This window comes from Triticum aestivum, chromosome 7A (assembly GCF_018294505.1).
Source record: "Triticum aestivum cultivar Chinese Spring chromosome 7A, IWGSC CS RefSeq v2.1, whole genome shotgun sequence".
Classification (NCBI taxonomy): Eukaryota; Viridiplantae; Streptophyta; class Magnoliopsida; order Poales; family Poaceae; genus Triticum; species Triticum aestivum.
Genome location: NC_057812.1, coordinates 68,144,814 through 68,216,412, shown reverse-complemented (window position 1 = coordinate 68,216,412; position 71,599 = coordinate 68,144,814). Strand labels below are relative to the sequence as shown.

Genomic DNA, 71,599 nt, shown 5'->3' with positions numbered 1-71,599 from the left:
GCAAACGAACTATACGATCTTATGCTATGTTTAGGATTGGGTCTTGTCCATCACATCATTCTCCTAATGATGTGATCTCGTTATCAATGACATCCAATGTCCATACTCAGGAAACCATGACTATCTGTTGATCAACGAGCTAGTCAACTAGAGGCTTACTAGGGACATGTTGGTGTCTATTATTCACACATGTATTACGATTTCCGGATAACACAATTATAGCATGAATAAAGACAATTATCATGAACAAGGAAATATAATAATAATGCTTTTATTATTGCCTCTAGGGCATATTTCCAACACTTCGTCCCCGAGCGGTCTGAAGACGGCGAGGAGGTACCGCCGGAGTGGTTTGGGATGAACCCAGACTACGGCGAGGACTCAGCGGAGGTGATCGGTTCCAGCGCCGAGTGTCGGGTGGTAGGTGCGACATATGCCAACAGGTGGCTTATCATTGTGGGAGCCAGTAAGACATCACCGGTGCCTGGAAACGGGATAAGGCGAAGACATGCACGCCGGCGGATCTTACCCAGCTTCGGGGCTCTCCGTGGAGATAACACCCCTACTGCTGCTCTGCGGGGTCTCCGCATGCTCACTAGATGAATTAAGTAGCTACACAACACTCCTTGAGCTGTTTTGGGGGGAGGAGGAAGAAGGGCACGGCTAGCCTGCTTCTTCTCCTCGTGGGGTGTTTAGAACTGGCAGGCGGTCCAACCCTTTGCATGGGTGCTCCGGGGGGTTTATATAGGCCTACCCCCCGGGGGTACAATGGTAATCCGACTAGGCACGGGGCCCAGTTGTCTGTGACTGCGCTCGCCGGCTTCTGCGTCGGCTGTTGGGGCCCGCCGAGTGGTGGGTCCCGCCGGCTGCCGGCCCCTTGGTCGACAGGCAGGCCCCACTGTCCAGGGCCTGGTCGGCGGCTGGTTACTGTGGCTCCATCTTGTTGACGTGAGCTTCATCGTGGTAAGCACGGCTACAGTACCGCCGCCTGTCAGGCGATCGCTGTAGCCTTACCGCGTCTTGTCTCCTTAATGGGGCGTCCTCTTCGAGGAAGGCGGCAAGCCGGCTGCGGGGAGCCGACTCTGTCATGGGCCGACTAGTTGGAGGCGTGGCCGCCTTCGAGCGTCTCTCTGCTCAGAGGGGCCCACCGTCTGTGGGCCACGCTGGCGGCCCGTCGTGGGTGATGCCAGGGTCAACATGGCAACAGTGCCGCGCCGGACGGGTCGTGCCTAGCCCGTACGGCGCACCATGCCAGGTGTGCTCCGGGATTCGGGGGTGGCAGGCTTTACTGTAGCCACGCCCCGTCGCACTGCCGTTAGGTGGGTGCAAACTTTGTGGGTACGGTCTTGACCGCTTTATGGGGAGTCGGCTTCTTGGAGTCGGCCTTCTCATGGCCGGCTTCTTGGAGTCGGCCTTCTCATGAGGGCTAAAGTCGGACCGCCTTCCGAAAGCCGGCCTGGGTTGCAGCCAGCTTGGGGAAGGCGGCCCCATGTCTTGGATTCTTGAGAGCCGGGCGGGCTCGTAACTTTTTCAGAAGGGCCAGGGGAAGCCGGCTAGGCTACCCATGGCTATTTACTCCGACAGTAGTCCCCGAAGCTGATCGAGCTCCAAGGTGAGCAGGGGGACGAGAAGCTTGGTCAGCTTCCCATCCTGAAGAGCTGGCTTAGCGGGTGTATGCCGACTTCAAAGAGCCCCGCGTCTTGTAGGCGACACGAGGGGGGGGCAACCCGCATGCCCTCTACGGGCCCTCCCGCGGCCACGTGGCGGCGAGATCCTGCGAGCGCACGCGCGCGACGGGACGCCGCCGCAGGCCCGGGCCCGCCACTCGCGAGCCTTGGTCCGGGCGCGGATCTTCCGTGGCCCACAGGGGCCGCTCGCCTTCTCGAGGCAGTTTTGTTTCGCCGTTAAGGCTCGATAATCGCGGAACGTGGGGAGTGGGCACGATCGATCCCCACGCTTCCCCACGCTGCGCCTCCTCGGCTCCACCACGTGAGCCTATAAGTAGGGGGAGGAGGGAGAGCGACAGAGGTTCGCACGCTCCCTCCCGCTCCGCCCCTCCTAACCCTTGTCTTCTTCCTCTCGCTGCCGTCGCAGCTTCCCGTCTCAGCGCCGTCGCGTCTCTACACCGCCTCGCTCCCATGGTGTTGTCAAGCTCGTGGGACGGCTCCAACGTCCATGAAGACCACGTGGAGTTCCTTCGCCAGACCCGGCGCCTGCCCGGCGCCGACCGCGTACAGGTCCGCCAGGCGCCCGCGAAGGAGATCTCGCCGGCGCCGGAGGAGGGCGAGCGGGTCGTCTTCCGCTTGCACTGCCTGCGCGGCTTCGGCCTTCCGGCAAGCGGGTTTCTGCGCTCTTTTCTGGAGTTCTAAAACCTCCAGCCGCATCACCTTACGCCCAATGCGGTGATGCTGCTGTCGGCCTTCGTCTCCCTTTGCGAAGGCTTCTTGGGGCTGCTCCCCACGCTGGAGCTCTGCGGAGAGTTCTTCCAGAGCAAGCTCAGCACGGTCGTCGCCGGCATGCCCGCCCCTTGCGGAGCCTTCATCGCCATGAGGAGGGCGAGCGAGAACAACCCGTTCCCGCCCATCCCCCTGATCCAGTCGGCGAAGGTTTGGCAAAGATCTTATTTCTATGTGAAGAACGTCGCCGAGCAAGGAGACTACATCAACCTGCCGGCTTACGTAGCCGGCCCGCCGGTTGGGAGGCAGCCCTCGTGGAGCTTCCGGTCCCGATCATTGTCTCCGGCCGGGAACGCCGCCATCTCCCAGCTTCGGGTGTTGATTCAGTCGGAAGGCTTGCACGGGGCCGACTTGGTGGCCGCCTTAGTGGAGCGCCGGATCCTTCCTCTCCAAAGTCGGCCCCATATGATGTGTCAGATGAGCGGCCGCTTCGACCCAAGCCGTCTGAGCACATGGGAAATGCCCCACGCGGAGGTGGCGCTCATGGTTAACTACATCGCCAACTGCAAGCTCGCCGGGGACTGGCAATACGGCAAGGTGCCGTATTCCCGCGCCAATCCTCCGCCCGTGGTAAGCTTCTCTCTCTATCTTCTTTTCGTCGTCGACCGGCTTCATGACGGCCGGCTTCTGACCAGTCGGTTCTTTTGAGCAGAACCCTCTTCTTGCGCCGCCGGCCGGGGTGGCGGGGATCGAACGCCAGTATGCCCCCGACCGCACGGTGGACGACGTTGACGACCCGGACTTGGGGGCGGCCGCCATGGAAGACGCCGTGGTGGGGGACAGCGCCGAGCCCGGAGGCTCAAGGTTCACCGCGAGCTTCGAGGACTGGCTGGACGAATTCGAAGTCGAAGTCGCCCCGCATCTCCAGCCGGCAGCCGACCATCAGGGCGCGGGCTCGTCTATCGCGCCGGCTGCCAGCGGCGGCGCACAAAAGCGCCGGGCCGCTTTAGGCCTCTTCGGTAGTCAGCCGAAGAAGTCCAAAGCCTCCGCCGCGGCAACCAAGCGAGACGAGGCGGCTGCGAAAGCGGCCCGCTTTCGCAAGGCGGTGAAACAGCCTCCGGCGGTCTCAGCGTAAGCCTTCAACTGCCTTGCCGCATGCTCGTCATCGTTCTCTTTCTCTTCGAATATTCTTCTTAACTTTTCCTCGCTTGCTGGACAGGGCACCACTTTCCCTTGAGCGGGGTCCGGGCGGCTCCGTCGTGGGGCCGGCTGGAGGGTCTTCGAGCTCCCGCCACGTGGACCCCCGCGCCCATCTCAGGGAGGCCACAGAGCGGAACTTCCGCGAAGCGCGGGAGGAGCGCGAGGCGGCGGAGAAGGCGGCCGCCCAGGCGGCGAGGGAGCAGGCCGAAGCGGCAGCCAAGGCCCAGACGGAGGCAGCTACCGCGGAGACGGAGGCGGAAAGCTCGCGCAGCCAGCCTTCGCTGCTCGCCATTCCTCTCCGAGCCGTAGCCCCCGACACCCCATTGCCCTTGGCGGAGGAGATCGTCCAAGACCCGCCGCTATTGGAGAGGGGGGAGGACCCCGTGGCCTTGACGGGGAGAGCGCCGCCAGCAGCGCCAACCGGAGCGGGCCAAGGTGGTCAATCGTCAGCGGCGCCAGAGGGGCCGGCCGGAGGTGAGCCGGAGAACAGAGCCGGCCTCGAGGTGCAGCCGGCGACGGGCCGGCGCGCAGGGGGAGGCGCCGCTCCGCCAGAGTTGCGCCGAGCCGCAGGCGCAGGCCAGTCGGCGGAAGATCTGGAGGCGGCCAGCACTGCCACGTCCGAGTGGACTCCCAGCGGGGGAACTGGCGAGCTGAATGTAGCGGCTCAAGGGGTCCAGAGCCGGCTGCAAGCTCAGGCCGCCCTACTGCAACAGTTCACCCAGGAGTTCTTGTCAACGCGAGCCACTATCCGGGTGAGTCCTTCATTCTTGGTTGCTTTGCTTTCTTAATTTCTTCTGTGGGGGCGCGTCAGCGCACCCACTGGGTGTAGTCCCCGAGATTCGGGCCGACTGCTGCGCAGTTGGGTCGGATCTTTCTCGACGGCTACCTTACTTTGCTTTTTTCTGAACTTTCAGGAATATCACAACCTTCGTGCTGCCGCCTTCAACTCCCAGGCTCGGGAGTTGAGCCGGAGGACCGACGACCTGGCCGACAGCCGAAGTAAGTACTCAATCTTGTCTGTCTCCTGTGGGGGCGCGTCAGCGCACCCACTGGGTGTAGTCCCCGAGATTCGGGCCGACTGCTGCGCAGTCGGGTCGGATCTTTCTTGACGACTCTTTCTTATTGGTTTTTCTTTTTCTTTGTCTTCAGGGGCCAACGCCGACTTGAGGAAGGAGCTCGGCGAAGCGAAGGCCGCCCTTCACACCAAGGAGGCCGAGTGCGCTGCCTTGGTCCAGGAACGGGATCGCCTAGCCAGGAAGCTGGCCGACCAAGAGGAGAGCCACAAAGCGGCCCTGCATGCGGCACAGGAAAGTGAAGCCGCCTTGATGGCGGAGTATGAGATGGCGGCGGCGAGCTGGTCTGAGACCCGGCGAGCCCTGGACGAAGGCTTCGGCCGGATCGAGGACTTGATCGACGGTAAGCTGCCTTCCTCGGCCCTCCCCTGCCCCTTGCCGCTTGGGTTTTTTGACTTATCTTGAGCTGCTGCTTGTTGTTTCTTGCAGATTACTTCCCGGGCTACTCCGCCTTCGCCACCCAATGCATTGAGGCCCATCGCGAGGCGCGCCGTCAAGCGAGGGCCGACATTGTGCCGGATGCAAACCGGACCCTTGAGGAGCAGCTCCTGGCTGTCCAGGCACGGTTGCAGCCGGCTCATCGGATGCTTCGCTGGCTCCAACGTGCCGGGGCGCAAGTGTTGGCCGCCCTCTGGCCCGGCGAGACGATCTCCCGCATCCCAAGCCGAACTGCCGACTGGCTGGAAGTCGCAGTTGGTCGCTTCGAGGCTTGGAAAGCGTCAGCGGCCCGCCTCAGAGCCGGGCGGGCGTTGGAATTCGTTCGGGCTTGGTACCCAGGGCTGAGCCTGGACCAGCTGCGCACTTGGCGGATGGAGGCCGACGCGGGGCTGGAGGAGGTGAGGCCGGCTATCGCCCAGCGAGCTTCAATGATCGCCGAGTGCACCGACATCAGCGTTTTCGCACCCGAAATCGATGATGACGGTGTTGCTCAGCCGGAGGAGTGGTTCGGGCTGAACCCGGCGGTGGGCGAGGACTCGGCGGAGGAGATTGCCTCCAGCGACGAGGGCGAAGAAGACGAAGACGAGGACGGCGAAGACGTCGAGCCGGCTGGTGGAACAACCAGCCGACCTCAGGCCGACCGTGCCTCCAGCAACGAGGCGCGTGGAAGCGCGCCCTCTGCGGGAGGCGGCGACCAAGCCGAAGTTCGTCAGCCGGCCGCTCCTTCAGCCGGCACGACCGTCTCCGCCAACCAGTCTGGCTCGTCGGCCGCTCCGCCAGCTTGACCTGCCGTCTTTATCTTTCCTGCTTTGTTGTCTTTGAACAATCTTTGTTAAGTTTTCGCAGTTCCACCCACTGGGGGTGTATCCAAACTATGTTGAATGCTGGCCTCTTGGAGGTCTTTTATGTAAATATTATCATGTGCATGTTTGGTTTCCATTCGCGTATGCTTTTTTATCCTTAGGCTTTTTCCTTTGCCGCCTTCCCTCTTTGGGGAGGCAAGTACTTGAGCTTTCTTGGATTGAAGTGAAGTGAATGGAAACCGGCCGGCCGGCTACTCTGGTAGCCAGTCGGCGGTGTGAGAAAAACCGGCTTTTGTTATATTAGTCCGTTAGTCCCTAGCCGTTTTTCGTGTGGGCGCCCGTTCCTACCTTTAACTCTTGCCAGCCGGACAGCCGGTTCTTCGAACTGCGACTTTTGGCAAGAGAAGGCTTGAGAGCCGGCACACTACTTGTCTGACTGCGGGTAGGACTTCTAACATAACTCCAGTCGGCCAGTCCCCGAGCCGACTAGTCGAACTCGGTGCCGGACGGAATAAGTAAATGATACGACAAGGTCATAAGCATGATACTTTTCATTCATAAATAAGGGATGGCAGTCCCCGAGCCCTCCTCGGGGGGGCCTATTGTCTTGTACTTAATACAAAAGTTAGCGTGATACATACTGCCTTTCAACTGTAAAATCTTCGAAGGAGGTTGGCGTTCCATGGCCGTTCCGACTCCTTGCCGGAGTCGTCTCTCTTGCGTGCCTTCGGCTTCTGTGCACCGATTAGGTAGTAGGAGTCGTTGCCTAGAGCTCTGCTGATGACGAAGGGGCCCTCCCAAGGGGCTGAGAGCTTGTGCTGGCCGGCTGTTCGCTGGATCAGTCGGAGCACAAGATCGCCCTCTTGGAAGGATCTTGGCCTGACCTTCCGGCTGTGGTAGCGGCGCAAACCCTGCTGGTAGATGGCAGACCGGCTGAGGGCTAACAGCCGGCTTTCTTCCAGCAGGTCGACGCCGTCTTCTCGTGCTTCCTTGGCCTCCGCTTCCGTGTACATGGTTACTCGAGGCGAGTCGAATTCGATGGCAGTTGGGATGACCGCCTCGGCACCATACACAAGGAAGAAAGGGGTGAAGCCGGTTGACTTGTTTGGTGTAGTGCGCAGACTCCAGAGGACAGCCGGCAGCTCATCGAGCCAACAGCCGGCTGAGCGCTCCAGAGGTACAACCAGTCGGGGCTTGATGCCGGAGAGGATGAGGCCGTTAGCTCGCTCGACCTGGCCGTTTGACTGCGGGTGGGCGACGGATGCTAAGTCCAGTCGGATACCTTGGGCTGCGCAGAAACGTGCCAAGGCTCCTTTGGCAAAATTCGTGCCATTGTCGGTGATGATGCTGTGTGGCACGCCGTACCGAGTTGTTATGTCTGCAATGAATGTCACAGCAGTCGGCCCATTCAGCTTCTTGATCGGCTTTGCCTCAATCCACTTGGTGAATTTGTCCACGGCGATGAGCAAATGCGTCATGCCGCTGCGCGCCGTCTTGAATGGGCCCACCATGTCCAGTCCCCAAACGGCAAAGGGCCAAGTGAGGGGAATGGTCTTGAGTGCCGAGGCCGGCATGTGTTGCTTGGAGCTGAAGAGTTGGCACCCCTTGCAATGTTTAACTAATTCTTTGGCATCATCCAAAGCAGTCGGCCAGAAGAAACCATGGCGGAAGGCTTTGGCGACAAGTGATCTTGAGGCCGCATGGTGGCCGCATTCTCCTTGGTGAATGTCTCTGAGGATTGCAATGCCCTTCTCTTGCTCGACGCACCGTTGGAGGATTCCAGTGACACTGCGCTTGACCAGTTCTCTGTTGACGATTGTGTATGCTCCGGCTCGACGTTGGACTTGTCTTGCTTTTGTTTCGTCGGCCGGCAGGTCTTGGTTTACTAGGAAGTTGAGGATGGACTGAGCCCATGATGGAGCCGCGACTTCTTCTACTGCCAATGTGGCTACTGCCACCAGGGTGGGCGGGCTGGGCGGTGAGGTGCTGGAGTCGGCCGCCGGCTGTTGTGTTGGTGCAGTCCCCGGGCCGGCTACCGCAGTCCTCGAGCCGGGTGCGGCAGTCCCCGAGCTGGCTGCCGAAGTCCCCGAGCCGGCTGCCGGGGTCGCCGGGCTGGTTACAGGAGTCTTGGGGTCGCCTACTTGGTTCTTCGAGCCGGACTCGGCCGCATCGGGGTCAGGCGGCACGAAGATGGAATCGGACTCTGGAGACGGCTTGATAGACGGCTTGAGGAGGCGTTGGAGAGCGACGCCGGCTGGAATTGCTTGCCGAGTGGAGCCTATTCGAGCCAGGGCATTGGCTGGCTCGTTGTCGGCTCACGGTACGTGGAGGAACTCGCATCCTTCAAAGTATCTGCTGAGTTGTTGGACCAGGAAGCGGTAGCTCGCCATATTCGCGTCCTTGGCGTCCCAGTCGCCGGATGATTGCTGGACCACCAGGTCCGAGTCGCCATAACATAGGATCCGGCGAATGCCAAGTTCTTTGGCAAGCCGGAGCCCGTGTATGAGCGCCTCGTACTCGGCCACATTGTTGGAGGCGGCAAAGTGGATCTGTAGCGTGTATCTGAGCTTGTCGCCTTTCGGAGAGGTAAGGACGACGCCGGCTCCCAAGCCGGTGCGCATCTTGGACCCGTCGAAGTGCATGCGCCAATGGGTGGAGTCGGGAGCCGGCGGCAGGTACTGGGTCTCGGCCCAGTCGACGAGGAAGTCGGCCAGTGCTTGGGACTTGATGGCAGTGCGGGGCTGGTAGAAGATCGTGTACGGGGCCAGCTCGATGGCCCATTTCGCCACCCGGCCGGATGCGTCCCGGCTGCCTATGATCTCGGCTAGCGGGGCAGTGCATACGACCGTGACGGGATGCTCTTGAAAGTAGGGCTTCAGCTTCTTGGCGGTGAAGTACACGCCATAACACATCTTTTGGTAGTGCGGGTAGTTCTGCTTTGAAGCGGACAGCACCTCGCTCAAATAATACACCGGCCTCTGGACCGGCTGGGCTCGGCCTTCTTCTGGGCGCTGGACTACGATGACGGTGCTGACCACCCGGCTGGTTGCAGCGATGTAGAGGAGCATGGGCTCTTTCTCAGTCGGCGCCGCGAGGACAGGCGGCGTGGCCAGCATCTTCTTCAGCTCGTGAAAAGCTTGGTCGGCCTGGTCGTTCCACTCGAAGTGAGTGCTCTTCTTCATGAGGCGGTAGAGGGGAGAGCTTTCTCTCCGAGCCGGCTGATGAAGCGGTTCAAGGAGGCCAAGCACCCGGTGAACTTCTGAATGTCTCGAAGCTTGGTGGGGATCGCCATTCTCTCGATGGCCTTGATCTTCACCGGGTTGCATTCGATGCCGCGTTCGGAGACCAGGAAGCCTAGGAGCTGGCCGGCTGGCACTCCGAACACGCATTTCTCGGGGTTGAGCTTGATTTGGAACCGGCGTAAGTTCTCAAACGTTTCCTTGAGGTCTCCCAGCAAGGTGCCGCGCTTCTCCGTCTTCACCACGATGTCGTCCACGTAAACGTGAGCGTTTCTGCCGAGTTGCTTGAGGAGGCACTTCTGCATGCAACGCTGAAAAGTGGCACCGGCATTTCTCAAGCCGAATGTCATAGTCAGGTAGCAGAAGGCTCCAAATGGCGTGATGAAGGCGGTCTTCAGGCGGTCGTCCGGGTCTAGCTTTATCTGATGATATCCGGAGTAAGCATCCAAAAAACTCAACAGCTCGCATCCGGCTGTGGAGTCTATCACTTGGTCAATCCTTGGCAGGGCAAAGGATCTTTGGGGCAGGCCTTGTTGAGGCTCGTGTAGTCTATACACATGCGCCACTTGTTGTTCTTCTTTAGCACAAGGACCGGGTTGGCGAGCCACTCTGGAAAGAAAACTTCCATGATGAAGCCGGCCGCCAAGAGCCGGGCTATCTCCTCCCCTACAATCCTGCGCTTCTCCTCCGACAATCGGCGAAGGGGTTGTCTGACTGGCTTTGCGTCTTCTCGAACGTGTAGATTGTGCTCGGCGAATTTCCTCGGAACACCTGGCATGTCCTTGGGGGACCATGCAAAGATGTCCCGATTCTCATGGAGGAAATCGGCGAGCTCGCCTTCCTATTTGCTGTTCAGGTTTGCCCCGATGACGGCAAACCTCTCTGGATGCTCGGGGTCAAGAGGTATCTTCTTCGTCTCCTTGGCCGGCTGGAAAGATCCTTGAGCATCATGCTCCTTGGGGTCGGGGGACACGGCCGACTGTTTGCCGGCTATGGCCACGACTCGGTCCAACATCTTCTTCTCTTCGGCAATCACAAGGGGCTCGGCCAGCCGGCTGCTGGCTGCTGCGCACTCAGAGGACTTCTTGTAATCGCCGGCCACGGTGATGACGCCTTTGGTGCTTGGTATCTTCATCTTGAGGTATGCATAGTGGGGAACTGCCATGAATTTGGCCAAGGCAGGTCGGCCAAGCAATGCATGGTAAGGGCTCTCCAGGTCCACCACTTCAAACCAGATCGCTTCCCGGCGGAAATGCTCCTTGTCCCCAAAAAGTACATCAATCTTGATCTTGCCAATGGGGGCGCAGGACAGGCCGGGTACGATGCCATGGAAACACTGTCCGAGTAGGCATGAGCTGCTTCGTCTTGACGTTTAGCTTTTCCAGGGTGTCGCGATACAGGATGTTGATGCTGCTCCCGCCGTCTATCAACACACGGGAGAAGCGGGCGGCGCGTCTGTCTGTTGCAAGGGTGGCTTCCAGGACCAAGGCATAAGAGCCGGGAGACGGCATCACCTCCGGATGGTCGGCCCGGCTCCAACTGATGGGCTTTTCTGACCAATGCATGTGTCCGGCGGGGTTGGCAGCGACCACGCTAACTTCCTGGAGCTCTTGGCGTTTGCTGCGCCGGTCTTCGGGCTGGCTTGTAAAGACGATGTAGGTTGCTTGCTCGTCAGGGAACTCGTCATGCACGGCTTCGACTGCGGGCCGAGCGGCCGGAGCCAGCAGAGGCGGCGGGCCGGCAGGCGGAGGCGGCATGAGCCCTTCGCCCTTAGAGATTCGGGTGAGCCAATGGCACTTCCGAGTCGTGTGGTTGGACGGCTTCGCGCCACTGTGGAACTTGCAAGGGGCGTCGAGAGTTTGCTCGTAGGAGAAAGCGGGCTGCCAAGCCGGCCTACCGCCCTTGGGCTTCTTGGGCGCCGGTCGCTCTTCAGGCGGCGCGTCTTCGACTGTTGCCACCTGCCGACTGGCGGGAGGCAGCGCGGGGCCCTTGCGCTTGTGGTCGTTCGAGTGAGGGAGTCGGCCGGAGTCCCCAGCCGGCGTCTTGGGCGCCGGGTTGAGTACCTTTCCGGACGCGTCTACCCGAAGCTCGGTCTTCATCGAGGAGTCGGCGGTGGCGTACTTGTCCGCTATGTCCAGAAGCTCGTCGAGGGTGGCCGGCTCGTCGCAGAGGAGCTTGTGCTTGAGGAGGGTGCCTTCTCGGCATCCAGCCGTGAAGTATTCTATGGCTTGCACCTTGTGTACCCCTTCACAGGAGTTGCGGAGCTCGGCCCAACGCGTGAGGTAATCGCGAGTGGACTCAGCGGGGCCTTGTACGCACAAGGAGAGCTGTCTGGGCTTGGGGGCCCGCTTGTAGGTGCTGGTGAAGTTGCGGATGAAGGCTTCTGTGAAGTCTAGCCAGCTGTTGATGCTACGCGGCTTGAGGCTGTTGAGCCAGGTCCGCGCCGTGCCTTGCAGCATGAGGGGCACGTACTTTACGATGACGCGCCGGTTACCGTTGGCTATGCTAACCACCGTGGAGTAGTCGATCAACCAATCTTCCGGCTTCACGGAGCCATTGTACTTGGGCGTGTCTCTTGGGAGCGAGAACCCTTTGGGAAAGGGCTCGTCGCGGATGCGGGGGCCGAAACAAGGCAGGCCGACATCGTCTTCTTCTTCCAATGCCAGGGATCGCGCCAGGCGGTCGATCCGATGGCGGGCGTCGTTCTCGCCGATTCCTTCGCGGTGGCCTAGCCGGCCGCTGAGAGTTGGGTGCGCCACTGGCGGCGAGGCGGGATATCTCTCTCCACGGGGCGGAGGTGGAGGCGGGTCGCCCCGCCATTCCATGGCTCGGGGATGACCGTCCGCGTCTCGCTCGATGGAGATCCGGGTCCGGCTGCGGCTGGCAGCCGGCTCCTCGCGTCGCGCGCGGGTATTGCTCGTAGTCAGCGTCTGGGACGTCGCGCCGTGTTCTCGGCGCGGGGTGGGCTTTTCGCGCGGGCGTCGGCTTCATGTCGCTAAGCGGCTGCGTCAATCAATTGCTGGATGCGTCGGGTCATGTGGGGGAGGTCTTCGGCCTCCAAGCCGTCCAACTCGTCTACAGCCGCCTGGGCGGCACGCAAGTTCTCGAGCGGAGTGGCATAGACCAGGCGGTCGACTCCCAGCGTGTCGGCGATGACGGCGCCGCGTTGCTTGACAAGGCCGGCCTGGCTTGGCCCGCCCGGGGCCGGCATGCCGAAGGCGGCGCGGTCAGCTTCGCACTGGTAGGCCTCAGTGAGGAGTCTTACGGAGGCCAGCCTCCGGCCCTCTGCGAGGAGGTCGAGGCGGCGTGCTTCCAGTGCTTCATCGTCGACATTAGCCGGGAGGGGAGCGGACAAGTCGTGGGCCGCCGCGCGCGAGGCGTCGTGGGCGCTCTCGTCGGCCAGGCCGCCGTGGCCGACAACCATCACTTCGGCGGTGACAGCATCGTAGCCGTCGGCTCGAGAAAGCGGGTCGTTGTAGATCGCGACATTGGTGGGGAAGGTGTCGTAGGAGGCCGTGTCAGAGTCGACAGGCATCGGGTCGGTGGAGCCAACCGACTCCAGGTCCGCAGCGGGCTCGCTGGAGACATGGAGCTGGCCGAGAAGGTTGGCGAGGTGGTCGGTGCCCGCATCGGAGGCGAGCTCGTTAGAGGTGAGAGTTTCGTCGAGGTGATCGGCGAGGCCGCTTGCCGCGCAGATGCTGGTGACGCCTTGCAGCGCGTCGTGGCAAGCGCCATCGGGCGTGCCGGGCTGGCTACGCTCGCGGGGGAGGAATAAGGTTCCCGTCCAGAATAGGTCTCCGGACGACGGTGCACCTGGCCCCACGGTGGGCGCCAAATGTCGGGTGGTAGGTGCGACATATGCCAACGGGTGTATTATCATTGTGGGAGCCAGTAAGACATCGCTGGTGCCTAGAAACGGGATAAGGCAAAGACATGCACGCCGGCGGATCTTACCCAGCATCGGGGCTCTCCGTGGAGATAACACCCCTACTGCTGCTCTGCGGGGTCTCCGCATGCTCACTAGATGAATTAAGTAGCTACACAACGCTCCTTGAGCTGTTTTGGGGGGAGGAGGAAGAAGGGCACGACTAGCCTGCTTCTTCTCCTCGTGGGGTGTTTAGAACTAGCAGGGGGTCCAACCCTTTGCATGGGTGCTCCGGGTGGTTTATATAGGCCTACCCCCCGGGGCTACAATGGTAATCCGACTGGGCACGGGGCCCAGCCGTCTGTGACTGCCCTCGCCGGCTTCTGCGCCGGCTGCTGGGGCCCGCCGACTGGTGGGTCCCGCCGGCTGCCGGCCCCTTGGTCGACAGGCAGGCCCCACTGTCCAGGGCCTGGTCGGTGGCTGGTTACTGTGGCTCCATCTTGTTGACGTGAGCTTCATCGTGGTAAGCACGGCTACAGTACCGCCGCCTGTCAGGCGATCGCAGTAGCCTTACCGCGTCTTGTCTCCTTAATGGGGCGTCCTCTTCGAGGAAGGCAGCAAGCCGGCTGCGGGGAGCCGTCTCTGTCTTGGGCCGACTAGTTGGAGGCGTGGCCGCCTTCGGGCGTCTCTCTGCTCGGAGGGGCCCACCGTCTGTGGGCCACGCTGGCGGCCCGTCGTGGGTGATGCCAGGGTCAACATGGCAACAGTGCCGCACCGGACGGGTCGTGCCTAGCCCGTACGGCGCACCATGCCAGGCGTGCTCCAGGATTCGGGGGTGGCAGGCTTTACTGTAGCCACGCCCCGTCGCACCGCCGTTAGGTGGGTGCAAACTTTGTGGGTATGGTCTTGACCGCTTTATGGGGAGCCGGCTTCTTGGAGTCGGCCTTCTCATGAGGGCTAAAGTCGGACCTCCTTCCGAAAGCCGGCCTGGGTTGGAGCCAGCTAGGGGAAGGCGGCCCCATGTCTTGGATTCTTGAGAGCCGCGCGGGCTCGTAACTTTTTCAGAAGGGCCAGGGGAAGCCGGCTAGGCTACCCATGGATATTTACTCCGACACCGAGGAGGAAGGCGAGGTGGAGGACGGAGGTGAGACGGAAGCACAAGAAGACGGAGCGGACGGCCAGCCTCAACTCGACCGTGCCTCCAGCAACGAGCCGCGTGCGACCGAGCCGACTGCCACCGGAGGCGATCGAGCCGAGACTGCCCAGCCGGCCGCCCCAACGCCTGACACTGCCGTCTCCTCCGACCCTCCGAATCCGTCTGCCGCATCTTAGGCTGCCGCCTTATCTTTATTTTATCTGCTTTAGTAGTCTTTGAAGAACTTATTAATTCGCACAATTCCACACGCGGGGTGTATTTTGAACTTCTGCTCGAAGATCCGGCCAAGGGCCTATGCTATGTAAATATTTATATGAATTCTATCTTTTCTTGCTCATTGCTCTTTTGGCCTTTTTCCTTTGCCGCTTTCCCTTAGTTGCCTGTCTTGCCAGTCGGACAGCCGCTCTGCGGACTGCCGTTGGATCAAATGCTTGGCTACTTTGGGAAGGCAAGTACTTAGCCATTTTAGAGCTTTTTAGCAAGTTGAATAGAAGGCGGTGAGCCGACTGCTTAATAGTCGGTTTGCGAAAAGAAAAAAGGAAGGCTGGAAGCCAGCTTTAAGCTATGTTCTATGCTTTGAGTCCTTAGCCATTTTTCATGCGAACGCCCATTCTACCTTGCTCCTGCCCACCGTACAGTCGCTCTGCGGGCTGCGACTTCTGACAGGAGACAACTTAGGCGCCACACACTACGTGTCCGGCTGCAGGAAGCATTTCATAGTGCAAGGCGGCAAGTCCCCGAGCCGACCTGTCGAGCCCGGTGCCAAGCGGCAATCAAAGAGTAACATACTCGTAGGCATAACTTTTATCATATAGACAAAAGAGGGCAGTCCCCGAGCTCGTCTCGGGGGCCCCGAAGTCTTGGTACTTTAATACAAAAGGTAGCGTGGTACATACTGCATCAACTGTAAAATCTTCGGAGGAGATTTGCATTCCATGGCCGCTCTGTCTCTTTGCCGGAGTCGTCCCTCTTGCGTGCTCGGGGCTTCTGAGCGTCAATCAGGTAGTAGGTGCTGGGGATCGTAGCAGAAATTTAAAATTTTCTACGCATCACCAAGATCAATCTATGGAGTAATCTAGCAACGATGGGAAGCAGAGTGCATCTACATACCCTTGTAGATCGCTAAGTGGAAGCGTTGCAAGAACGCGAATGGAGGAGTCGTACTCGTAGCGATTCAGATCGCGGTTGATTCCGATCTAAGCGCCGAACCACGGCGCCTCCGCATTCAACACACGTGTAGCCCGGTGACGTCTCCTATGCCTTGATCCAGCAAGGGGAGAAGGAGAGGTTGGGGAAGACTCCATCCAGCAGCAGCACGACGGCGTGGTGGTGAAGGAGGAGCGTGGCAATCCTACAGGGCTTCGCCAAGCACCGCGGGAGAGGATGAGGACTTGGGAGAGGGGGAGGGCTGCGCCAAGACTTGGGTTCAGCTGCCCTCCCACCTCCCACATATATATAGGGGCAAGGGAGAGGGGGGCCGGCCCCCTCAGATCCAATCTGAGGAGGGGGCGGCGGACAGGGGGGTTGCCTTGCCCCCCAAGGCAAGGGGGGCGCCCCCCCTTTAGGGTTCCCCCAAACCCTAGGCGCATGGGCCCTAAGGGGGGAGGCGCCCAGCCCACTAAGGGGCTGGTCCCTCTCCACACACAGCCCATAGGGCCCTCCGGGGCAGGTGGACCCTCCCGGCGGACCCCTGGAACCCCTCCAGTGGTCCCGGTACAATACCGGTAACCCCCGAATTATTCCGGTGACCGTATGATGACTTCCCATATATAAATCTTTACCTTCGGACCATTTCGGAACTCCTCGTGACGTCCGGGATCTCATCCGGGACTCCGAACAACATTCGGTAATCACGTATATCTATTCCGTATAACCCTAGCATCATCGAACCTTAAGTGTGTAGACCCTACGGGCTCGGGAGTCATGCGGACATGGCCGAGACAACTCTCCGGTCAATAACCAACAGCGGGATTTGGATACCCATGTTGGCTCCCACATGCTCCACGATGATCTCATCGGATGAACCACGATGTCAAGGATTCAATCAATCCCGTATACAATTCCCTTTGTCTATCGGTACGATACTTGCCCGAGATTCGATCGTCGGTATCCCGATACCTTATTCAATCTCGTTACCGGCAAGTCTCTTTACTCGTTCCGTAACACATCATCCCGTGATCAACTCCTTGATCACATTGTTGGGGAACGTAGTAATTTCAAAAAAATTCCTACGCACACGCAAGATCATGGTGATGCACAGCAACGAGAGGAGAGTATGATATACGTACCCTTGTAGATCGCAACGGAAGCATTGACACAACGTAGAGGAAGTAGTCGTACGTCTTCTTCCCGATCCGACCGATCCAAGCACCGTTACTCCGGCACCTCCGAGTTCTTAGCACACGTACAGCTTGATAACGATCCCCGGGCTCCGATCCAGCAAAGCTTCGGGGAGGAGTTCCGTCAGCACGACGGCGTGATGACGATCTTGATGTTCTACCGACGCAGGGCTTCGCCTAAGCACTACAACGATATGATCGAGGTGGAATATGGTGGCAGGGGGCACCGCACACGGCTAAGGAACGATCTCAATGATCAACTTGTGTGTCTAGAGGTGCCCCCTGCCTCCGTATATAAAGGAGCTAAGGGGGAGGGGCCGCCGGCCAGGAGGAGGGCGCAGGAGGAGTCCTACTCCTACCGGGAGTAGGACTCCCCCCCCCCAATCCTAGTTGGACTAGGATTCCCCGAGGGGGAAAGAGAGAGAGGGGGGTCGGCCACCTCTCCTAGTCCTAATAGGACTAGGGAGGGGGGAGGCGCGCGGCCACCTTGGGCTGCCCCTTTCTCCTTTCCACTAAAGCCCATTAAGGCCCATATGGCTCCCGGGGGGTTCCGGTAACCTCCCGGTACTCCGGTAAAATCCCGATTTCACCCGGAACACTTCCGATATCCAAATATAGGCTTCCAATATATCAATCTTTATGTCTCGACCATTTCGAGACTCCTCGTCATGTCCGTGATCACATCCGGGACTCCGAACTAACTTCGGTACATCAAAAATGCATAAACTCATAATAACTGTCATCATAACGTTAAGCGTGCGGACCCTACGGTTCGAGAACAATGTAGACATGACTGAGACACATCTCCGGTCAATAACCAATAGCGGGACCTGGATGCCCATATTGGCTCCTACATATTCTACGAAGATCTTTATCGGTCAGACCGCATAACAACATACGTTGTTCCCTTTGTCGTCGGTATGTTACTTGCCCGAGATTCGATCGTCGGTATCCAATACCTAGTTCAATCTCATTACCGGCAAGTCTCTTTACTCGTTTTGTAATACATCATCTCGCAACTAACTCATTAGTTGCATTGCTTGCAAGGCTTAAGTGATGTGCATTACCGAGAGGGCCCAGAGATACCTCTCCGACAATCGGAGTGACAAATCCTAATCTCGAAATACGTCAACCCAACATGTACCTTTGGAGACACCTGTAGAGCTCCTTTATAATCACCCAGTTACGTTGTGACGTTTGGTAGCACACAAAGTGTTCCTCCGACACACGGGAGTTACATAATCTCATAGTCATAGGAACATGTATAAGTCATGAAGAAAGCAATAGCAACATACTAAACGATTGGGTGCTAAGCTAATGGAATGGGTCATGTCAATCAGATCATTCAACTAATGATGTGATCCCGTTAATCAAATGACAACTCTTTGTCCTTGGTTAGGAAACATAACCATCTTTGATTAACGAGCTAGTCAAGTAGAGGCATACTAGTGACACTTTGTTTGTCTATATATTCACACATGTATTATGTTTCCAGTTAATACAATTCTAGCATGAATAATAAACCTTTATCATGATATAAGGAAATAAATAATAACTTTAGTATTGCCTCTAGGGAATATTTCCTTCAGTCTCCCACTTGCACTAGAGTCAATAATCTAGTTCACATCGCCATGTGATTTAACAGCAATAGTTCACATCATCATGTGATTAACACTCATAGTTCACATCATCATGTGACCAACACTCAATGGGTTTACTAGAGTCAGTAATCTAGTTCACATCTCTATGTGATTAACACCCAAAGAGTACTAAGGTGTGATCATGTTTTGTTTGTGAGATAATTTTAGTCAACGGGTCTGTCATATTCAGATCCGTAAGTATTTTGCAAATATCTATATCAACAATGCTTTGCATGGAGCTACTCTAGCTAATTGCCCCCACTTTCAATATGTATCTAGATCGAGACTTAGAGTCATCTAGATTAGTGTCAAAACTTGCATCGACGTAACCCTTTACGACGAACCTTTTTGTCACCTCCATAATCGAGAAACATATCCTTATTCCACTAAGGATAATTTTGACCGCTGTCCAGTGATGTACTCCTAGATCACTATTGTACTCCCTTGCCAAAATCAGTGTAGGGTATACAATAGATCTGGTACATAGCATGGCATACTTTATAGAACCTATGGCTGAGGCATAGGGAATGACTTTCATTCTCTTTCTATCTTCTGTCGTGGTCGGGCTTTGAGTCTTACTCAACTTCACACCTTGTAACACAGGCAAGAATTCTTTCTTTGACTGTTCCATTTTGAACTACTTCAAAATCTTGTCAAGGTATGTACTCATTGAAAAAACTTATCAAGCGTCTTGATCTATCTCTATAGATCTTAATGCTCAATATGTAAGAAGCTTCACCAAGGTCTTTCTTTGAAAAACTCCTTTCAAATACTCCTTTATGCTTTGCAGAATAATTCTACATTATTTCCGATCAACAATATGTCATTCACATATACTTATCAGAAATGCTGTAGTGCTCCCACTCACTTTCTTGTAAATACAGGCTTCACCGCAAGTCTGTATAAAACTATATGCTTTGATCAACTTATCAAAGCGTGTATTCCAACTCCGAGATGCTTGCACCAATCCATAGATGAATCGCTGGAGCTTGCATATTTTGTTAGCACCTTTAGGATTGACAAAACCTTCTAGTTGCATCATATACAACTCGTCTTTAATAAATCCATTAAGGAATGTAGTTTTGTTTATCCATTTGCCAGATTTCATAAAATGCGGTAATTGCTAACATGATTCGGACAGACTTAAGCATAGATACGAGTGAGAAACTCTCATCGTAGTCAACACCTTGAACTTGTCGAAAACCTTTTGCGACAATTCTAGCTTTGTAGATAGTAACACTACTATCCGTGTCCGTCTTCCTCTTGAAGATCCATTTATTATCTATGGCTTGCCGATCATCGGGCAAGTCAACCAAAGTCTACACTTTGTTCTCATACATGGATCATATCTCAGATTTCATGGCCTCAAACCATTTCGCGGAATCTGGGCTCATCATCGCTTCCTCATAGTTCGCAAGTTCGTCATGATCTAGTAACATGACTTCCAAAACAAGATTACCGTACCACTCTGGTGCGGATCTCACTCTGGTTAACCTACGAGATTCGGTAGTAACTTGATCTGAAGTTACATGATCATTATCATTAGCTTCCTCACTAATTGGTGTAGTAGTCACAGGAACAGATTTCCGTGATGAACTACTTTACAATAAGGGAGAAGGTACAATTACCTTATCAAGTTCTACTTTCCTCCCACTCACTTCTTTCGAGAGAAACTCCTTCTCTAGAAACGATCCATTATAAGCAACGAATGTCTTGCCTTAGGATCTGTGATAGAAGGTGTACCCAACAATCTCCTTTTGGGTATCCTATGAAGACATATTTCTCCGATTTGGTTTTGAGCTTATCAGGATGAAACTTTTTCACATAAGCATCACAACCCCAAACTTTAAGAAACGACAACTTTGGTTTCTTGCTAAACCACAGTTCAGATTGTGTCGTCTCAACGGACTTAGATGGTGCCCCTTTTTTAACGTGAATGTAGCTGTCTTTAATGCATAACCTCAAAAACGATACTGGTAAATCGGTAAGAAACATCATAGATTTGCACTATATCTAATAAAGTACGGCTATGACGTTCGGACACACCATTATGCTATGGTGTTCCGGGTGGCACGAATTTGTGAAACTATTCCACATTGTTTTAATTGAAGACCAAACTCGTAACTCAAATATTTGTCTCCGCGATCAGATCGTAGAAGCCTTATTTTCTTGTTACGATGATTCTCCACTTCACTCTGAAATTCTTTGAACTTTTCAAATGTTTCAGACTTATATTTCATCAAGTAGATATACTCATATCTGCTCAAATCATCTGTGAAGATCAGAAAATAATGATACCTATCGCGAGCCTCAATATTCATCGGACCACATACATCAGTATGTATGATTTCCAACAAATCTGTTGCTCGCTCCATTGTTCCGAAGAACAGAGTCTTAGTCATCTTGCCCATGAGGCATGGTTCGCAAGCATCAACTGATTCATAATCAAGTGATTCCAAAAGCCCATCAGCATGGAGTTTCTTCATGCGCTTTACACCAATATGACCTAAACGGCAGTGCTACAAATAAGTTGCACTATCATTATTAACTTTGCATCTTTTGGTTTCAATATTATGATTATGTGTATCACTATGATCGAGATCCAACGAACTATTTTCATTGGGTGTGTAACCATATAAGGTTTTATTCATGTAAACAGAACAACAATTTATTCTCTTACTTAAATGAATAACCGTATTACAATAAACATGATCAAATCATATTCATGCTCAACGTAAACACCAAATAACACTTATTTAGGTTCAACACTAATCCCGAGTTTATAGGGAGTGTGCGATGATGATCATATCAATCTTGGAACCACTTCCAACACACATCGTCACTTCACCCTTAACTAGTCTCTGTTTATTCTGCAACTCCCGTTTCGAGTTACTAATCTTAGCAACTGAACTAGTATCAAATACTGAGGGTTTGCTATAAACACTAGTAAAGTACACATCAATAACATGTATATCAAATATACTTATGTTCACCTTGCCATCCTTCTTATCTGCCAATCACTTGGGGTAGTTCCGCTTCCAGTGACCAGTCCCTTTGCAGTAGAAGCACTTAGTCGCAGGCTTAGGACTAGACTTGGGCTTCTTCACTTGAGTAGCAACTTGCTTGCCGTTCTTCTTGAAGTTCCCCTTCTTCCCTTTGCCCTTTTCTTGAAACTAGTGGTTTTGTCAACCATGAACACTTGATGTTTTTCTTGATTTCTACCTTCATCGATTTCATCATCATGAAAAGCTCGGGAGTCGTTTTCGTCATCCCTTGCATACTATAGTTCATCACGAAGTTCTACTAACTTGGTGATGGTGACTAGAGAATTCTGTCAATCACTATCTTATCTGGAAGATTAACTCCCACTTGATTCAAGCGATTGTAGTACCCAGACAATCTGAGCACATGCTCACTAGTTGAGCGATTCTCCTCCATCTTTTAGCTATAGAACTTGTTGGAGACTTCATATCTCTCAACTCGGGTATTTGCTTGAAATATTATCTTCAACTCCTGGAACATCTCATATGGTCCATGACGTTCAAAACGTCTTTGAAGTCCCGATTCTAAGCCATTAAGCATGGTGCACTAAACTATCAAGTAGTCATCATATTGAGCTAGCCAAACGTTCATAACGTCTGCATCTGCTCCTGCAATAGGTCTGTCACCTAGCGGTGCATCAAGGACATAATTCTTCTGTGCAGCAATGAGGATAAACCTCAGATCACGGATCCAATCCGCATCATTGCTACTAACATCTTTCAACACAATTTTCTCTAGGAACATATCAAAATAAACACAGGGAAGCAACAACGCGAGCTATTGATCTACAACATAATTTGCAAATACTACCAGGACTAAGTTCATGATAAATTTAAGTTCAATTAATCATATTACTTAAGAACTCCCACTTAGATAGACATCCCTCTAATCCTCTAAGTGATCACGTGATCCAAATCAACTAAACCATGTCCGATCATCACGTGAGATGGAGTAGTTTCATTGGTGAACATCACTATGTTGATCCTATCTACTATATGATTCATGCTCGACCTTTCGGTCTCCGTGTTCCGAGGCCATATCTGTATATGCTTGGCTCGTCAAGTATAACCTGAGTATTCCGCGTGTGCAACTGTTTTGCACCCGTTGTATTTGAACGTAGAGCCTATCACACCCGATCATCACGTGGTGTCTCAGCACGAAGAACTTTCGCAACGGTGCATACTCAGGGAGAACACTTCTTGATAATTTAGTGAGAGATCATCTTATAATGCTACCGTCAATCAAAGCAAGATAAGATGCATAAAAGATAAACATCACATGCAATCAATATAAGTGATATGATATGGCCATCATCATCTTGTGCCTGTGATCTCCATCTCCGAAGCACCATCATGATCACCATCGTCACCGGCGCGACACCTTGATCTCCATCGTAGCATCGTTGTCGTCTCGCCAATCTTATGCTTCCACGACTATCGCTACCGCTTAGTGATAAAGTAAAGCATTACATCGCGATTGCATTGCATACAATAAAGCGACAACCATATGGCTCCTGCCAGTTGCCGATAACTCGGTTACAAAACATGATCATCTCATACAATAAAATTTAGCATCATGTCTTGACCATATCACATCACAACATGCCCTGCAAAAACAAGTTAGACGTCCTCTACTTTGTTGTTGCAAGTTTTACGTGGCTGCTACGGGCTTAAGCAAGAACCAATCTCACCTACGCATCAAAACCACAACGATAGTTTGTCAAATAGACTCTGTTTTAACCTTCGCAAGGACCGGGCGTAGCCACACTCGGTTCAACTAAAGTTGGAGAGACAGTCACCCGCAAGCCACCTGTGTGCAAAGCACGTCGGGGGAACCGGTCTCGCGTAAGCATATGCGTAATGTTGGTCCGGGTCATCTCGTCCAACAATACCGCCGAACCAAAGTATGACATGCTGGTAGGCAGTATGACTTATATCGCCCACAACTCACTTGTGTTCTACTCGTGCAAATAACATCAAACCATAAAACCTAGGCTCGGATGCCACTGTTGGGGAATGTAGTAATTTCAAAAAAATTCCTACGCACACGCAAGATCATGGTGATGCACAGCAACGAGAGGAGAGTATGATCTACGTACCCTTGTAGATCGCAACTGAAGCGTTGGCACAACGTAGAGGAAGTAGTCGTACGTCTTCTTCCCGATCGGACCGATCCAAGCACCGTTACTCCGGCACCTCCGACTTCTTAGCACACGTACAGCTCGATGACGATCCCCGGGCTCCGATCCAGCAAAGCTTCGGGGAGGAGTTCCGTCAGCACGACAGCGTGATGACGGTCTTGATGTTCTACCGACGCAGGGCTTCGCCTAAGCACTACAACGATATGATCGAGGTGGAATATGGTGGCAGGGGGCACCGCACACGGCTAAGGAATGATCTCAATGATCAACTTGTGTGTCTAGAGGTGCCCCCTGCCTCCGTATATAAAGGAGCCAAGGGGGAGGGGGCCGCCGGCCAAGAGGAGGGCGCAGGAGGAGTCCTACTCCTACCGGGAGTAGGACTCCCCCCCCCAATCCTAGTTGGACTAGGATTCCCCGAGGGGGAAAGAGAGAGAGGGGGGCCGGCCACCTCTCCTAGTCCTAATAGGACTAGGGGAGGGGGGAGGCGCGCGGCCACCTTGGGCTGCCCCTTTCTCCTTTCCACTAAAGCCCATTAAGGCCCATATGGCTCCCGGGGGTTCCGGTAACCTCCCAGTACTCCGGTAAAATCCCGATTTCACCTGGAACACTTTTGATATCCAAATATAGGCTTCCAATATATCAATCTTTACGCCTCGACCATTTCGAGACTCCTCGTCATGTCCGTGATCACATCCGGGACTCCGAACTAACTTCGGTACATCAAAATGCATAAACTCATAATAACTGTCATCGTAACGTTAAGCGTGCGGACCCTACAGTTCGATAACAATGTAGACATGACTGAGACACATCTCCGGTCAATAACCAATAGCGGGACCTGGATGCCCATATTGGCTCCTACATATTCTACGAAGATCTTTATCGGTCAGACCGCATAACAACATATGTTGTTCCCTTTGTCATCGGTATGTTACTTGCCCGAGATTCGATCGTCGGTATCCAATACCTAGTTCAATCTCGTTATCGGCAAGTCTCTTTACTCGTTCTATAATACATCATCTCTCAACTAACTCATTAGTTGCATTGCTTGCAAGGCTTAAGTGATGTGCATTACCGAGAGGGCCCAGAGATACCTCTCCGACAATCGGAGTGACAAATCCTAATCTCGAAATACGTCAACCCAACATGTACCTTTGGAGACACCTGTAGAGTACCTTTATAATCACCCAGTTACGTTGTGACGTTTGGTAGCACATAAAGTGTTCCTCCGGCACACGGGAGTTACATAATCTCATAGTCATAGGAACATGTATAAGTCATGAAGAAAGCAATAGCAACATACTAAACGATCGGGTGCTAAGCTAATGGAATGGGTCATGTCAATCAGATCATTCAACTAATGATGTGATCCCGTTAATCAAATGACAACTCTTTGTCCATGGTTAGGAAACATAACCATCTTTGATTAACGAGCTAGTCAAGTAGAGGCATACTAGTGACACTTTGTTTGTCTATATATTCACACATGTATTATGTTTCCGGTTAATACAATTCTAGCATGAATAATAAACCTTTATCACGATATAAGGAAATAAATAATAACTTTATTATTGCCTCTAGGGCATATTTCCCACACATTGTGCACATTATGATGATGTCCTACCGAGTGGGCCCAGAGATACCTCTCCGTTTACACGGAGTGACAAATCCCAGTCTCGATTCGTGCCAACCCAACAGACACTTTCGGAGATACCTGTAGCGAACCTTTATAGCCACCCAGTTACATTGTGACGTTTGGTACACCCAAAGCACTCCTACGGTATCCGGGAGTTGCACAATCTCATGGTCTAAGGAAATGATACTTGACATTAGAAAAGCTTTAGCATACGAACTACACGATCTTTGTGCTAGGCTTAGGATTGGGTCTTGTCCATCACATCATTCTCCTAATGATGTGATCCTATTATCAATGACATCCAATGTCCATGGTCAGGAAACCGTAACCATCTATTGATCAACGAGCTAGTCAACTAGAGGCTTACTAGGGACATGGTGTTGTCTATGTATCCACACATGTATCTAAGTTTCCTATCAATACAATTCTAGCATGGATTATAAACGATTATCATGAACAAGGAAATATAATATAATAATAACTAATTTATTATTGCCTCTAGGGCATATTTCCAACAGTCTCCCACTTGCACTAGAGTCAATAATCTAGTTCACATCGCCATGTGATTAACACTCACAGGTCACATCGCCATGTGACCAACATCCAAAGAGTTTAGGGTTTGATCATGTTATGCTTGTCAGAGAGGTTGTAGTCAACGGGTCTTGCCATATTCAGATCCCTATGTATTTCGCAAAAATTTATATCGTAGATGCTGCTACCACATTCCACTTGGAGCTATTCCAAATTGTTGCTCCATTATACGTATCCGGTATCTCTACTCAGAGCTATCCGGACAGGTGTTAAGCTTGCATCGACATAACTCTTTATGTCGAACTCTTTATCACCTCCATAACCGAGAAACATTTCCTTATTCCTCTAAGGATAATTTTGACCGCTATTTGGTGATCTACTCCTAGATCACCTTTGTACCCTCTTGCCAGACATGTGGCAAGGCACACATCAGGTGCGGTACTTCAGCATGGCATACCGTATAGAGCCTATGACAAAAGCATAGGGTTCGACCTTCGTCCTTCTTCTTTCTTCTGCCGTGGTCAAGCTTTGAGTCTTACTCAACTTCACACCTTACAACTCAGGTAAGAACCCCTTCTTTGACTGGTCTATTTTTAACTCCTTCAAAAACATGTCAAGGTGTGTGTTCTTTGAAAGTACCATCAGGCGTCTTGATCTATCTCTATAGATCTTGATGCCCAATATGTAAGCAGCTTTATCCAGGTCTTCCTTTGAAAAACACTCTTCAAACAACCGTTTATGCTTTCCAAAAATTCTACATTATTTCGGATCAACAATATGTCATCCACATATGCTTATCAGAAATGTTGAAGTGCTCCCACTCACTTTCTTGTAAATACAAGTTTCTAGCAAACATTGTATAAACCTAAAAGCTTTGATCACTCCATCAAAACATATATTCCGATTCCGAGATGCTTGATCTAGTCCATAGAAGGATTGCTGGAGCCAGCATACCTGTTAGCATCCTTAGGATCAACAAAACCTTTTATTGTATCACATACAACTTTTCTTATGAAAACTGGTAAGAAAACTTGTTTTGACATCCATCTGTAAGATTTCATAATCGAAAAATACAACTAGTGCTAACATGATTCCGACGGACTTAAGCATCGCTACGGGTGAGAAATTCTCATCGTAGTCAACTCCTTGAACTTGTGAAAAAACTCTTTACCACAAGTCAAGCTTCATAGATGGTAACATTACCGCCATGTCCGTCTTCTTCTTAAAGATCCATTTATCTCAATGGCTTGCCGATCATCGGGCAAGTCCACCAAAGTCCATACTTTGTTCTGATATATGGATCCTATCTTGGATTTCATGGCTTCTAACCATTTGTCAGAATACGGGCCCACCATCGCTTCTCCATAGCTTGTAGGTTCATTGTTGTCTAACAACATGATATCTAAGACATGATTACCGCACCACTTAGGAGTAGTACATATCCTTGTCGACCTACGAGGTTCGATAGCAACTTGATCCGAAGCTTCATGATCACTATCATTAACTTCCTATTCAACAGACGTAGGCGCCACAGAAAACATCTTTCTGTGTTGCATCACTCTCTAGTTGAAGTAAAGGTTCGACAACCTCATCAAGTTCTATCTTCCTCCCACTCAATTCTTTCGAGAGAAACTCCTTCTCGAGAAAGGACCCGTTCTTAGCGACAAACAATTTGCCCTCGGATCTAAGATAGAAGGTATACCCTACTGTCACCTTTGGGTATCCTATGAAGATGTGTTTGTCCGCTTTGGGTTCGAGCTTCTCCGGATGAAGCCTTAAGCATCGCAGCCCGAAACATTAAGAAACGACAACTTTGGTTTCTTGCCAAACCAATGTTCATACGACGTCGTCTCAACGGACTTAGATGGTGTCCTATCTAAAGTGAATGCAGCTGTCTCTAACGCATAACCTCAAAATGAAAACGGTAGATTGATAAGAGACATCATAGATCGCACCATATCTCATAGTGTTCGATTACGATGTCCGGACACACCATTACCTTGTGGTGTTCCAGGTGGCTTCAACTGTGAAACAATTCCACAATGTCTTAAGTGTTTGCTAAACTCATAACTTAGAAATTCTTATTGATCAGATCATAGGAATTTGATCTTCTTGTTATGATGATTCTTAACTTCACTCTGAAATTGCTTGAACTTTTCAAATGTTTCAGACTTGTGCTTCATTAAGTAAATATACCTATACCTACTCAAATCGTCAGTGAAGATGAGAAAATAGTGATATCCACCGCACGCTTCAATTCTCATTGGATCACACACATCTGCATGTATGATTTCCAACAAGTCACTTGCCCGTTTCATTGTACCTAAAAATGGGATCTTAGTCATCCTGCCCTTGAGGCATGGCTCGCATGTGTCAAGCGATTCAAAATCAAGTGACTCCAAACATCCACCGACATGGAGTTTCTTCATGCATCTTACGCCAATATGACCTAAGCGGCAGTGCCACAAGAAAGTGGTACTATCATTATTAACTCTACATCTTTTGGTGTGAACATGTGTATTACCATGACCGAGATTCAATGAACCATTCACATAGGGTGCATGACCATGAAAGGTATTATTCATGTAAACAGAATAACCATTATTTTCTAACTTAAATGAATAACCGTATTGCAATGAACGTGATCTAATCATATTCATGCTCAACGTAGACACCTGATAACATTTATCTAGGTTCAATACTAATCCCGAAGGCAGATGGAGCGTGCGATGGTGATCTCATCGACCTTGGAAACACTTCCAACACACATCATCACCTCGCCCTTAGCCAGTCTCCGTTTAGTCCGTAGCTTTTGCTTCAAGTCACCAATAATAGCAACTGAACCGGTATCCAATACCCAGGTGCTACCAGGAGTACTAGTAAGGTACACATTAATAAGACGTATATACTTTGTTGAAGTTGTCAGCCTTCTTATCTACCATGCATTTGGGGTAATTCCGCTACCAGTGACCGTTCCCCTTACAATAGAAGCACTTAGTCTCGGGTTTGGGTTCAACCTTGGGTTCCTTCACTGGAGCGGCAACTGGTTTGCCATCCATGAAGTTTCCCTTCTATCCCTTGCCCTTCTTGAAACCAGTGGTCTTGTTAAACCATCAACACTTGATGCTCCTTCTTTGATTTCTACCTTTTGCGGTCTTAAGCACCGCGAACAGCTCCGGGATCAACTCCATCCCTTGCATGTCATAGTTCATCACGAAGATCTAGTAGCTTAGTGATAGTGGCTAGAGAACTCTATCAATCACTATCTTATCTGGAAGTTTAACTCCCACTTGATTTAAGTGATTGTAGCACCCAGACATTCTGAGCACATGCTCATTAGCTGAGCTATTCTCCTCCATCTTGTTGGCAAAAGAACTTGTCAGAGGTCTCACACCTCTCAACACGGGCATGAGCCTGAAATCCCAATTTCAGCTCTTGGAACATCTCATATGTTCTATGGCGTTCAAAACATCATTGGAATCCCGATTCTATGTCGTAAAGTATGGTGCACTAAACTATCATGTAGTCATCAGGACGTGTTTGTCAGGTGTTCACAACATCCACACACGACGTTGTAGGGGTTTGCACATCGAGCGGTGCATCAAAGACGTAAGCCTTCTGTGTAGCAGTGAGGACACTCCTCGGACTACGGACCTAGTCCGCATCATTGCTTACAATATCTTTCAACTTAATCTTTCTCTAGGAACGTATTGAAACAGGGAGCTACAACGTGAGCTATTTATCTACAACATATTTGCAAAGACAATTTAGACTATGTTCATGATAATTGAGTTCATCTAATCAAATTATTTAATGAACTCCTACTCAGATAGACATCCTTCTAGTCATCTAAGTGAAACATGATCCGAATCGACTAGGCCGTGTCCGATCATCACGTGAGACGAACTAGTCAACATCGGTGAACATCTTCATGTTGATCGTATCTTCTATACGACTCATGCTCGACCTTTCGGTCTTCCGTGTTCCGAGGCCATGTCTGTACATGCTAGGCTCGTCAAGTCAACCTAAGTGTATTGCGTGTGTAAATCTGGCTTACACCCGTTGTATTCAAACTTTAGAATCTATCACACCCGATCATCACGTGGTGCTTTGAAACGACGAACCTTCACAACGGTGCACAGTTAGGGGGAACACTTTTCTTGAAATTTTAGTGAGGGATCGTCTTATTTAAGCTACCATTGTTCTAAGCAAATAAGATGTAAAACATGATAAACATCACATGCAATCAAATAGTGACATGATATGGCCAATATCATTTTGCTCCTTTTGATCTCCATCTTCGGGGCTCCATGATCATCGTTGTCACCGGCATGACACCATGATCTCCATGATCATGTCTTCTTGAAGTTGTCTCGTCATCTATTACTTCTACTACTATGGCTAACGCTTTAGCAATAAAGTAAAGTAATTACATGACGTTTATGTTGACACGTAGGTCATAAATAAATTAAGACAACTCCTATGGCTCCTGCCGGTTGTCATACTCATCGACATGCAAGTCGTGATTCCTATTACAAGAACATGATCAATCTCATACATCACATATATCATTCATCACATTCTTTTGGCCATATCACATCACAAGGAATATGCTGCAAAAACAAGTTAGACGTCCTCTAATTGTTGTTGCAAGTTTTTACGTGGCTGCTATAGATTTCTAGCAAGAACGTTTCTTACCTACGCGAAAACCACAACGTGATATGCCAATTTCTATTTTCCCTTCATAAGGACCCTTTTCATCGAATCCGATCAGACTAAAGTGGGAGAGACAGACACCCGCCAGCCACCTTATGCAACTAGTGCATGTCAGTCGGTGGAACCAGTCTCACGTAAGAGTACGTGTAAGGTCGATCCGGGCAGCTTCATCCCACGATGCCGCCGAATCAAGATAAGACTAGTAACGGCAAGTAAATTGACAATATCGACGCCCACAACTGTTTTGTGTTCTACTCGTGCATAGAAACTATGCATAGACCTAGCTCTGATACCAATGTTGGGGATCGTAGCAGAAATTTAAAATTTTCTACGCATCACCAAGATCAATCTATGGAGTAATCTAGCAACGATGGGAAGCAGAGTGCATCTACATACCCTTGTAGATCGCTAAGCGGAAGCGTTGCAAGAACGCGGATGAAGGAGTCGTACTCGTAGCGATTCAGATTGCGGTTGATTCCGATCTAAGCGCCGAACCACGGCGCCTCCGCGTTCAACACACGTGCAGCCCGATGACGTCTCCTACGCCTTGATCCAGCAAGGGGAGAAGGAGAGGTTGGGGAAGACTCCATCCAGCAGCAGCACGACGACAGGGCTGCAGGGCTTCGCCAAGCACCACGGGAGAGGAGGAGGACTTGGGAGAGGCGGGAGAGGAGGAGGGCTGCACGAAGGAGGACTTGGTGAAGGAGGAGCGTGGCAGTCCTGCAGGGCTTCGCCAAGCACCGCGGGAGAGGAGGAGGACTTGGGAGAGGCGGAGGGCTGCACGAAGACTTGGGTTCGGCTGCCCTCCCACCTCCCACATATATATAGGGGCAAGGGAGAGGGGGTCGGCCCCCTCAGATCCAATCTGAGGAGGGGGCGGCGGCCAGGGGGGTTGCCTTGCCCCCAAGGCAAGGGGGGCGCCCCCCTTTAGGGTTCCCCCAAACCCTAGGCGCATGGGCCCTAAGGGGGGAGGCGCCCAGCCCACTAAGGGGCTGGTCCCTCTCCACACACAGCCCATAGGGCCCTCCGGGGCAGGTGGACCCTCCCGGTGGACCCCCGGAACCCCTCCAGTGGTCCCGATACAATACCGGTAACCCCCGAATTATTCCGATGACCGTATGATGACTTCCCATATATAAATCTTTACCTCCGGACCATTACGGAACTCCTCGTGACGTCCGGGATCTCATCCGGGACTCCGAACAACATTCGGTAACCACGTATACCTATTCCCTATAACCCTAGCGTCATCGAACCTTAAGTGTGTAGACCCTACGGGCTCGGGAGTCATGCAGACATGGCCAAGACAACTCTCCGGTCAATAACCAACAGCGGGATCTGGATACCCATGTTGGCTCCCACATGCTCCACGATGATCTCATCGGATGAACCACAATGTCAAGGATTCAATCAATCCCGTATACAATTCACTTTGTCTATCGGTACGATACTTGCCCGAGATTTGATCGTCGGTATCCCGATACCTTGTTCAATCTCGTTACCGGCAAGTCTCTTTACTCGTTCCGTAACATATCATCCCGTGATCAACTCCTTGATCACATTGTGCACATTATGATGATGTCCTACCAAGTGGGCCCAGAGATACCTCTCCGTTTACACGGAGTGACAAATCCCAGTCTCGATTCGTGCCAACCCAACAAACACTTTCGGAGATACCTGTAGTGAACCTTTATAGCCACCCAGTTACGTTGTGACGTTTGGTACACCCAAAGCACTCCTACGGTATCCGGGAGTTGCACAATCTCATGGTCTAAGGAAATGATACTTGACATTAGAAAAGCTTTAGCATACGAACTACACGATCTTTGTGCTAGGCTTAGGATTGGGTCTTGTCCATCACATCATTCTCTTAATGATGTGATCCCGTTATCAACGACATCCAATGTCCATGGTCAGAAAACCATAACCATCTATTGATCAACGAGCTAGTCAACAAGAGGCTTACTAGGGACATGGTGTTGTCTATGTATCCACACATGTATCTGAGTTTCCTATCAATACAATTCTAGCATGGATAATAAACGATTATCATGAACAAGGAAATATAATATAATAATAACTAATTTATTATTTCCTCTAGGGCATATTTCCAACAGTAGGAGTCGTTGCCCAGCACTTTGCTGATGATGAAAGGGCCTTCCCAAGGTGCCGACAGCTTGTGCTAGCCGGCTGTTCACTGGATCAGTCGAAGCACAAGGTCGCCTTCTTGGAAAGATCTCGGCTTGACCTTCCTGTTGTAGTATCGGCGCAGGCTCTGCTGGTAGATGCTGGACCGGCTGAGTGCCAACAGCCGGCCCTCTTCCAGCAGATCGACACCGTCTTGACGTGCTTCTTGTGCTTCCTCCTTGGTGTACATGGTGACTCGCGGGGAGTCGAACTCTATGTCCGTTGGGATGACGGCTTCGGCACCATAGACGAGGAAGAAAGGCGTGAAGCCGGTTGACTTGTTTGGAGTTGTGCGCAGACTCTAGAGGACGGCTGGCAACTCATCGAGCCAGTAGCCAGCTGAGCGCTCCAGAGGCTCGACCAGCCGAGGCTTGATGCCGGACAGGATGAGGCCGTTTTCTCGCTCCACCTGGCCGTTTGACTGTGGATGGGCGACGGACGCTAGGTCCAGTCGGATGCCCTGTGTTGCGCAAAAACGGGCCAAGGCGCCTTTGGCAAAATTTGTGCCGTTGTCGGTGATGATGCTGTGTGGTATGCCGTACCAAATTGTGATATCGGAGATGAAAGTCACGGCAGTCGGACTGTTCAGTTTCTTGATTGGCTTCGCTTCTATCCACTTGGTGAACTTGTCCACTGCGACAAGTAAGTGAGTTAAGCCACCTCGTGCCGTCTTAAATGGTCCCACCATGTCTAGACCCCAAACTGCGAAAGGCCAGGCAATGGGGATGGTCTTGAGTGCAGAAGCCAGCTGGTGTGGCTTGGAGCTGAACTTCTAGCACCCTTTGCATTTTTGGACCAATTCCTTGGCCTCTTCTAAGGTAGTCAGCCAGAAAAACCGTGTCAAAAGGCTTTTGCGACGAGTGCTCTTGAAGCCGCATGGTGGCTGCACTCGCCTTGATGGATGTCTTTGAGAATTGCTTGGCCTTGCTCTGGCTCTACACAACGCTGGTAGACACCAATGACGCTGCGCCTGACCAGCTCTCTGTTGACTATGGTGTAGGTTGCCGCTCGGCGTTGTACTTGCCGAGCTGAGGTCTCATCAGTCTGCAGCTCTTTGCTCACCAGGAATTTGAGGATAGGCTGGGCCCATGAGGGTGCTGCTATTTCTTCAACTGCCAGAACTGCGACTTGGACAAGGGCGGCTGGGCTGGGAGGCGGCGGGTTGGAGTCAACAACCGCTTGCTGGATTAATGAAGTCCCCAGGCCGACTGGCACGGCTCTTGGGCCGAGTTCTGGAGTTTTTGAGCCCGCCGCCGCAGTCCCCGGGCCGGGTACTGCAGCCCCTGGGCCGGCCTCGACTGTGGCAGCTTTGGAGCCATCTGCCACAATCCCCGTATCGTCTGCCGGGGCTCTGGAGTTGGATCCGACTTCTTCGGGAGGAGCCGGCACGAAGATGGAGTCTGATTCTGGTGAAGGCTTGACAGACGGCTTGAGGAGGCGTTGAAGGGCGATGCCGGATGGTACTGCTTGGCAGGTAGAGCCGATTCGTGCCAAGGCGTCTGCTTGGTCGTTGTCGTTTCTTGGCACATGGAGGAACTCGCACCCCTCGAAATACCCACTGAGTTGCTGCACGAGGAAATGGTAACTCGCCATGTTTGCATATTTGGCGTCCCAGTCGCCAGATGACTGTTGGACCACTAAGTCCGAGTCGCCATAACACAGGATCCGGTGAATGCCAAGTTCTTTGGCAAGCCGGAGCCCGTGAATGAGCGCCTCGTACTCAGCGACGTTGTTGGAGGTGGCAAAATGGATTTGCAGTACGTATTTGAGCTTGTCGCCTTTAGGGGAAGTGAGGACGACGCCAGCTCCCAAGCCGGTGCGCATCTTGGAGTCGTCGAAATGCATTCGCTAATGGGTGGAGTCAGGCGCTGGAGGTAGGTACTGGGTCTCGGCCCAGTTGACGAGGAAGTCGGCCAGTGCTTGTGACTTGATGGCGGTGCGGGGCTGGTAGTGGATGGTGTAGGGAGCCAGCTCTATGGTCCACTTGGCCACTCGGCCAGAGGCATCTCGGCTTCCGATGATCTTGGCAAGTGGGGCCGTGCAGACCACAGTGATTGGATGCTCTTGAAAGTAAGGCTTCAATTTCTTGGCGGTAAAGTGTACGCCATAGCACATCTTCTGGTAGTGGGGGTAGTTTTGCTTGGAGGCCGACAGTACTTTGCTCAGGTAATATACCGGTCTCTGGACAGGTAGTGCCTTGCCTTCCTCCTTGCGTTCCACTACAATGACCGTGCTGACTACCCGGCTGGTGGCGGCGATGTACAGGAGCATAGGTTCCTTAGGAGTCGGAGCCGCCATAACGGGTGGAGTAGTTAGCATCTTCTTCAACTGGAGAAAAGCTTCGTCTGCCTTGTGGTTCCATTCGAAGAAAGTGGTCTTCTTCATGAGTTGGTATAAGGGGAGAGCTTTCTCGCCTAGCCGACTGATGAAACGGCTGATGGACGCCAAGCAGACGGTGAACTTTTGCATGTCTAGCAGTCGGCTGGGTACCTCCATCCTCTCAATGGCCTTGATCTTTACAGGGTTGCATTCTATGCCGCGTTCGGAGACTAGGAAGCCAAGGAGTTGGCCGGCTGGTACTCCAAAGACGCACTTCTCGGGATTGAGCTTGATCTGGAATCGGCGCAGGTTCTCAAAGGTCTCCTTGAGGTCTTCCAGCAGTGTTCCACGCTTTTCCGTCTTCACCACCACATCGTCCATGTAGACGTGGGCGTTTCTCCCGAGTTTCTTGAGGAGGCACTTCTGCATGCAACGCTGAAAGATGGCGCCGGCATTCCTCAAGCCGAACGTCATGGTGAGGTAGCAGAAGGCTCCAAACGGCGTGATGAAGGCGGTCTTCAGTCTGTCAGCCGGGTTCAGCTTGATCTGGTGATATCCTGAGTATGCATCCAAAAAGCTCAACAGCTCGCATTCGGCGGTGGAGTCTATCACCTGATCAATTCTTGGTAGAGCAAACGGGTCCTTGGGGCAGGCCTTGTTGAGGCTCGTGTAGTCAATACACATTCGCCACTGCTTGTTCTTCTTCAGCACCAGGACCGGATTGGCTAGCCACTCTGGAAAGAATACTTCCATAATGAAGCCGGCCGCTAGGAGCCGGGCTATTTCTTCTCCGACAACTCTTCTCCTCTCTTCTGATAGGTGGCGCAGGGGCTGCCTGACTGGCTTTGCATCAGATCGGACATGTAGCTTGTGCTCGGCGAATTCCGTCGGTACACCTGGCATGTCTTTGGGGGACCATGCGAAGATGTCCCGATTCTCACGGAGGAAATCGACGAGCTCGTCTTCCTATTTGCTGTCGAGGTTTGCGCCTACGACAGCGTACCTCTCTGGGTGCTCCGGATCCAAGGGTATCTTCTTTATCTCATTGGCCGGCTTGAACGAACCCTCAGCCTCCGACTCCTTTGGGTTAGGCGATACCTCTGGCTGCTTGCCGGCCATCGCCACAACCCGTTCAAGGAGCCGCTTCTCGGCCGCGATCACCAGGGACTCGGCTAGCCGACTGCTCTCAGTCACACATGCAGACAACTTCCGGTAGTCTCCGGCTATGGTCAGAATCCCCCTGGAACTGGGCATATTCATTTTGAGGTAGGCGTAGTGGGGGACTGCCATGAACTTGGCCAAGGCGGGTCGGCCAAGTAGTGCATGGTATGGGCTCTCAAGGTCCACCACCTCAAACCAAACTGACTCTCGGCGGAAGTGATCTTTGTCTCCAAAGAGAACGTCCATCAGGATCTTGCCGATTGGTGAGCAGGAAAGCCCAAGAACAATGCCATGGAACACAGTCCGGCTGTTCTGAAGCTGTCTTTGCTTGATTCCTAATTTCTCCATGGTGTCCTTGTACAGGATGTTAATGCTGCTGCCTCCGTCTATCAGAACTCGCGAGAAACGAGCAGCTCGTCTATCCGTGGCAAAGGTGGCATCCAAGACCAAGGCATAAGAGCCCGGGCTCAGCATCACCTCTGGGTGATCAGCCCTGCTCCAGCTGATAGGCTTTTCGGACCAGTGCATGAACTCTGGCGTCTCTGATGCTACTGCATTCACCTCTTGTCGCTGCAGCCGCCTGCTACGTCGATCATTAGCCATACTGGTAAATACCATGTAGGCTCAGTGTTCTTCGGGGTATTCGTCTTGTACTGCGTCGGCTAGCCTGACAGCCGGCTGCTGGGGCAGAGGCGGTGGCGGCTGCCCAGCAGGCGGGGGAGGTAGGAGGCCGTCTCCTTTGGCGATCCTGGTGAGGCAGTGGCACTTCCGGGTGGTGTGATTCGACGGCTTCGCGCCGCTATGGAACTTGCAAGGACCATCCAGGGTTTGCTCGTATGAGAAGGCCGGCAACCAGTTGGGCTTGCCACCTTTCTGTCGCTTGGGTGGAGGCTGCCCATCCGGCTGCTGGGCTTCAACTGTCGCGACCTGCCGGCTGCTGGAAGCCGGCTGCGGGGCCTTGCGCTTGTGGTCACTCTGCTGTTGCCGCCGACTAGCATCTCCCGCCGGAGTTATTGGAGCTTGAGGGGCCACTTTGCCAGTTGCGCTAACTTGAATCTCCGCCTTCATGGAGGAGTCGGCCGTGGCGTACTTGTCTGCTATGATCAGCAGCTCGTCGAGGGTTTCTGGCTCGTCGCAGAGGAGCTTGTGCTTGAGGAGGGTGCCTTCTCTGCACCCGGCGGTGAAGTACTCGATAGCCTGCACCTCGTGCACGCCCTCGCAGGAGTTCCGAAGCTCGGCCCAACGCGTGAGGTAGTCGCGAGTCGACTCGTCGGGACCTTGCATGCACAAGGAGAGCTGACGAGGCTTGGGAGGACGCTTGTATGTGCTGGTGAAGTTGCGGACGAATGCTTCGGTGAAGTCGACCCATCTGTTGATGCTGCGGGGCTTCAGGCTGTTCAGCCATGTCTGGGCCGTGCCCTGGAGCATGAGCAGAACGTATTTTACGGCGACACGCTTGTTGCCGTTCGCTATGCTGACAGCCGTGGAGTAGTCGACTAGCCAGTCTTCCGGCTTCACGGAACTGGTGTACTTGGGTGTGTCTCTTGGGAGCGTGAACCCTTTGGGAAAAGGCTCGTCTCGAATGCGGGGCCCGAAACAAGGCGGACCCAACTCGTCTTCTTCTTCCAGCGCCAGGGATCGGTGAAGCCGGTCGATCCGGTGGCGGGCGTCGTTTTCCCCGACTCCCTCTCGGCGGCCAAGGCGGTCGCCAAGAGTCGGATGATCAACAGGCAGCGGGGAGACTCGCCTTTCCTTGCGAGGAGGAGGAGGCGGACAGTCGTCCCGGCGCTCTACTGCTCTCGGGCGGCCGTCTCGGTCACGCTCTATGGTAATGTGAGTCCGACTGTGGCTGACAGTCGGATCCTTGTCCTTTCTTCCTCAGGCGCCGCCAGTCGGCGTTCAAGACGTCGCGCCTTGGTCTCGGCGAAGGTTGTCGTTTTGCCGCCGCGGCGCCTCTGTGCGGCAGCCGGCCTCGTTCTGCGCGGCAGCCGCGTCGAGGAGCCGCTGGACTCGCTCCATCATCAGGCGACGCTCTTCGCCCTCAAAATTGTCCAGCTCGTCCGCCGCCGCCTGGGCGGCTCGAATGTTCTCCGCAGGTGTAGCATACACAGGGCGACTTGCCCCGAACAGGTTGGTGATGGCTACGCCGCGCTGCTGGACCGTGCCAAGGCGGCTGGGCCCAGCCGGGGCTGGCGAGCCACCAACAGCGCGATCCATCTCTCGCTGGCAGGCTTCTGACAAGCGTCTCATGCTAGCCAGCTTCTTCGCACCTTCGACGAGCTGAAGGCGGCGCGCCTCCAACGTCTCCGTGTCAGCGTCTTCCGGAATGGGCGCAGTCAGGTCTTGTAGCGCCGCGCCAAGTGGGTCATGTGCTCCTCCGCCGGAGGGATCGTCATGACTGATGACGAGCACCTCGGTGACGGTGCTTCCGCCGCTCTCCGTACGAGGGAGAGGCTCGTCGTAGACCACCACATTAGTGGGGAACGCGTCGAGCGACGCGGTGTCGGAGTCGACCAGCATCGGGTCGGTGGAACCTACAGACTCCAAGTCCACGGCAGGCTCGCCGGCGACATGGAGTTGATCGAGGAGGCCCGCAAGGAGGCTCTCGGAGCCGCCCGTGCCTGCGTTGGATGCAGGTTCGTCGGAGATGCAAACCTCGCCGACAAGTTCGGCGAGGCGGCTAGCTGCGCAGGCGATCTCAACGTCGTGCAGCGCGGTCGGCGCAAACTCCGTCTGGCGTGCCTGGCTAGCTGCGCTCGCCGGGGAGGAAAAGGGTTCCCATTCAGAACAGGTCTCCGGACGACGGTGCACCAGGCCCCACGGTGGGCACCAAATGTCGGGGGTTGGGTGCGACATATGCCAAAGGATGACTTATCATGGTGGGGGCGAGTAGAACGTCGCCGGTGCCTGGAAATGGGATGAGGCGTAAACATGCACGCTGGCGAATCTTACCCAGCTTCAGGGCTCTCCGGGGAGATAATACCCCTACTGCTGCTCTACGGGGTCTCCGCATGATCACTATGGCAAAGTGTTTACACGATTGCTCCTTGAGCTGTTTCCTGGAGATAGGAGAGGGCAAGACTAGCTCTCTCCCTCCTATATGATCTGGTCTAGAGCTAATGGATTCCAACCCTTTGCATGGGTGCCCTGGGGGGTTTATATAGGCCTACCCCCCAGGGGTACAATGGTAATCTGGCTGGGCCCGCGTCAGTGCCTCCGGCCTCCGTCTTCTCCGCCGACTGCTGGGGCCCGCCGACTGCTGGGCCCCGCTGACTGGCTAGGTACGGAGCCGACAGGTCGCGTCCGCCGCGGGCGGGTCTTGTCGGCTGCTGATCACTGTAGCCGTGTTTCTGATGACGCGGGCTTGGTCATGGAGTCGTGGCAACAGCCCCGCCGCCTGGCGGGCGATCACTATTGCCACTCTCCATCACATCTGATTAATGGCGCGTGGGCCCTGGGGGAAGATCTGGCCGACTCTCGGGGGCCGACTGGTGGCGCACTTGCCGTCTCCTGGGGTCCCACTGGCTGGTGGGACCCATCGCCCCAGGGTCGTACAGACAAGCCGTCGTGGGCGCAGGATTCGGTCCTTTGGTGCTGATGTCAGGGCCGGCACGGCAACAGTGCCACGCCGCACGGAGATCTTCCCGAGTACGGCGTGCTGTGGCCATGCCTGCCCCTGGTAAAGGGCGGGAGCGGCTTTACTGTAGCCACTCCCCGGTCATGTCCCTCCTGATGAGGATATGGGGTTCATTGGAGTCGCGGTCCGACTCCCCGAGGCCGGCTTCTTGGGAAGTCGGCAGTCAGGAGTCGGCTTAGCCTGAAGTCGTTCCTGGGACTCGGCCGCGAGCGGCTAGTCGGTTGTCTTGCTGCCGACTTCTCTAATGGCGGCTCCGTGTCCTGGGATCTTGAGGGGCGCAGCCTGCCCTGATGTCTTGAAAGGTTCTGGGACTCGGGTTAGCCTACCCGTGGCCCATTACTCCGACAACAATAGTTTTCTTTTGGCGGGTTAAAATAACTTTAGGTCGTTGATAACCCACTGTGTTAATTACCAACGTGTTGTAGAGTTTATCCGGCGTCCATTTGTTATTGTTATGGTCAAAGATGGTTGGCGGTGCAAAGATGGGCATGTGCCGTTTGAGGAGGTCGACTAGTGTACCTTTTTTGTGTTATTTAACATATAGTCACTATGTAAACAAAACCCTTAAGGTGTGGTTGTCCACAAGGAATCCATGCATTTCATAATGCATTCTACGTCTATATGGGATGGTAGTAGTAGACACGCAGTTCCGTGATGAATCATAGCTTTGGACGGGGTTGTCAAGTCAATAATGATAGTTTTGATCAATTGTGATGAACAATTAACCATTACGAAGAATTTGGGAACACGCCAGGTGTTGCTCGCTAAATATTATCCAAAAGGGAACGACGGCATGATTTTCGATGAACAAAATACGTCACTGAACAGCGTTAGCCAATATTTAGCTGGATAGAAAATTAGTTGATCCATCACCATAGCATGTCGTAAGAACAATCCAAGTCGAAGGACCAGCCAACAATTTGACATGACAGTGGCAACATGTGGGGGACGGGTGCAACTTCTTCGAATAGTTCTCATTGGCGAGTTAGAGATAAGTGCGATAGTTTTAAGTTGGTGCCGTGCCAACAGGCGACTGATCAAAAATCTATACATGGCGACGGTCCAAAAGCACTATTTCCGTGTCAAAATATAAGATGTTTTGTGTAAACTAAACTAGGCTACAAAAATGTCTTGCATTTTGATACGGACATAATGCTACTACTAATAATGAAGTCCACAAAAGGAGCCATGATCAAAGAACCTCTCATGACAAGTGGCAACAGGGTGTCCCAAGAGGTAGCTATCATCAGAGAAGAAGAGAAGAAAAGCAAAACCAAACCGTTTGCTTTGGGGATTTGTCGGTGACCCCACTCATCGCCAATCCAGATCCTAAATTACGATCCGATCAGGCGATCCGCATTCCGACGGCGACAGGAGGAAACTTTGCAGGGCTGGAGCACCGATTTTGCTATCCCAACTCGGGTTCACTTTCCCCCCAACAGATTCGGCGTCCAACTCAAGCAGAAAAGTTATTCCGGGCGCTGCCATCCACAAGAAAATTCTACAGAGCTTTTTCCCATGGAAACTGTCGATTTCGTCAATCTCGAAACTCCGCAGCTAGTCTTCAGCAGAAGTTGTATGGTGGCCTTGCAAGTTTAAACAGTTGCTACTTTATTTACAAAAAAAAAAAAAAAAAATCAGAGGTCCTGGTCCTGTAGAAACTTAAACACAGGGGCAGTCAGGCAAGAACAAGATGCAGAACCAGCCCCCAACAACAATGCATGCAGGGAGCAAGGACCAAACGAACTTTGATCCAGACAGAACAACGTGAGAACACATGAGAAACAAGGATGAGCAGCGCGGTTAGGAAGATCTTCCGGCAGAGGAATCAATCGCGTCGGCTCCACGTCAACGAACCACTTGAGATTGGGACCGGGACCGGTACGGCGCTAGGGTGCCCTCAGGTCGGCATGCGACGGCGAGTCGCCGCCAGATCGCATCGGGGAAGGAAGCAGGCATGCCAGCATCTTCTTCATCATTGGCCCTGATGGGGTGGCCTTGTGAGAAGGCGAGCTGGCATCCTCCCTGATTACGCCTGGCAAACCAGAGCCATCTTCAGTTTGCGGTACCGCGTCCCCTGATGGAGATGATGATGTTGCTGCTGCTGTTCCAGCGACCTTCGTACTGAATTCTTGAACCACCTGTCATTATCAGGGCATATATTTAAGTACTTTCGACGGGCATTGATTTAATTTAATGTAATTTAAACCATCGTCCACCAAAGGGGCCAACATGGGCACATGAGGAGCTGCCTCTCTTTCAAGACCACCTCGGAAATTCGGAGTTCTACAGTGATTGCGCCGCTGGAAAGCAGATAATTCATCTTTTAATTCGTCCTGTAATTAGTGGGCTGGATTAGGCCCACTGGGAGTGAGTTTGGTCCACAGTCCACATTATATAAATTTAGTGCAGCTATATGATATAAGTGGCTAACATGTCACGATCCAAGCAGTTTACAGGTAGCAGCATTGATTTACAGATTAGATATGAGTTCCATGTTTAATCATCTTTAAGGCTTTGTTCGGTTCCACTGGAACCAAACCTCTAGGGGATTAGACCCACACAGGGATTTGGTGATCCCCACCTCGTCACCCAATCCCCTAACCAACAAACCCTGCTAATCCCTGTACAACAATATGTGTTCGGTTAGTCCCCGGCAACCTCCCATCAATGGCCTTTGTACACTTCAGCACCAAATCAACTAAACCTCCTATCGTTGTTCTTTGCACCAAATCAAAAGAACATCACACACACAACAAACTTGCTATAAATTTCATACATCCAAGCACCAAATCCGCATAACAGTATTTTTGTTGCGTCAGAACAAAACATTATATGAGAAGCTTGCTGCAAGTTGACATTTTAGAAGAAAAAATATCAAACTATAACATGAATTCTGAATATTTAGAAGTCAAAAAACGACCCTAATCAACAATCACCGATGTACAATATTATTATATTTCCGACCATGATCAAATTATTGCTGTATAGAACAGACGACTCTAATCTCGCCGATGTCGCTTCCGTAGTGATTGATGCACTGCATTGGCAAAAAAGGGCGGTCAGTCCACATCAAAGGACTGATATCAAAGCATTGATGACCAGCTAGCAAAGAAAGATCATAAAATAATCGTGCATTGATTTCAAAATTTCACGGATCAAATGGGCAGCAACATCGCATCCATATCCACTAAACAAATGATCTTCCAATGGAAAGCTGCAAATAGCAGCACAGAATAATAATATTAGAAATGAACAACCAGGCATATATATCAATGATACAGCGTTATACATCGTGTAAGAATACACTAAATTCGTATGACCACAAAAAACTATGGTCTACTTTCAGAGAACAGTACCAAAATCACAAGTTTATGAACAAAGATTTCTTTCTTTCTTTCCCCGCAAAAAAAAAGATTTCTTTCTTTGGTACAAAATAATACTTGCAAAAGGAGGGCAAAGCAAAATTAAATGAAATGCGGAGATAGATCAATTCAGTTCCAATATGCACTGTATAAATAAGAGCTTCCATTACAGTCATAATCAGGGGAAAACAGGAGAAAGAAAGGACAAGATAAGTACATAAAAAGGACAAGATAAGATGATGTACATGAATGGATTCTCATCTCATAAGCATTTATCATGGTGCATTCTAGGGAAATCAAATTTCAGATAAAAAGTTATGAAATCTGGCGGATACCAATGGATGCACACACTACACATATTCTGGGTGTTCAAGACCAGTATGCATGAAAATAGCTACAAGGGGGATTCTTGCATATTCTAGATGATCTTGCAAGGAAATAAGAGAACAAGGGAGGTTCATCTGGGCTACTTGAGCCATCAGCTTCAGGTTACTAGATGAACAAGGGAGGTTCATGTGAGCTAGATGAAGATGCGAGTCCCAATAGGGTACAAAGAAAACCAAGTATGTACATCAAGATTAATATACCTTAGTCTTCACGATGCTGCCCCAAGCGGGGTCTTGCTGCGGCTGTGAGGCGGTGAAGCTGGCCTACAGAAAATGGAGGCAAAATGCAGATTTAGACATCGAAAGTAGTATGAAACAGTTATCGTTCTAATGTAGCACATACAAGTCAGGTCAAGCAACATAAAGTAGTATGAAACAGTTATCGTTCTAATGGAGGCAATATATTTTTTTCTCTTATTACAAAAACATTTTATGTCTACACATCTCAATATATTCTATATGTTCTGACAAGTAAAACTTTCTGCATCTAAATTAGTAAAATGCACTGTCGTAGTTGCATGGCTTCAAGATGCCTTGATCTCAGAGCATTTTACCTAAATTTCTCTTCACCCCCACTATCAGAAAAAATTCATGTAGTTGATGTTCACCTCAGTTACATAAAACTCAACTTTTCTCACCTCCCAAGGATATCATTGACAAAACTATATAGCTACAATTGCATCTTGTTGATTCTCTACAGGTAGCTGCAAATATAGTACTGAATCTCAGGGACAAATAAATACTAGATTACTAGTAGCATATATGTGCACTGCTAATGACATTGACAAAAAGATTCGACTATGTAGCAGATTTGGTTAGATTCAACTAGGTACACCATTTGCACCAAATCACAGGTAGAGCAAGTACAGAGGAGGGTACTGGGAAGCTGTAGTAAGCAGAGAGGAGAGGTGGAGCCTCGCCGGCAAGACGGCCCTTGTCACCGGTGGAAAAGGGGACGGGAAACCCTAGAAATCAAAAGGGGGGAGAGGAAGGAAACAAGGGTGGGGGAGAAGATCTTACCGGCATAGAAACGTTGGGGAGGGCCACCGGAGTAGGTTGGTGCGGCCGCCGAGCTCGCGCCGGGGATGGAAGAAGAGGGTCGCAGATCGGCTGCTGACTTGGGGAGAGTGGGGCGAGGTAGAAGGATGGCGCAGCAGCCGGTCTTCAGTGGAGGAGAGAGATCGCCCGCTCCGGCCCCTCGCCGTCGCCTAGTTCTTCCCTGTCAGCGTCGGCGCCGCCGCCGCTCTCGCCCGCTCCTCCTTTTTCTTTCGAGCCGAGAAGACTGAGACGACTGGTTTTGTTCCACGGGTGGGGAGACGTGGGTGAAAACCCAGTGGAATCCCTGTGGTTTGGGGTGGATTTGGATGGGATATCAACCCGGCCGGGTTTAACCGAAGACGCATATAAGGTAGGTCGGGATCCTACCCCGACCGGGGTCAAAAGCACGTGGATTAGGCCAAAACCCCGCCGATCCCGGCGGGGGCGGGGATTAAACGAACAAAGCCTAAATGATCAAACCACAAAAGAATCATTTTTTTACATATGTCATATAGGCTGCAGGTGATTGGTCCAGATGCAAAGAGTTAGAACAAACATATTTCCTGGCAGCGATGTTCCCTTTGTGCTTGATGGAAGCCAGTTTAACTAACCCCTTAACAAAGATAAGTGCCAAATGATGGGAGAGGGCGCTAAAGTGCAACATAATTTCTGTTTCAGTTAGTTATCAGCTATCACCACCTATATGTTGACTGCTAACTACCTCTCACAGGTAACTTATGTCGATCTGTATAATGTACTCCCTCAGTAACTTAATATATGGAACTTGTCACATCAAAGAAACAACAGAACTGGAGAGCAACAAAACCAAACATTGCTAGTTCAATGAATTGGTAATTTCAGAAATGAGTTAGGATATGTCCAGTACCTTCCTCTGGGAACGGGTCAGCAGCACTCTAGCCCTTTTAGATCTCACATGCTCAAATGCTGTGGTAGGTGTCATATTCTTGTACTTCACCTGATAAAAATCGAGCATAAAAATTTCCACTGAAGCACAATACAATTAATTCCAAATGAGTGGTATCTGATAATTTTGTTATCACTATAAGGTTCTAAATAGCTAGCAATAGTCCGGGTCCTCGCCCCGAAAGCGTGAAAACCATGATTTTAGTGAAAACCACAAATTTGGAACCTTGCCTACTATGAATGTTAAGTTTTTAGTTGAATGTTTGACATGATAGTTTCTCTAAAAGAAGAATAAGCAACTTACCAGATAGCACAAGACAATCGTTGTACTCCGTCCCCTTCCAGCTTTGCAGTGAATATATGTCATCTTCCCACGAGATGCGTTTCCTGATTAAGCATGAAAAGTTAACATTGAAAATCTTAATATCTAACAGAAAGTGATGTGATGGCCAGTAACTTCATCATCGATTCTGTATAATCAACTAAATATTTTCTTAATTAAAAAGAATTAATCTGGACAAACTCTGATGCTCACTTACTATGAATGAAATCAACAGCTTGACTAATATCCACAAGTGATGGAGCAAACATATAATCTCTTGTAGGAATAAGAAGGTGATCAATTCCACGCGACTGTAAATTTTTAACATATGAACACTTATGTCATAAGGATACCAGTTGGTCATGACTCCAATTGCAACAATTATGCTTAGAGTGTGGACATAAAATTCCGTGCAATTATAAAGGGTTAAAGGCTCTGTACAATGCTATTCATCTTTTACATATAAAATTATTTGTGTGTTACTTGCCTTATATACTGATGATGGTACTAAAGTCTCAAATGGTTCATTCAGGGTTACAACGCCATGTACTCCAAGCTTCTGCAAGTGTGAAACATCCCTACGGAATGGAACAGCTCCAAGCAAAATGAGCTGGTAAAGAGAAAATGTTTACATCAATGAGACTTATTCATCTTATCTTTATCAGTTAGATAGAATAAGAGCATAGAAACTAGTAATAGGTTCAATCTCATTAAATGAAATAAATACTCAAACAGAAAGACTGCATTATAATTCACTATCACATAATGCAAAACCAAAGGCAAATGTGAGTACATCCAAATCTTGATCTCCACATCCATGGAAAGAAGTACACAGAACCAGCAACTAATCCGCAATAAATACCATGGTCATGATCACAACAATCAGTGTGTGAATGAGGAAACTGACACAATGTAGAACCGTGACTAAGACTGATGATAAACAGCAATCAAATGACCAAATGTAAAAGTACCATATACATTAACTTAAGCCAGTCAAGATTTGAAGTTAGAATGCTTGTTTCTCACTTCAGCATTGCACAACGGCCATTAACAACGAGTAGGACTATTTCTGGTTTGGCTTCTGAATTCTGATTTCTGTTCATTCTTGCTTTAAGAGAGAAAATTGCATCAGGTAGGCAAACATTTGTGATCTAGCTATTAGCAGTGATAAAGTCAAACACAACTTGACACTATGAAATTGTTGGGAAACATCAAACCAGACCCACGAATAGTGTAACTCTTCAATTTCTGACAATGACTGAAAACGGAACCAACATCATCCCCCCCCCCCCCCCCCCCCCCCCGCCCTACCAACCAATCTGCTCAAGCCAGTATTCACAAATATTACTTGATACTAGTTGGTACCAACAAAGAAGCATAGTTGCTAACTCTGACAGCCCCACGAAATAGATTAACACATTTCAGATGAATGTTTCTTCTCACTCCAAATAATGCATTCCAATTCAGTTAAACTAAGACGAAATGATAACGCGTTTGCATCTAAAAGTTCACCGCGATGGCGGAAATTACTTGCTCGTCTGACAAATCACTAGGTAGTCTCGGTCTTGTCTCGCTTGAGATCAAGATAAGTCTGCTGGAAAGGCGGTCTACGGTGGCGGAAGCGCACGCACCTGATCGACCTCGTCCCACCACCGGAACTCGGCCTGGACCTTGCTCCTCACCACGTTGTAGAGCAGCGTCGGGTAGAAGAGCGCCCTAGCGGCGGCGCCCACCGCCGCCTCCTTCGCCTTCCTCCGGGCCCGCGCCCCCGCCCCGCGCCGCAGGCCGGCCGATTCCGCCGCGGCCATGGCGAATCGGCGTTCGGCGGCCGTGCGAACGACGGCCGGATTGATTGATTGCCCCTCGAGATCGCGGGGGAGGTCGAAGGTCTTCCGACGAGCTGGCTTTCTCCGGTGTTCGAGGGCTGAACTGCCAGCGTTGGGGTGGATTTTTTTTTGCTTGGTCTTCCTCGATTTGTTTTTTTTCTACTTTTTTTTAGACAAACTTCGAAGCTTTTTATTACGCCGTCGCAATATTTACACGGACGAAAGAGAGTCCACCCGGCTGACCTAGCCAAACATGCCGGCCAGCTTCGATTTATTTTTTTTCTCCTGTGAGAAAAAACTGGGGTTGAACCAAACCTGGCCAAATGGGCCGGTCCTGGCGTGCCGGTCCAATAGCCCTGGGCCACGAGGGTCGTCGGCACGACACGATCCGTTCAGTTTTTTTAAACAGCCCAATAGGCTGACAGAGGCGCAAAACAGCTGGCGATCCCTATTTGACGCTCGTGTGCGTCAGAACGGCGTGGCTTCGCTGAAGCTTCGCCTCGCGACGCCAGCTTTTGGGCCGGCCCATGGTTGTTTCGCAGTTGCTTCGCTGTTTTCTTCTCTTTTCTCTTTCTCTTTCTGTTTCTTTTTTTCTGTTCCTGTTTTTATTTATTTTCTTCTCCTTTTTATTCTTCATTTTTCCATTTTATTATTTATTTTTTCTATATTCTAGAAATTTCATTGAGTGTTACAAAAAATGTTCATCATACATTAAGGAAGTGTTCACGTTTTATTTCTACAAAAGTTCATCATGCATTATAAAATTGTTCATCGTATGTTGGAAATTGTTCAATGAACATATAATCACTGTGTTTTTGAATTTGTTAAGTGTATATTACACAAACGTTCAATGTATATTAAAAAATTGTTCAACTTTATATTACGAAATGTTCAATGAGTTTTATAAATTGTTCAACGCATATATTCATATATTTTTCAAAAAAGTTCATCGTATATCAAAAAATCGTTCATCTTAGAATAATAAAAATGCATCATGTATTATTTTAAATGTTCACCATATTTTAAGAAAAACGTTCAGCGTATGTTAAAAAAATGTTCAGTGCGTATTTTAAAAAAAAAGTCAAAGTAGTGTAATTAATACTTAAAACGTCGCGCAACAAATCTATCACTAGAACTCATTAGGTCTAGCGGTTAGTAGCACACTGTCAATAGAGAGAGCTCGGGTATCACCCCCGGTGTCGAGGGTACACGGTGACATGTTCATGTGCAAACAGGCGGCACGGCAGAGGTGATTGCTCAATCAGTGCGGAACAGTGCGGAGTACGCGTGTGGCAATGTCAACTGCCATGGGTGGCAGGATCGACAGTAGAGGAAGGTTGCGAGGGGGAAGAATCTCGAGGACGAAGAAGCACTACGAGTTTTGGAAGAAAAAACGACAACTGATGAATAGGCTGCATTAATTTCTAAATGGCAGAAGGAACTTGGTTACATGTTGGGGGGGGGGGGGGGGGGGGATGTTTGCATGCAAAACTAATTCATTGTCAAAATTACCACATCTAATGGAAAAAAATGTAGCATGACTGCAATAAAAAAATAGACCAAGCTCATAACGCGTGAGGTGATCACCTATGACACAATACATGGAATCACAATTACCTACAAATGTACTTTCTCTGTTTGGGTTTATAAGCCCCACTTAAATTTTGAGTCAAAGTTCACCTAAAATTTGAATAATAAAGTTTAAATTATGTGTCTAAAAAGTATATCAATAAGAACTACTTTCAAATACGAATCCAAGTATACACTCTCGACACTCAAAATTTGACGGGGCTAATAAACCCGGACGAAGAATTCCACATCTACCACCCAGAGCAAGAAAATTCAATAAACCCACCGCCTAAGATGTAGGAATATACTTCCGGTAAAATGTATGGCAGTGTTCAACATATTTTAAGCTATAAAAACTGGTAAATCAAACGAAAAAATTGCTGAAAATCTAGCGACTATGAAAGTAAAGTCGCCTAGACTGAACTCAATATACATGCAATTACTTCTACTCTCTCCGTCCAGGTTTATAAGCCCCTCTTGTATTTTCAGTTAAACTTTAACTAATAAAATAGTATGATTATACCAAAAAGGAACTCAATTACTCAAATATGATTCCAATAGTATGATTTTTGTCATATAACTTAAATTTCACTTCTCAAATTTACGATCAAAGTTTCACTCAAGATACAAGTGGGACTAATAAATCTGGAAATTTAAAAAGCAAAAATACCTATAAATCCAAACCACGGCCTCAAGATCATGCATGCCTACAGGACACCTCAAGATGCATGTTGTTTTCCCCTCACGTAGGTTTATCTCCTCCAGTGCATCTCACAATTTCAGCCAGAGTAAAAGTATGCACGCAGTGAACGCTACTGGTAAATTTGTGTGAAATGGTTCTGTTTGTTCCATAGGTCTTAAAACATATGGAATACAAAAACTGAACTACATGGTCAGCTTTAGAACATCGCTCGACCCAAAATTATTGAAATTGACGTAAATCGCCAAACTCACTGCGCAGATAGAGATATAATATAATAATTCAAACTGAAGATGGTGAAGGCACCAAAGAAAGGAAAAAAAAAAACAGATAACCAAAGCTTATTGAGCAGGGGTAGAGCTGGGTGGCGCTAGCTCTGGAGGGACCACTCGAGTGCCACTAAGCATGGAATCGTCTTCCTCGTCCTGGTGAGCTACTTTCTTGCGCAACACTTTCTCAAAATCAATCTTTTCCAAGGGCTTGGCATTCTCAACAGCGTGTGCCTTGGCTAAGTTGGAGTAGTTGGCAGCCGATTCCGCAATAAAAGCAATCTCCTCATCTGTGAGCTTCCTCAGAAATTTCGCAGGGTTTCCACCCCATACCTAAATTGAACAGGGATAGTCAACAACAGAGCACTTGCTGAGATAAGATAATCAAACAAGAGTTACTTAATTAAAAAAAAGATGAGCAAATGTGTCTGAGATGACCTAAATAAGAATCCAAACAATAATGGTGAAGTAAAGCACAACCTCTCCACAAGGGATCCTTGTGTTCTGTCTTACAAGGGCTCCAGCAGCAACCATCCCATGCTTTTCCACAATAACACCATCTAACAGGGTTGCTCCCATACCAACAAAAGCTTCATCCTCAACAGTGCATCCTTGTAATACAGCACTATGTCCTGCGAAACAAAGTTTGGAACATATATATTATATCAGAATACCAGTGATTTTTTTACATGAGAACGAAGGTCCTACATGGAAGAAAACAGGTTTAGTGTCAGATTGGTTCTGGCATATCATATAGTGGGCAATATGAGAGGCAATGGGTACCATTACCAATATCAGAGTTCAAATTTCGAATACAAATGTTTATTTATAGTGCATATCCTCTGCTAAATGTATGTCAAGCTAACTCTACTAAGGTTTTGCACAAAAGCTCAATTGCTCAAACTGTCTTCGAATTATCGATACTATTGTGTTGGAATAAAAACATGGTATCTGTCTGGTATGTATGCTTACAGTCCAGAGAGCATAATTTAGGGCTCCAATAACGAAATATTTGTGGATACCAATGAGAAGTAGTACCCCGATAAAGATCAGTAACAATTTTACTATACTAGACTTTGGTCTAAGCAAATAATGAACAATTAAACATCGCGAGGCTATGGAATAAAGCAATGGTTAAAACAAGAACCAGAAGGTATATCTATATTTACCTACTGTGACATTGTCTCCAATGATGGTTGGAAAGACTTTCCCAGTTAGATTAGATTTTGCCACATGCACAACAGAATTGTCCTGTATATTCGTCCCAGATCCAACTTGAACGTTATTTGCATCACCTGAAATCAAGTACGTTGATTTAGCAAAGGAGACCAAAATGATGCTCACTGGGAAATTGAGCACAAACCTCTTAAGACGCAGCCGTACCAAATTGAAGACCCTTGTCCAACTTGAACATCGCCAATAAGGGATGCACTTGGAGCGACAAATGCCTCTTTGTGAACATGAGGGGCTTTGTCAAAGATGTTCATAAGTGTGCGATGCCTTGAAACTGGGTAGGTCCAAAAAAAATCATGTTAGCACTTTGATAGTTATAGTTGCTCACAACAGCACAAACAATTATAATGTATGTCAACATAAAACATAGCAATAATAATTAGATGCAGTGTACAACACTACAACATAAGCAGCATCCTGCAGATAAGCGTTCAGAAGATCAAATGATCAGAAAGTGTCATCTACCACTTCACAGCCACAGAAAGCTAATATGCAGATGAAGAAAAACTTACAGATGGATACACATTTTATCCATCTACAGAGTGTGACATGAAGAGGGAATACAAATTCATGAGCTTGATCAGGGACTAAGTGATCAAAGAAGATAGAGTCAATCAATATAAGTAAAATGGCAATGCCTTTTTTGTCACTGAAATGTGACACTTAGATATCATTCAGGAGATGTGCGATCAAAATGCTAACACGGGATTGCTAAGCTTACAAATATACAGAAACAATACCGCAGAAAACGACAAAAATAACATCATCAGATACACAAATAAGGGGTGAACACAACATATGCACATCCAAGGATAATGGGATCGATTAGGAAGAAATGTGCAGAACCAAATAGGCAAGTTCAGTTAATATGCAATTAGTATAAATATAACTGGGTAAGAGGCAAGTTCTACCAAAGAGTGACCTACAATCCGTACACTGTCCACCTCTGTATTTTTACCATACTATACATTAAACATGTTAACTAACTATTCCGAAACGTCAGTAAATAACCAACACTATATTTCACAAAATGAACTGAGCAACTCATCGTAGAACGACGGTCGATTTGAATTCGAATCTGTGCAAGACCTTGATGACCTAACAATGGACAACCCAGCCCCAATCTAATGGGACACACATAACCGTGATATTTCCTGAACCGTCCCTAACCCTAAGCGGCATTCTCGATCTGCTCACTCTTTTGGGGCCGCCCGAGAAGAACACATCCACGCGATGCCCGGAGTATCCGCAAAAATCGACGAGGGAGGGGGGGATTGTTAGGGGCGAGGGAATGTGTTTATGCTTCTTACTCTGCTCGTGGAAGAAGTAGTTCCCCTGGAGGCGGCAGCCGAGGCGGTCGAGGGCCTGACCGGTCTCCCGGATCCAGAACCCCACCGCGTAAAATGCCTTTGCCATCTCTCGGGGCGGCAGCGGCGGCGGCGGCGGCGGCGGCGGCGGCGGCGGGCAAGGTCGCAGAGGCGGCGACTGCGGAGGCGGCGGTGGCCTTGCGTTTGTTGCGTCGGGAGATCTAGAGGAGAGGGGGGAGCTGAGCCGGGAGCATCTCCAATGGATGTAAAAATTGGTGATGTAAAAATGATTATAGGATGGAAGAGAAAGTTTTTTTTTGGCATTAAGGTGTAAAAAAATTGGAAAGCAATTGAAACATAGGATCTAATGGTGGGAGGCCGAGAGAAGGATCTGATGGTCATCGAGAGCCGAGCTCGATTCGGCCGGCGGTCATCGAGGACAGCAGTCGCGAGGCACAAGGAGGCGGGGGTGCAGCCAACTTCCGCGACGGCGCCCCACCCGAGAGCCGAATGAGGTCGGCAGCGGTCGCCGACCGGTAATTGACCTTGATGGCTGATGGTGGTCCAGTGTAACGCCCCGAGACCGATGTGCCAGGTGTCCTCCGCTTATTCGTTGTTGTTGCCTTGTCATTGCTTGCGTGTCATGCTTTGCATATCATGTCATCATGTGCATTTTATTTGCATGCATGTTCGTCTCTTGCATCCGAGCATTTTCCCCGTTGTCCGTTTTGCATTCTGGCGCTTCTATCTCCTCCGGTGGTCATTTCTACCTTCTTTTCGTGTGTGGGGGTTAAACATTTCCAGATTGGACCGAAACTTGCCAAGCGGCCTTGGTTTACTACCGGTAGACCGCCTGTCAAGTTTCGTACCATTTGGACTTCGTTTGATACTCCAACGGTTAACCGAGGGACCGAAAAGGCCTCATGTGTGTTGCAGCCCAATACCCTTCCATTTTGGCCCAAAACCCACCTAAGACCTCTCCATCATCTCGGTCGTTCGATCACGATCGCGTGGCCGAAAACCGCACCTCATTTGGACTCTCCTAGCTCCCTCTACCTATAAATATGTGATCCCCTCCGAAATTCGCAGTCTAACCCTAGATCTTCCTCCTCCGCGCGCCGGACATGTCCACTCCGCCGCCGGACATGTCCGCCTCCGCCCCTCGTCCAATCAGATCGCGCCACGTCAGTGCCCGTGCCGCCCCACTCCGCCGCCGGCCCGTAAGGCCCGAATCGGACCCGCCCCGGGCCGCGTCGGGCCCGAGGAGGCCCGTGCCTCCGCCGCCGTCCCCGCGTTACCGGAGTTCCGCGCCGGCTTCGTCTCCGGCCGCCGCTGGCCAGCAGCTCGCCGGAGCTGACCGAGCCGACCTCGCCGAGCGCCGCCGACTCCGTCGCCGTCAGCCTCCGTTGCCTCGCCGGGCGCGCCGCCAACCCAGCGCGCCACCGCCTCGCCTGCTCTTTGCGCGACGCCGCTCCGGTCGCCGTCCGGCCTCGTCGTCGCCGGATCCGGGGGCGCCATGCCTAGATCCGCTTTCCGCCATCGCCAGCTCGTAGCTCCGGGCCGGATCCGGCGAGATCCGGCCGGGCAACCGCCGCCGCCGCCGCCCTACGTCCTCTGCGTCGGCAGAGCGCGAGGACGCCGACGACCCCTGCATGGGCCCCGCGTCTGGCCCGCTCCACCCGCGGTCCAGCCCAGCCTCCCTGGCCCAGCAACCCCACCTCCGGCCCGCCTCGTCCTCCGTCGTCCTGGGCCGAGCCCACTTGGTGAGCGTCCTGCTAAGCCTCGCCCTGAGCACACTTTAGTATCCAACACTCACCATTTTTTTTCTGTCTGCGATTTTAACTAAGTCCCTGAAATTTTCAGTTTCAAATGTCATGTTCATGATGTCGTAACTTTGCATTCGTAACTCCGTGTCGTGCGTGTAGCATATAAAAATATTCGTCTCAGAGAGTACATCATTTCATCTCATTGCGTCATTTTCATTTGAGTTCATCTTGATGCCCGAAATGCTGTTGGAAGAGTGCTATTTGAGTTAATTGTCAGATCTGCTGCACCAAATAGCTATTTGTCATTTTTGCCATGATTATTGTGTGCATGATATGCCCCTGAGCTCTTCATGAGTTTTGTTATATGCCATGCCATCTTTCCAGAGGTGCTTACCATGTATTTTTGTGATATGTGTGGTGAGTAGCACAAGCTTGCAAAGTAGTGCAGTCGTTAATGCTGATTTCAGGGACTTAGCAATTCCACTAAGTCCTTGATCTGTTTTTATCAATATGCCATATGTTTATGTTGTTTCCTAGTGATCCATGCCTCTTTTGAGGATGATCAGTAAGGATGATTTGTTAACCTTGTGGTGCTCTATCCATCCATGTCTTTGTTTGCATTTATGGAGCACCCTAGCTTGAGTCAATCGAGCTCTATTTTTGTTATTTCATGAATCCTGGCAGATTGTCTACTTGTTAGCGATTTTGCCGAGGATGTTGTTGTTGATCCGTGCATGCTATGTTGTTGTTCTTGCCATGTCTAGCTTATATAATATGTATTCTTGACGGGTGTATGCTTAGTTTGTCATGCCTTGCTCTGTAGTGAGTGCATCGAGCTCGTAAACATGCCTACTTGCTATCTGATTTGCATGTTCCAGTTTTTCTCTAAGTCTGTAATCTGATTATGTTTTTGCCATGTTCACATGCTTGCAATTGTATTTTCTGATCCCTTTTGGCTCAAGGTCACTAAAGGACTTTTGTTAAGCTCTTTGAGTAGCTCCATGCCATGCCTTGCTTTGCCATGTTAAATTCCTGTAGCATATATTTTTCATGCTCCAAAGTGTGCTACCTGATCTGAAATTGCAGACTAGTGTTAATTTCACCAAGTCTGAAACCTGTTTACCAAGTGCACTTTTGCCATGCTTGTTTTGAACCTGTTAATGAGTGAATTGGCCGTAGCTCAGTGTTCATCTTTTGTTAAGCATCATGAGTGGATCCCTGCCATGTATTTTGTTGTCATGTTTGAGTGTCGTAGCTTAATTATCTTGACGCATTTAGATGGCTACTTGCTGTTTATCGCAGACCGGTGCCATATTTGTTTTGCTTGCCATTTCCAAACCGTGCATTCGATTCCGGTGTTCTTTATATCAATTTCAACCGAAATCACCTCACCTTTCCAGTGGCACTCTTGGATTTTCCAAGTTGAGGCCAGGTTACATCACTCCTTTGCAAGTCATGCATATGCATCGCATACCGCATCTCGCATATCATACCATGTTCATGTGTTGGTTGTTTACTATGTTGTTTGCTTCTTTCCGGTGTTTGCTTCTTCGGGTTGGATCCGGTAACGTCGTGTTGTGAGGATTCGTTCGTCTACGTCTGTTTGTCTTCTTCATGGACTCGTTCTTCTTCCTTGCGGGATCTCAGGCAAGATGATCATACCCTCAAAATCACTTCTATCTTTGCTTGCTAGTTGCTCGCTCTTTTGCTATGCCTATGCTGTGATACCTACCACTTGCTTATCATGCCTTCCATATTGTTGAACCAAGCCTCTAACCCACCTTGTCCTAGCAAACCGTTGTTTGGCTATGTTACCGCTTTGCTCAGCCCTTCTTATAGTGTTGTTAGTTGCAGGTGAAGATTGAAGTTTGTTCCTTGTTGGAACATGGAGATGTTGTTCCTTGTTGGAACATGTTTACTTGTTGGGATATCACTATATATCTTATTTAATTAATGCATATATATACTTGGTAAAGGGTGGAAGGCTCGGCCTTATGCCTGGTGTTTTGTTCCACTCTTGCCGCCCTAGTTTCCGTCATATCGGTGTTATGTTCCTGGATTTTGCGTTCCTTACGCGGTTGGGTTATAATGGGAACCCCTCGACAGTTCGCCTTGAGTAAAACTCCTCCAGCAATGCCCAACATTGGTTTTACCATTCGCCACCTAGCCTTCTCTTTCCCTTGGGTTCTGCAGACTCAAGGGTCATCTTATTTTAACCCCCCCAGGCCAGTGCTCCTCTGAGTGTTGGTCCAACTGAGCGATGTCCGAGGCTACCAGGGGCAACTCTGGGCTGGCTTACCCGACGTCTGGCTCATCCGGTGTGCCCTGAGAACGAGATATGTGCAGCTCCTATCGGGATTTGTCGGCACATCTGGGTGGCTTTGCTGGTTTAGTTTTACCATTGTTGAGGATGTCTTGTAACCGGGATTCCGAGTCTGATCGGGTCTTCCCGCTAGAAGGAATATCCTACGTTGACCATGAGAGCTTGTGATGGGCTAAGTTGAGACACCCCTGCAGGGATTTGAACTTTCGAAAGCCGTGCCCGCGGTTATGGGCAGATGGTAATTTGTTAATGTCCGGTTGTAGAAAACCTGAAGTTGACCTTAATTAAAATGCATCAACCGCGTGTGTTACCGTGATGGTCTCTTTCCGGCGGAGTCCGGGAAGTGAACACGGTGTTGGAGTTATGCTTGACGTAGGTTGTTTTAGGATCATTTCTTGATCATAAATTCTCGAGCGTGCTTTGCCTTCTCTTCTCGCTCTCATTTGCGTATGTTAGCCACCATATATGCTAGTCGCTTGCTGCAGCTCCACCTCATACCTTTACCTTACCTATAAGCTAAATAGTCTTGATCGCGAGGGTGCAAGATTGCTGAGTCCCCGTGGCTCACAGATACTTCCAAAACCAGTTTGCAGGTGTCGATGTTACCGTGCAGATGACGCAACCAAGCTCAAGGAGGAGCTCGATGAAGATCTTGTCCTTTGTGTTGTTTCGGTCTAGTTGATCAGTAGTGGAGCCCAGTTGGGGTCGATCGGGGATCTCTGTAGCATTGGGGTAGTCTTCTTTTATTTTGGTTCCGTAGTCGGACCTTGATTGTATCTGGTTGATGTAATGCTTTATTCATGTAATTGTGTGAAGTGGCGATTGTAAGCCAACTATGTATCTCTTTCCCTTATGTATTACATGGGTTGTGTGAAGATTACCTCACTTGCGACATTGCTTTCAATGCGGTTATGCCTCTAAGTCGTGCTTCGACACGTGGGAGATATAGCCGCATCGAGGGCGTTTCATCCAGTGACGACCATCTCGAGTGATGGAGGTGGCAGGAACGGTCGGAATCGGCGGTAGCGTTCCGAGCTTCCGCGGCAGTGATGGGGTCATGACGATTGTCTCAAGCTATAGGAAACAAGTGGTGGGGTTGGGGCAGTCACGAGAGTGGCAACAATGGCGATAGGCGGTGAGAATCGTCCAGAATCGAGAGTTCTGGAAGTCTCGGTGTGGCGTTTGGGTTCCAGCCGCAATTTTTTGGGCCAAAATTTGAGGCTGGTAAAAATAATTTCATCGCCAGATAGAGATATGTCATTGTTGGGTCTGGATTTTTAGGACCAAAAGTGCTCCAAACGGCATTGTTTTGGCAATACAGTTGTTTCCATCCTCTGTTGAAGATGCTTGATAATTCTTCAGTGTATCTATAATTTTTGAAGGAAAAACTTTGTTTTTGCCATTATAGTTTTTGCCCACTTCATATATGCCACTCTAGAATTTGACATCTCACTTTTTCCACTTTTAGTTTTTGACAATATATTACAAATGTCATTATGTTAGGTCAATGGACGTTTTGACCAAACGGAGCAGGAAAAGACCATATTGCCCTCGGGTATTTGTTTTGCTTTTGCCACACCCCTTTTTGCCAAATATTACTTTTGCTATTAGAGTAATGTCTAAATTCACTAAGCTGATGTGTTACAATTTTTGGCATGACCTATTTGAAAATATAACAATACACATAAATACACTATTTTGATCAAAAGTAAGCACAATACATCATGACCAGTAGCGCAGTTGAAAGGACATGCGGTGCCCCCATGTGTGGTTTTGGTAATTGATGACATTCTCTATGGACTAATGGTTGCATTGAGTTATATTTGAAGGATTTTTCCATAGGCATTTCTTGAAGTCCATGTGTTGGTTTCAAGGAGTTTATGGGTTGATCAAGGTGCTATTAAGGAATTGTCCAAAGATTGGTCATGTGAGTGTTGAGTTTATTGCAAGCATGTCTTGAAGAAGAACAAGATTGTGTGATCATTCATGTTTACCTTCAAGACATCATCTAAACGAAGAGAGTTGGAAAGATTCAAGGTTGATCAAGACTAAGTCAAGAGTGAATCAAGTTGATCAACTCACAAAGAGTAGAAGATGTACCGAGAGGGATCAAGTGATCCCATGGTATGGTAAGCATTGTCCATTGCACTTTGTGTACTAACCGATGGTCTATGTGAGAGTCTATGTGGGGTTAGGTACGTGTCCATGGGCTTGAGTCAAGAGGATGATATCATACAACCCATGGGAAGGATGACATCAAGTAATATGTTAGGGGCGAGGGAATGTGTTTATGCTGCTTACTCTGCTCGTGGAAGAAGTAGTTACCCTGGAGGCGGCAGCCGAGGCGGTCGAGGGCCGGACCTGTCTCCCGGATCCAGAACCCCACCGCGTAAAATTCCTTTGCCATCTCTCGGGGCGGCAGCGGCGGCGGCGGCGGGCAAGGTCACAGAGGCGACGACTGCGGAGGTGGCGGTGGCCTTGCGTTTGTTGCGTCGGGAGGTCTAGAGGAGAGGGGGGAGCTGAGCTGGGAGCATCTCCAATCGATGTAAAAATTGGTGATGTAAAAATGATTATAGGATGGAAGAGCAAGTTTTTTTTGGCATTAAGGTGTAAAAAAATGGAAAGCAATTGAAACATAGGATCTAATGGTGGGAGGCCGAGAGAAGGATCTGATGGTCATCGAGAGCCGGGCTCGATTCGGCTGGCGGTCACCGAGGACAGCAGTCGCGAGGCACAAGGAGGCGGGGGTGCGGCCAACTTCCGCGACAGCGCCCCACCCGAGAGCCAAATGAGGTCGGCAGTGGTCGCCGACCGGTAATTGACCTTGGTGGCTGATGGTGGTCCAGTGACGACCATCTCGAGTGATGGAGGTGGCAGGAACGGTCGGAATCGGCGGTAGCGTTCTAAGCTTCCGCGGCAGTGATGGGGTCACGACGATTGTCTCAAGCTATAGGAAACAAGTGGTGGGGTTGGGGCAGTCACGAGAGTGGCAACAATGGCGATAGGCGGTGAGAATCGTCCGGAATCGAGAGTTCTGGAAGTCTCGGTGTGGCGTTTGGGTTCCAGCCGCAATTTTTTGGGCCAAAATTTGAGGCTGGCAAAAATAATTTCATCACCAGATAGAGATATGTCATTGTTGGATCTGGATTTTTAGGACCAAAAGTGCTCCAAACGGCATTGTTTTGGAATACAGTTGTTTCCATCCTCTGTTGAAGTCTTGAAGATGCTTGATAATTCTTCAGTGTATCTATAATTTTTGAAGGGAAAACTTTGTTTTTGCCACTATAGTTTTTGCCCACTTCATATATTCCACTCTAGAATTTGACATCTCACTTTTTTCACTTTTAGTTTTTGACAATATATTACAAATGTCATTATGTTAGGTCAATGGACGTTTTGACCAAACAGAGCAGGAAAAGACCATATTGCCCTCGGGTATTTGTTTTGCTTTTGCCACTCCCCTTTTTGCCAAATATTACTTTTGCTATTAGAGTAATGTCTAAATTCACTAAGCTGATGTGTTACAATTTTTGGCATGACCTATTTGAAAATAGGGATAATTAGATTTATGCCCCTAGTTGTGTCTCACTCGTCTGTTTTACCCCTAATTCCCAAAAGTCACTGGTTCTGTCCAAGTCACTTTGCTCCTATTATGCTTTTGCCCTTTGACCGTTTGACCATCAGTTTGAAAACTTCATAACTAATTCATACTAAATCAGAAAAATGCAAATAAGATACCAAAATGTTCAGAAAAACATCACCTATATGACAATGTCATTTGCATTCATGAAAAAAGTGCTGGAAAGTACCCATCCGAGTTTTAGCTCTTATGCTAGCACCATGAATAGTAAAATCTAAAAAAATTCAATTTTTTTTAAAAAAATGGTGGCAAAGAATGACAAATGTTTTAAGTGCCTGCCAAGTTTCATCAAGGAATATCATTCGTGGGTGCCGCGGCAAAAAAAAACAATCAACACTCCAAAATAGATTATTTTTTTGCCACGACTTCCACGAACGCCGTTCCCTAATGAAACTTGGCAAGCACTTAGAACATTTGTTGTTCTTCGCCACCATATTTTTTCTGAATTTTTTTGAATTTTTTTAGAGTTCACTATTCATGATGGTATCAAAAGAGCTAATACTCGGATGTGCACTTTCCAACACTTTTTTCATGAATGCAAATGACACTGACATATAGGTCATGTTTTTTGGAACATTTTGGTATCTTATTTGCATTTTTCTGATTCAATATGAATTAGTTATGAAGTTTTCAAACTGACAGTCAAACGGTCAAAGGGCAAAAGCATAAGAGGAGCAAAGTGACTTGGACATAACTGGTGACTTTTGGGAATTAGGGGTAAAACAGACGAGTGGGACACAACTAGGGGCATAAATCTAATTATCCCTTGAAAATATAACAATACACATAAATACACTATTTTGATCAAAAGTAAGCACAATACATCATGACTAGTAGCACAGTTGAAAGGACATGCGGTGCCCCCATGTGTGGTTTTGGTAATTGATGACATTCTCTATGGACTAATGGTTGCATTGAGTTATATTTGAAGGATTTTTCCATAGGCATTTCTTGAAGTCCATGTGTTGGTTTCAAGGAGTTTATGGGTTGACCAAGGTGCTATTAAGGAATTATCCAAAGATTGGTCATGTGAGTGTTGAGCTTATTGCAAGCATGTCTTGAAGAAGAAGATTGTGTGATCATTCATGTTTACCTTCAAGACATCATCCAAACGAAGAGAGTTGGAAAGATTCAAGGTTGATCAAGACTAAGTCAAGAGTGAATCAAGTTGATCAACTCACAAAGAGTAGAAGATGTACCGAGAGGGATCAAGTGATCCCATGGTATGGTAAGCATTGTCCATTGCACTTTGTGTACTAACCGATGGTCTATGTTAGAGTCTATGTGGGGTTAGGTACGTGTCCATGGGCTTGCGTCAAGAGGATGATATCATACAACCCATGGGAAGGATGACATCAAGTGCTGATCGTCATCAAGATTGCCGTGTGCAAGTTCAAGTGGAGAATCACGAAGAGATCAAGTGCTTGAAGCTTGCCATCCATTGTGGTGTCAATGGACTTGTGAAGATGTGCCGAAGAGTGGCTCATGTTGGAAATATGCCCTAGAGGAAATAATAAAATGGTTATTATTATATTTCTTTGTTCATGATAATTGTCCATTGTTCATGCTATAATTGTGTTATCCGGAAATCGTAATACATGTGTGAATACATAGACCACAACACGTCCCTAGTGAGCCTCTAGTTGACTAGCTCGTTGATCAAAAGATAGTCATGGTTTCCTGACTATGGACATTAGATGTCATTGATAACGGGATCACATCATTAGGAGAATGATGTGATGGACAAGACCCAATCCTAAGCATAGCTTAAAGATCGTGTAGTTCGTTTGCTAGAGCTTTTCCGAATGTCAAGTATCATTTCCTTAGACCATGAGATTGTGCAACTCCCGGATACCGTAGGAGTGCTTTGGGTGTGCCAAAAATCACAACGTAACTGGGTGACTATAAAGGTACACTACGGGTATCTCCGAAAGTGTCTGTTGGGTTGGCACGAATCGAGACTGGGATTTGTCACTCCGTATGATGGAGAGGTATCTCTGGGCCCACTCGGTAATGCATCATCATAATGAGCTCAATGTGATCAAGTGGTTGATCACGGGATCATGCATTATGGTACGAGTAAAGTGACTTGCCGGTAACGAGATTGAACAAGGTACTGGGATACCGACGATCGAGTCTCGGGCAAGTAACGTACCGATTGACAAAGGGAATTGTATATGGGATTGATTGAATCCTCGACATCGTGGTTCATCCGATGAGATCATCGAGGAGCATGTGGGAGCCAACATGGGTATCCAGATCCCGCTGTTGGTTATTGACCGGAGAGTCGTCTAGGTCATGTCTGCGTGTCTCTTGAACCCGTAGGGTCTACACACTTAAGGTTCGGTGACGCTAGGGTTGTTGAGATATTAGTATACGGTAACCCGAAAGTTGTTCGGAGTCCCGGATGACATCCCAGACGTCACGAGGAGTTCTAGAATGGTCCGGAGGTGAAGATTTATATATAGGAAGTCAAGTTTCGGCCATCGAGAAAGTTTCGGGGGTAATCGGTATTGTACCGGGACCACCGGAAGGGTCCCGGGGGTCCACCGGGTGGGGCCACCTATCCCGGAGGGCCACATGGGCTGAAGTGGGAGGGGATCCAGCCCCTAGTGGGCTGGTGCGCCCCCCCCCCCATGGGCCTCCCCTGCGCCTAGGGTTGGAAACCCTAGGGGTGGGGGCGCCCCACTTGGCTTGGGGGGCACTCCACCCCCCTTGGCCGCCGGACCCCTTGGAGATTGCATCTCCTAGGGCCGGCGCCCCCCTAGGGGTCCTATAGGGGGGAGGGAGGGCAGCCGCACCCTAGCCCCTGGCGCCTCCCTCTCCCTCTCGTGGCACTCCTCCCTCTCCCTGAGCTTGGTGAAGCCCTGCCGAGATCACCGTTGCTTCCACCACCACGCTGTCGTGCTGCTGGATCTCCATCAACCTCTCCTTCCCCCTTGCTGGATCATGTTGGAGGAGACGTATTCCCAACCATACGTGTGTTGAACGCGGAGGTGTCGTCCGTTCGGCGCTAGGTCATCAGTGATTTGGATCACGACGAGTACGACTCCATCAACCCCGTTCTCTTGAACGCTTCCGCTCGCGATCTACAAGGGTATGTAGATGCACTCTCCTCTCCCTCGTTGCTAGATGACTCCATAGATTGATCTTGGTGATGCATAGAAAATTTTAAAATTCTACTACGTTCCCCAACAGTGGCATCATGAGCTAGGTCTATGCGTAGTTTCTATGGACGAGTAGAACACAAAGGAGTTGTGGGCGACGATGTTGTCAATTTACTTGCCGTTACTAGTCTTATCTTGATTCGGCGACATCGTGGGATGAAGCAGCCCGGACCGACCTTACACGTATGCATACGTGAGACTGGTTCCACCGATTGACATGCACTAGTTGCATAAGGTGGCTGGCGGGTGTCTGTCTCTCCCACTTTAGTCGGATCGGATTGAATGAAAAGGGTCCTTATGAAGGGTAAATAGAAATTGGCATATCACGTTGTGGTTTTGGCATAGGTAAGAAACGTTCTTGCTAGAAACCTATAGCAGCCACGTAAAAACTTGCAACAACATTAGAGGACGTCTAACTTGTTTTTGCAGCTTGTGCCGTGTGATGTGATATGGCCAAAAGGATGTGATGAATGATATATGTGATGTATGAGATTGATCATGTTCTTGTAATAGGAATCACGACTTGCATGTCGATGAGTATGACAACCGGCAGGAGCCATAGGAGTTGTCTTAATTTATTTATGACCTACGTGTCAACATAAACGTCATGTAATTACTTTACTTTATTGCTAAAGCGTTAGCATAGTAGTAAAAGTAATATATGACGAGACAACTTCAAGAAGACATGATGATGGAGATCATGATGATGGAGATCATGGTGTCATGCCGGTGACAACGATGATCATGGAGCCCCGAAGATGGAGATCAAAAGGAGCAAATGATATTGGCCATATCATGTCACTATTTGATTGCATGTGATGTTTATCATGTTTTACATCTTATTTGCTTAGAACGACGATAGCTTAAATAAGATGATCCCTCGTAATAATTTCAAGAAAGTGTTCCCCCTAACTGTGCACCGTTGCGAAGGCTTGTTGTTTCGAAGCACCACGTGATGATAGGGTGTGATAGATTCTAACGATCGAATACGACGGGTGTAAGCCAGATTTACACACGCAATACACTTAGGTTGACTTGACGAGCCTAGCATGTACATACATGGCCTCGGAACACGAAAGACCGAAAGGTCGAGCATGAGTCGTATAGAAGATACGATCAACATGAAGATGTTCGCCGATGTTGACTAGTCTATCTCACGTGATGATCGGACATGGCCTAGTTGACTCGGATCATGTTTCACTTAGATGACTAGAGGGATGTCTATTTGAGTGGGAGTTCATTGAATAATTTGATTAGATGAACTTAATTATCATGAACTTAGTCTAAAATCTTTACACTATGTCTTGTAGATCAAATGGCCCACGCTAATATTGCCCTCAACTTCAACGCGTTCCTAGAGAAAACCAAGCTAAAAGATGATGGCAGCAATTATACGGACTGGGTCCGGAACCTGAGGATCATCCTCATAGCTGCCAAGAAAGATTATGTCCTAGAAGCACCTCTAGGTGACGCACCCATCCGAGAGAACCAAGACGTTATGAACGCTTGGCAGTCACGTGCTGATGATTACTCCCTCGTTCAGTGCGGCGTGCTTTACAGCTTAGAACCGGGGCTACAAAAGCGTTTTGAGTAACACGGAGCATATGAGATGTTCGAAGAGCTGAAAATGGTTTTCCAAGCTCATGCCCGGGTCGAGAGATATGAAGTCTCCGACAAGTTCTTTAGTTGTAAGATGGAGGAAAATAGTTCTGTCAGTGAGCACATACTCAAAATGTCTGGGTTCCATAACCGCTTGACTCAGCTGGGAGTTAATCTCCCGGATGACGCGGTTATTGACAGAATTCTTCAGTCGCTTCCACCGAGCTACAAGAGCTTTGTGATGAACTTCAATATGCAGGGGATGGAAAAGACCATTCCTGAGGTATATTCAATGCTGAAATCAGCAGAGGTGGAGATCAAAAAGGAACATCAAGTGTTGATGGTTAATAAAACCACTAAGTTTAAGAAAGGCAAGGGTAAGAAGAACTTCAAGAAGGTCGGCAAGGGAGTTGCCGCGCCCGGTAAGCAAGCTGCCAGGAAGAAGTCAAAGAATGGACCCAAGCCTGAGACTGAGTGTTTTTATTGCAAGGGAAGTGGTCACTGGAAGCGGAACTGCCCCAAATACTTAGCGGACAAGAAGGCCGGCAACACTAAAGGTATATGTGATATACATGTAATTGATGTGTACCTTACCAGTACTCGTAGTAGCTCATGGGTATTTGATACCGGTGCGGTTGCTCACATTTGTAACTCAAAGCAGGAGCTGCGGAATAAGCGGAGACTGGCAAAGGACGAGGTGACGATGCGCGTCGGGAATGGTTCCAAGGTCGATGTGATCGCCGTCGGCATGCTGCCTCTACATTTACCTACGGGATTAGTTTTAAACCTCAATAATTGTTATTTAGTGCCAGCTTTGAGCATGAACATTGTATCGGGATCTCGTTTAATTCGAGATGGCTACTCATTTAAATCCGAGAATAATGGTTGTTCTATTTATATGAGAGATATGTTTTATGGTCATGCTCCGCTGGTGAATGGTTTATTCTTAATGAATCTCGAGCGTAATGTTACACATATTCATAGTGTGAATACCAAAAGATGTAAGGTTGATAATGATAGTCCCACATACTTGTGGCACTGCTGCCTTGGTCACATAGGTGTCAAATGCATGAAGAAGCTCCATGTAGATGGACTTTTGGAGTCTCTTGATTACAAATCATTTGACACGTGCGAACCATGCCTCATGGGTAAAATGACCAAGACTCCGTTCTCAGGAACAATGGAGCGAGCAACCAACTTATTGGAAATCATACATACTGATGTGTGTGGTCCAATGAGTGTTGAGGCTCGCGGTGGCTATCATTATGTTCTCACCCTCACTGATGACTTGAGTAGATATGGGTATGTCTACTTAATGAAACACAAGTCGGAGACCTTTGAAAAGTTCAAGGAATTTCAGAGTGAGGTTGAGAATCAACGTGACAGAAAAATCAAGTTCTTGCGATCAGATCGTGGGGGAGAATACTTGAGTCACGAATTTGGCACACACTTAAGGAAATGTGGAATAGTTTCACAACTCACGCCGCCTGGAACACCTCAGCGTAATGGTGTGTCCGAACGTCGAAATCGCACTCTATTGGATATGGTGCGATCTATGATGTCTCTTACCGATTTACCGCTGTCATTTTGGGGCTATGCTTTAGAGACTGCCGCATTCACTTTAAATAGGGCTCCGTCGAAATCCGTTGAGACAACACCGTATGAATTATGGTTTGGGAAGAAACCTAAGCTGTCGTTTCTAAAAGTTTGGGGATGCGATTCTTATGTCAATAAACTTCAACCTGAAAAGCTCGAACCCAAATCGAAAAAATGCGTCTTCATAGGATACCCTAAAGAAACTATTGGGTATACCTTCTACCTTAGATCCGAAGGCAAGATCTTTGTTGCCAAGAATGGATCCTTTCTAGAGAAAGAGTTTCTCTCGAAAGAAGTAAGTGGGAGGAAAGTAGAACTCGATGAAGTATTACCTCTTGAACCGGTAAGTGGGGCAGCTCAGGAAAATGTTCCTGAGGTGCCTGCACCGACTAGAGAGGAAGTTAATGATGATGATCATGAAACTTCAGATAAGTTGCTACTGAACTTCGTAGGTCCACAAGGGCATGTTTCGCGCCAGAGTGGTACGACAACCCTATGTTGGAAATCATGTTGTTAGACAACGGTGAACCTTCAAACTATGAAGAAGCAATGGCAGGCCCGGATTCCGACAAATGGCTGGAAGCCATGAAATCCGAGATAGGATCCATGTATGAAAACAAAGTATGGACTTTGACTGACTTGCCCGATGATCGGCGAGCCATAGAAAATAAATGGATCTTTAAGAAGAAGACAGACGTGGATGGTAATGTAACCATCTATAAAGCTTGGCTTGTCGCTAAGGGTTATCGACAAGTTCAAGGGGTTGACTACGATGAGACTTTCTCACCCGTAGCGAAGCTGAAGTCCATCTGAATCATGTTAGCAATTGCCGCATTCTATGATTATGAGATATGGCAAATGGACGTCAAAACAGCATTCTTAATGGTTTCCTTAAGGAAGAATTGTATATGATGCAGCCGGAAGGTTTTGTCGATCCTAAGAATGTTGACAAGGTGTGCAAGCTCCAACGCTCGATTTATGGGCTGGTGCAAGCATCTCAGAGTTGGAACATTCGTTTTGATGAGATGATCAAAGCGTTTGGGTTTACGCAGACTTATGGAGAAGCCTGCATTTACAAGAAAGTGAGTGGGAGCTCTGTAGCATTTCTCATATTGTATGTGGATGACATACTGTTGATGGGAAATGATATAGAATTCTTGGAAAGCATAAAGGCCTACTTGAATAAGTGTTTTTCAATGAAGGATCTTGGAGAAGCTGCTTACATATTAGGCATCAAGATCTATAGAGATAGATCGAGACGCCTCATTGGTCTTTCACAGAGTACATACCTTGACAAGATATTGAAGAAGTTCAATATGGATCAGTCAAAGAAGGGGTTCTTGCCTGTATTGCAAGGTACGAGATTGAGCACGGCTCAATGCCCGACCACGACAGAAGATAGAGAAAAGATGAGTGTCGTCCCCTATGCCTCGGCCATAGGGTCTATCATGTATGCTATGCTGTGTACCAGACCTGATGTAAACCTTGCCGTAAGTTTGGTAGGAAGGTACCAAAGTAATCCTGGCATGGAACACTGGACAGCGGTCAAGAATATCCTGAAGTACCCGAAGAGGACTAAGGATATGTTTCTCATTTATGGAGGTGACGAAGAGCTCGTCGTAAAGGCTTACATCGATGCTAGCTTCGACACAGATCTGGATGACTCTAAGTCACAAACCGGATACGTATATATTTTGAATGGTGGGGTAGTAAGCTGGTGCAGTTGCAAGCAAAGCGTTGTGGCGGGATCTACATGTGAAGCTGAGTACATGGCAGCCTCGGAGGCAGCACAAGAGGCAATCTGGGTGAAGGAGTTCATTACCGACCTAGGAGTCATACCCAATGCGTCGGGCCCGATGACTCTCTTCTGTGACAACACTGGAGCTATTGCCCTTGCCAAGGAGCCCAGGTTTCATAGGAAGACCAGGCATATCAAGCGTCGCTTCAACTCCATTCGTGAAAGTGTTCAAAATGGAGACATAGATATTTGTAAAGTACATACGGACCTGAATGTGGCAGATCCGTTGACTAAACCTCTCCCTAGAGCAAAACATGATCAACACCAGAACTGCATGGGTGTTCGATTCATCACAATGTAACTACACTATTGACTCTAGTGCAAGTGGGAGACTGTTGGAAATATGCCCTAGAGGCAATAATAAAATGGTTATTATTATATTTCTTTGTTCATGATAATTGTCTATTGTTCATGCTATAATTGTGTTATCCGGAAATCGTAATACATGGGTGAATACATAGACCACAACACGTCCCTAGTGAGCCTCTAGTTGACTAGCTCGTTGATCAAAAGATAGTCATGGTTTCCTGACTATGGACATTAGATGTCATTGATAACGGGATCACATCATTAGGAGAATGATGTGATGGACAAGACCCAATGCTAAGCATAGCTTAAAGATCGTGTAGTTCGTTTGCTAGAGCTTTTCCGAATGTCAAGTATCATTTCCTTAGACCATGAGATTGTGCAACTCCCGGATGCCGTAGGAGTGCTTTGGGTGTGCCAAACGTCACAACGTAACTGGGTGACTATAAAGGTACACTACGGGTATCTCCGAAAGTGTCTGTTGGGTTGGCACGAATCGAGACTAGGATTTGTCACTCCGTATGACGGAGAGGTATCTCTGGGCCCACTCGGTAATGCATCATCATAATGAGCTCAATATGATCAAGTGGTTGATCACGGGATCATGCATATGGTACGACTAAAGTGACTTGCCGGTAACGAGATTGAACAAGGTATTGGGATACCGACGATCGAGTCTCAGGCAATTAACGTACCGATTGACAAAGGGAATTGTATACGGGATTGATTGAATCCTCGACATCGTGGTTCATCCGATGAGATAATCGAGGAGCATGTGGGAGCCAACATGGGTATCCAGATCCCGCTATTGGTTATTGACCGGAGAGTCGTCTCGGTCATGTCTGCGTGTCTCCCGAACCCGTAGGGTCTACACACTTAAGGTTCGGTGACGCTAGGGTTGTTCAGATATTAGTATACGGTAACCCGAAAGTTGTTTGGAGTCCTGAATGAGATCCCAGACGTCACGAGGAGTTCCGGAATGGTCCGGAGGTGAAGATTTATATATAGGAAGTCAAGTTTCGGCCATCGGGAAAGTTTCGGGGGTAATCGGTATTGTACCGGGACCACCGGAAGGGTCCCGGGGGTCCACCGGGTGGGGCCACCTATCCTGGAGGGCCGCATGGGCTGAAGTGGGAGGGGAACCAGCCCCTAGTGGGCTGGTGCGCCCCCCCATGGGCCTCCCCTGCGCCTAGGGTTGGAAACCCTAGGGGTGGGGGCGCCCCACTTGGCTTGGGGGGCACTCCACCCCCCTTGGACACCGCACCCCTTGGAGATTGCATCTCCTAGGGCCGGCGCCCCTCTAGGGGTCCTATATATAGTGGGGGGAGGGAGGGCAGCCACACCCTAGCCCCTGGCGCCTCCCTCTCCCTCCCGTGACACTCCTCCCTCTCCCTGAGCTTGGCGAAGCCCTGCCGAGATCATCGTTGCTTCCACCACCACGCCGTCGTGCTGCTGGATCTCCATCAACCTCTCCTTCCCCCTTGCTGGATCAAGTTGGAGGAGACGTCTTCCCAACCGTACGTGTGTTGAATGCGGAGGTGCCGTCCGTTCGGCGCTAGGTTATCGATGATTTGGATCACGACGAGTACGACTCCATCAACCCCGTTCTCTTGAACGCTTCCGCTCGCGATCTACAAGGGTACGTAGATGCACTCTCCTCTCCCTCATTGCTAGATGACTCCATAGATTGATCTTGGTGATGCGTAGAAAATTTTAAAATTCTGCTACGTTCCCCAACAGTGGCATCATGAGCTAGGTCTATGCGTAGTTTGTATGCACGAGTAGAACACAAAGCAGTCGTGGTCGTCGATGTTGTCAATTTACTTGCCGTTACTAGTCTTATCTTGATTCGGCGGCATCGTGGGATGAAGCGGCCCGGACCGACCTTACACGTACGCTTACGTGAGACTGGTTCCACCGATTGACATGCACTAGTTGCATAAGGTGGCTGGCGGGTGTCTGCCTCTCCCACTTTAGTTGGATCGGATTCGATGAAAAGGGTCCTTATGAAGGGTAAATAGAAATTGGCATATCATGTTGTGGTTTTGGCGTAGGTAAGAAACGTTCTTGCTAGAAACCTATAGCAGCCACGTAAAAACTTGCAACAACAATTAGAGGACGTCTAACTTGTTTTTGCAGCATGTGTCGTGTGATGTGATATGGACAAAAGGATGTGATGAATGATATATGTGATGTATGAGATTGATCATGTTCTTGTAATAGGAATCACGACTTGCATGTCGATGAGTATGACAACCGGCAGGAGCCATAGGAGTTGTCTTAATTTATTTATGACCTACATGTCAACATAAACATCATGTAATTACTTTACTTTATTGCTAAAGCGTTAGCCATAGTAGTAAAAGTAATATATGACGAGACAACTTCAAGAAGACATGATGATGGAGATCATGATGATGGAGATCATGGTGTCATGCTGGTGACAACGATGATCATGGAGCCCCGAAGATGGAGATCAAAAGGAGCAAATGATATTGGCCATATCATGTCACTATTTGATTGCATGTGATGTTTATCATGTTTTACATCTTATTTGCTTAGAACGACGGTAGCTTAAATAAGATGATCCCTCGTAATAATTTCAAGATTGTCGTGTGCAAGTTCAAGTGGAGAATCACATAGAGATCAAGTGCTTGAAGCTTGCCATCCATTGTGGTGTCAATGTACTTGTGAAGATGTGCCGAAGAGTGGCTCACCCATAGTGGAGTATGGGGGAGCAATCATCTAGTCTCCATCGACCCAACGCAATCAAGAAAGGTGGTCCATCTTGAGGAGGACAAGATCGTCATCATCTAGCTCAAGTGGATCATGTGCAAGGCAAAGGTTTGCCCTTGATAGGTTTTCTATTTTACCGGTCTCATGGTGGTAGTTGGGAGACCGGGTTATAGGATCGATAGCCGTACTTTCAAGGGAGGCTCTCAAGTGA

At 49.4% G+C, this 71,599-nt stretch overlaps 2 protein-coding genes across 5 annotated transcripts; both read right to left on the bottom strand.

The window, feature by feature from the left end:
* Positions 1-41,174: 41,174 nt before the first annotated feature.
* LOC123151699 (phosphatidylglycerophosphate phosphatase PTPMT2) lies at positions 41,175-47,551 on the bottom strand. 4 transcript variants are annotated; one of them, XM_044571368.1, is made up of 7 exons: positions 47,185-47,548; positions 46,041-46,163; positions 45,771-45,864; positions 45,536-45,618; positions 45,194-45,283; positions 43,471-43,533; positions 42,280-42,735 (listed from the first exon to the last, which is right to left on the bottom strand). In XM_044571368.1, exons 1-7 carry the CDS (start codon positions 47,359-47,361, stop codon positions 42,709-42,711), a joined length of 657 nt encoding a protein of 218 aa, XP_044427303.1. In that variant the 5' UTR covers positions 47,362-47,548; the 3' UTR covers positions 42,280-42,708. The 4 variants fall into 4 exon arrangements, with proteins under 4 accessions (XP_044427301.1, XP_044427303.1, XP_044427304.1 ...); XM_044571369.1 differs by having other exon boundaries at positions 42,280-43,375; positions 47,185-47,547; XM_044571367.1 differs by having other exon boundaries at positions 42,280-42,558; positions 47,185-47,546.
* A 2,194-nt stretch (positions 47,552-49,745) lies between these two features.
* Positions 49,746-52,888, bottom strand: LOC123151596 (gamma carbonic anhydrase 1, mitochondrial). The gene is made up of 5 exons (XM_044571280.1): positions 52,461-52,888; positions 51,281-51,424; positions 51,087-51,212; positions 50,398-50,549; positions 49,746-50,250 (listed from the first exon to the last, which is right to left on the bottom strand). Exons 1-5 carry the CDS (start codon positions 52,564-52,566, stop codon positions 49,990-49,992), a joined length of 789 nt encoding a protein of 262 aa, XP_044427215.1. The 5' UTR covers positions 52,567-52,888; the 3' UTR covers positions 49,746-49,989.
* Positions 52,889-71,599: the final 18,711 nt, after the last annotated feature.

Bases quoted from the DNA above. Each gene is read 5' to 3' on its own strand.
- LOC123151699 (XM_044571366.1), bottom strand. From the start codon at position 47,361: ATGGCCGCGGCGGAATCGGCCGGCCTGCGGCGCGGGGCGGGGGCGCGG. The intron at 45,865-46,040 runs GCAAGTAACACA...AAAAATTTACAG, and splicing joins TACCATCATCAGTATATAAG to TCGCGTGGAATTGATCACCT. The intron at 45,619-45,770 runs GTAAGTGAGCAT...ATGCTTAATCAG, and splicing joins AGCTGTTGATTTCATTCATA to GAAACGCATCTCGTGGGAAG.
- LOC123151596 (XM_044571280.1), bottom strand. From the start codon at position 52,566: ATGGCAAAGGCATTTTACGCGGTGGGGTTCTGGATCCGGGAGACCGGT. The intron at 51,213-51,280 runs GTTTGTGCTCAA...ACTTGATTTCAG, and splicing joins GTACGGCTGCGTCTTAAGAG to GTGATGCAAATAACGTTCAA. The intron at 50,251-50,397 runs GTTGTGCTTTAC...TGTTCAATTTAG, and splicing joins CAAGGATCCCTTGTGGAGAG to GTATGGGGTGGAAACCCTGC.